Source organism: Chenopodium quinoa, unplaced genomic scaffold, assembly GCF_001683475.1.
Source record: "Chenopodium quinoa cultivar QQ74 unplaced genomic scaffold, ASM168347v1, whole genome shotgun sequence".
In the NCBI taxonomy this organism is placed as follows: domain Eukaryota; kingdom Viridiplantae; phylum Streptophyta; class Magnoliopsida; order Caryophyllales; family Amaranthaceae; genus Chenopodium; species Chenopodium quinoa.
Genome location: NW_018744113.1, coordinates 3,458,515 through 3,530,603, shown reverse-complemented (window position 1 = coordinate 3,530,603; position 72,089 = coordinate 3,458,515). Strand labels below are relative to the sequence as shown.

At 34.7% G+C, this 72,089-nt stretch overlaps 6 protein-coding genes across 7 annotated transcripts in view; 3 read left to right on the top strand and 3 right to left on the bottom strand.

The window, feature by feature from the left end:
* LOC110692525 (serine carboxypeptidase-like 17) overlaps positions 1-5,130 on the top strand; it is a 7,204-nt gene extending 2,074 nt beyond the window's left edge. Inside the window, exons 7-14 of the mRNA XM_021869561.1 lie at positions 1,429-1,530; positions 1,685-1,771; positions 1,882-2,037; positions 2,758-2,829; positions 2,912-3,030; positions 3,118-3,231; positions 4,700-4,745; positions 4,845-5,130. Coding sequence (XP_021725253.1) covers positions 1,429-1,530; positions 1,685-1,771; positions 1,882-2,037; positions 2,758-2,829; positions 2,912-3,030; positions 3,118-3,231; positions 4,700-4,745; positions 4,845-4,928 — 780 coding nt within the window. The 3' untranslated portion in view covers positions 4,929-5,130. The remainder of the gene's footprint in view (positions 1-1,428; positions 1,531-1,684; positions 1,772-1,881; positions 2,038-2,757; positions 2,830-2,911; positions 3,031-3,117; positions 3,232-4,699; positions 4,746-4,844) is intronic.
* A 2,264-nt stretch (positions 5,131-7,394) lies between these two features.
* LOC110692450 lies at positions 7,395-7,952 on the top strand. Its single transcript, XM_021869444.1, has 2 exons — positions 7,395-7,562; positions 7,651-7,952. Exons 1-2 carry the CDS (start codon positions 7,550-7,552, stop codon positions 7,950-7,952), a joined length of 315 nt encoding a protein of 104 aa, XP_021725136.1. The 5' UTR covers positions 7,395-7,549.
* A 283-nt stretch (positions 7,953-8,235) lies between these two features.
* LOC110692595 lies at positions 8,236-9,211 on the bottom strand. Its single transcript, XM_021869627.1, has 3 exons — positions 8,986-9,211; positions 8,490-8,906; positions 8,236-8,405 (listed from the first exon to the last, which is right to left on the bottom strand). Exons 1-3 carry the CDS (start codon positions 8,998-9,000, stop codon positions 8,265-8,267), a joined length of 573 nt encoding a protein of 190 aa, XP_021725319.1. The 5' UTR covers positions 9,001-9,211; the 3' UTR covers positions 8,236-8,264.
* Positions 9,212-14,620: 5,409 nt separating this feature from the next.
* Positions 14,621-20,169, bottom strand: LOC110692524. 2 transcript variants are annotated; one of them, XM_021869558.1, is made up of 4 exons: positions 19,997-20,169; positions 17,486-17,743; positions 15,570-15,633; positions 14,621-15,060 (listed from the first exon to the last, which is right to left on the bottom strand). In XM_021869558.1, the coding sequence occupies exons 2-3, from the start codon at positions 17,717-17,719 to the stop codon at positions 15,577-15,579; spliced, it is 291 nt and encodes a 96-aa protein (XP_021725250.1). In that variant the 5' UTR covers positions 17,720-17,743; positions 19,997-20,169; the 3' UTR covers positions 14,621-15,060; positions 15,570-15,576. The 2 variants fall into 2 exon arrangements, with proteins under 2 accessions (XP_021725250.1, XP_021725251.1); XM_021869559.1 differs by having other exon boundaries at positions 17,486-17,685; positions 19,997-20,155.
* A 2,267-nt stretch (positions 20,170-22,436) lies between these two features.
* LOC110692523 (glutathione reductase, chloroplastic-like) lies at positions 22,437-44,776 on the top strand. Its single transcript, XM_021869557.1, has 16 exons — positions 22,437-22,717; positions 22,986-23,050; positions 24,003-24,072; positions 24,538-24,609; positions 25,661-25,864; positions 29,159-29,232; positions 29,367-29,450; positions 31,869-31,956; positions 32,126-32,207; positions 37,377-37,450; positions 38,181-38,288; positions 38,409-38,473; positions 40,150-40,263; positions 41,556-41,655; positions 42,775-42,828; positions 44,374-44,776. The coding sequence occupies exons 1-16, from the start codon at positions 22,571-22,573 to the stop codon at positions 44,467-44,469; spliced, it is 1,497 nt and encodes a 498-aa protein (XP_021725249.1). The 5' UTR covers positions 22,437-22,570; the 3' UTR covers positions 44,470-44,776.
* Positions 44,777-46,594: 1,818 nt separating this feature from the next.
* On the bottom strand, positions 46,595-49,208 carry LOC110692521 (protein DETOXIFICATION 55-like). The gene is made up of 2 exons (XM_021869556.1): positions 48,592-49,208; positions 46,595-48,495 (listed from the first exon to the last, which is right to left on the bottom strand). Exons 1-2 carry the CDS (start codon positions 48,634-48,636, stop codon positions 47,050-47,052), a joined length of 1,491 nt encoding a protein of 496 aa, XP_021725248.1. The 5' UTR covers positions 48,637-49,208; the 3' UTR covers positions 46,595-47,049.
* Positions 49,209-72,089: the final 22,881 nt, after the last annotated feature.

Sequence of the window (72,089 nt, the reverse complement as noted above, 5' to 3'; positions counted from 1 at the left end):
CTCAATGAATAAAATGATAATTGCGCAACGTGGTGAACCATTGTCCTATTTCCGCTACCCTGGTGCAGTAGTTGCAACTCGCAAATCCTTGGTACTAAGATTAACATGTACATATGTGTTACAATGAATTGAACACATGTTTTTTGAAATGAAAAGTGAGAATTTAACCATTAATCACATAATACATTTGCTTAAAGTTTCAAAATAAAAGATTCTAACATCTTATAAGTTAATAAAAAATGATATGAACAAGCTAGTAGTTAGATTCTTGTTAAATACGGGTTTGGGCCACACCCGTAAATCAAGAGAGAGAGAGTCCATTTCATAAGTTCAAAGGAGGTTTCATCCCAAAACCATATGTCAATAGGAAGATTAGCTCGTTAACCTTATACTCCCTTTCTTTTCTCAATGTGGGACACTTACATGTGTTATTTGGTAGGATATATTTCAACACTCCCCCTCACATGTAAGGTCCCTTTAACTCAAGGATCACTTGATCCAATTCAATTTGGCCCAAAATACTTTATGTCATTAAAGGTCCCAAACTTTGGGCCTGACTATATACTCAAGCCATTAGAGGTCCCATACCGTGGGCCTGACTCTGATACCATGTTAAATATGGGTGTGGGCCGCACCCGCAAACCAAGAGAAAAAGTTCACTTCACAAGTCCAAAGGAGGTTCCATCCAAAATCATATAGCAATAGGAGGAGTAGCTCCTTAGCCTTATTAAGTGTTTAACTCTCCCTTTCTTTTCTCAATATGAGACACTTACATGTGTTATTTGGTAAGATATACTTCAACAATTCTCAAAATGGAAATAACAAAAAAGTATTATAGATATCTTTTTTCTTAACCTAATTTCTTATAAAATTATATCTTTTCTACTTTATTTAGTTGTTTCATTTTGACCATTCAGGTTTGCCAATGTATGATTTCATTTAAGTAATATTATATTACTCCCTCCGTTTCATAATGTTAGTCTCATATACTATTTTCGGCGTTTTAAAAAGATCTACCCATATTAAATATATTCCATTTTTAACTTAATTTTTTTGGAATTAATTGGTTGTGGATTGATGACATGGTTTTAAGTAAGGTAATCTCTACCTTGAATTATGCATTATGACTTATGCTTTTCCATAAATAAAAAAAAAAGAACCTTAAATAAGGTAAACTAATTATGAATAATTTTGTACTTTAATATTCGATTCCAAATATTCATTTTTTATTTATTTTATGTGATGGATTATATATGGGACTAACATTATGAGATGGAGGGAACACATATTATAAAAGCAAAATACATGGAATGGAGGATTTTTTATTTTTTTTATTGTCTGTGTGTGTGTATTGATCAAAGGAGTAAGTACATGCTTTTTCCTTAAAAAATAGAAATTAATAACATATTTGAATATTTACATATCCAGGGCTATATATTAGGAAATCCTGCCACTGATAGATTTATTGATAGCAATTATCAGGTCCCTTTTGCACATGGCATGGGGCTCATTTCTGATGAGCAGTATGAGGTAATATGATATAGCTCCCTATAATTTTAACTACCTTTTTTTTTTTAGTTTTTTTTTTTTTTTTTAATAGTACTAGATTTTAACTAACTTAAATTCAAATTAATTTGTATTTGTAATGTCTTCTTATTTATTATTAATTTTTTTTCTCATCTAGTCATTGCAAAGAACTTATAAAGGACAGTATCAATTGGTAAATGCAAGAAACCAAGAGTGTAGGAACAATATTAAGAACTTTGAATGGGTGAGCACAATATATATGCTTCTATTTATTCACTAATTATTCGTACTATGTTTTGATGTTATTTGTTTAAATGATGATAGTAAATTTTATCTATAATTTGTGAATGCAAGGGCCTGCTTGGAATTCAAATTACAATGACATTAGAGAGTTATTGTGATATTGATTCTCTAAGAATTCATGGAATCTCCGGTAGCAAGAGAAGGAAGATGATTGATAGGGTCAATAGCCTACTTCATCTCAAACAACTTGGTGCTTATACTTGTCGAGTAAGTTTTTAACATTTTTTTTAGAGTTATTATCATGTACATGTGAATAGGTAGTTATCCAAGTATATACTTTCTCTGTTTTCTTTTATTTGTAATATTGTGACTTTCACGTTTGTCAATACATTATATATACTAGTATTTTAACCCTTTTATATCTCTAATAATCATCGGGAGTATGACACAACAATTAATCTAAGAACGCTTATTAGTTGTAGGTAGTCTTGGGATGGTGACCTATTGGGAATTTTCTTTAGTTAGTGTCCTAGCAGGAGAGAATAATGGGGCTTGATAACAAGCTACATGCTAAAATTTAATTACTGTAGTTCACGAGTCCAACGATGATATCCATACAAACAAGATTTGATATACTATTCATACCAACAACTGAATTGAACAAATTACACCTTTCTTTTTAAGGAGCTTATATTATACACCGTAACAAGATATTCCATATTTAAGCATGTTTAGTTGGTGGTCTTCTACTAAAGATGGATGATAGTATGAAAGTTATCTAGGGTGTATGTGAGAAAGGACAAATTGCGTTAGAAGAACTTGTGTTTGTTTGTGGATGGATACAAGTACTAATCCTAAATATGCATTTTGTTACAAACTTACAATCGACTACTCCACCCCAATAAGGGGTTTAGTATTAAACTTATTTTAAATATTGATTTTGTAAATAATAGATAGCTAACACGGTTTTACCTCCTTTTATTTTAGAAAGAAGGATATTTAGTTGCTAAACACTGGATGAATCAGAAGAGTGTTCAAAAGGCTCTTCATGTTCGTAAGGTATATGAGATGAGCATATAATACAATCTTCATGTTACACCAAAAAAAATAAAGTCCTAACTATTTTACTAAATTATTATAGGAAACTATTGGAAATTGGATAAGATGTAATTATAAATTCAACTATTCTTATGAGGTTCCAAGTAGTGTGCCATACCACGTGAAAATAAGTGCCAAAGGCTTTCGATCACTAATATACAGGTTTGCATACTATTTAAATTTGTGGTCTCCTAATATTATGCTTAAATACCTTTATTATGTAATAATTTTCTTAATTTTATTACTTAGTGGAGACCATGACATGATTGTCCCATTCCTGGGAACGCAAGCATGGATAAGATCTTTGAATTACTCAATTATTGACGATTGGAGAAAATGGCTAGTTGATAGCCAAATAGCCGGGTAAGTTGTTGCAAGTTTTCATCATTCTCTCTCTCTCTTTTCCTTTTTTTCACCTTAATCTTTTGTAGTGCAAAAGTTTGAAAATTTTGTAGTAGTCGTTTGAATTATGACTATCATAATATTTTAATGATTATGTACATCATAATTGACATATATTTCTCTAAGTAATAATTTATATTACTAATTATTTTTGGTATAATATTGTATTATCAACATTTTTTTTATTTATCAAAATTTTAGTTGCATTTATGTAATTTTTATTATTATTTTATAGTTTCTTGAAAAAAAAAATATTTTATGTTAGATTAAAATTTTAAAAAATTATATTTGCATATTAGATATTAGAAGACTAATTGTGTCCATATTACAATGTAAAAAATGAACAGGTCATATTACTTATCATTGAAATAATAAGATAGTCATATTTCAAACGACTGTTATAAAAATATCCAAGTTATATATCAAAAACTATTTGTCAATTGGCTTACCATTTGATTCAAATAAGGAGGTAGTACAAGTGCAACTTATATCCATGAGATGCATGTTATAATTTAGAATTGAAGATTTTGTTTATAAAGTATACCTTTTGCTTTTCAGAATAATTAACACATTAGTTTGAGTAAATTACCTAATGATTTACTTACCTCCGTTTTTTTAGTTGACACGTATTTTTTTTAGGAAGTTAATTTTTAGTTGACTAAGATTTGTACCTTGTTTTTTTAGTGTACCCCACTTACTTTATCATTATCTCTCCTCTCCTTAATATATGTGCCAAAATTAAACGTGTCAACTAAATAGAAACGGAGGAAGTATTATTTTATGAAAATAAGAAAACCAAAAGGTATGTATTCCTTCCACCACAAATGATTGGTATAAAATAAAGAGTTTAGCTAATATGTTTCTAGTTATTCGACCATCTTAACATTAAGAATTTTATTTTAATCAAATAAAGAGTTTCATACAAATTCTTTGTTAAATACATTTAGAATCTTACTATAAAGAAATATGCACATTTAATTACAAGTTTAATGTATAAATAATTCCTAAATATCTTGAAAGATTCCATGCTTAAGTAAATATATAGATGAAATAATTCCACATATAATTAAGATGCAAGCTTTTATTTAAATACTTTTGTTAAATAATGTTGTTTAGTACATGCCATTTCTTAATAATTACCAATTCTTCATTCATAGTACGGAGTACATAACAAAGAAAACTTTATGTTTGTCACTTTCAAACTTCATTTTCTATGACCTACTTTCTATTATAAAAGAATTCAAACTTAGAAAAATATGAAGGACTAGATAAATTGAGAATTCCTTTTAGGGATTTATGCCTTTCTTGATACTAATCTCTTTCGTTATTTGATTATTTTTTTCGCTCAAAAATATGTTATTTTGTACATATTTCGTGATAAATATAATTTTTATGCATTGTCATACATTAATTCGCCCTTTTTATGTAGCTTTACAAGGACATATGCTAATAGAATGACATTTGCCACCGTTAAGGTTAGTTGATGTAACTAACTTTCATTGATTACGGAGTATTACATAATTGAATGCAATGAAAATGAATTTATATAGCAAATATTTCTCTCTTTTGTATAGGGAGCTGGACATACTGCTCCCGAGTACAAGCCAAAGCAATGTGCCTTCATGTTTAAGAGATGGATCCGAGGGGAAGCTTTATAATATTCTCACATTATAAAAATTTAAATTTATACAATCTGTATTTTACTTCTCAATAATAAAAGGAAATAAATCTTATTTATAGGTATGGTTTCCTCATCATAATCGATCTTAGGTATTAAGTTGTTTACACCTTTTCCTATTTCACAACTACAATTACAAGCAACTCATTGATTAAATATATTAGAATGAGATTTCCTTTAGAAAACTGTTGAAACTTTTGATGTTTTGGATTAATACTTGTATTACTACAATTACATATTATCTAGTTACGTAGTTTTATTAATATGACTACTTTTCGTATTCCCCTCTATTAAGAGGTTTAGACAATAAGGTGATCCCCTCTCTCCGTAATTTTATTAATATGACTACGTTACGTATTCCCCTCTATTAGGAGGTTTAGACAAGATGATCCCCTCTCTCCTACACTTACTGTGATATGTATAGAAGGTTTATCAAGGAAATTAGTTATTATCTCCTGCACCAATCAAAAGACATGTATTGAATTAAATATAACATCTTCTGCACTTGGTGATTCCTTGAGAGAGACAACAAGGCTAATTTCAAGGGACTTGTTATTCATCGCCCGCAAATCTCTACATAAAGCCCACATTTTATAATTTTTTGACAAATTTGCCCTTTTTATAATTTTAACGGAAGATAAATTTTTCGCACTAAAAAAATGTGGAGCAGCACCGGATCGCCGAGGATCACCGGAGAATCGCCGTCGTCATCGGAAAACGAGGTTCGTAACGCATCGTAAGGACGAAATGGTGGCTGGCGCCTAGCCAAAAGGCCATGCCGTGGTTGTGGCGCCTAGCCAGGACGCCGCCACCGTGGTCACGGCGCCTGGTGGAGAAGCCTCGACCATAGTAGTGGCGCGTGGCCAGGACGCCGCAGCCACGGCCAAGGCGCCTGGCCAGCACGCCGCCACCATGGCGGCGGCGTCCTGACCAGGCGCCCCGGCCGTGGCTCCGGCGTCCTGGCCAGGCGCCAGTAGGGGAATATTTTTTTTTTTTATTTTTTAATTTAATCCCCTTTTTTTTTTTTGTTTGTTTTTGTTAATTTAATCTTAATGTAATTATATTTATACGTTATATGTTATTGTTACAGGATTATGGTGGAGACGGAAATGATTACAGTGGGATTTTTGTACATGATGGCCTGTTCGAAGATGCTCAACAAGCGATTGATTGGGCAAAACAGGTTGCAATTAGATCAGGCTTTTGTTTAGTAGTAGCAACTCATAAATCTCAACGGGATGGTAGAATGGATCGCATTTTGAGATGCGACCGTTATCGCAAAAGAGAAGAACGAGATTTCAGTAAAGCGATTCGGTTTGACTCAAAGCGGAAAGGTTGTGGGTGTCAGTTCCGAGTTAAGGTTCGACAACATCAAAGGCGTGACGGTTGGGAAGTGAAGGGTTACGGCAAATGGGGATATCACAACCATGAGCTGATAGCATACAAAGTGGGGCATCGGCAGTTAAGCGGCCTAAGTCCAGCTGCGAAACTAGTTGTAAAAGAAATGAGTGATGCTCAAGTGAAGCCCGCTAAAATATTAGCGTCTGTGTTAGAGAAATTCCCCGAAGACCAGCCAAACCGAAGACACATCTACAACGTCAAACAGAAATTGAGGTTTGAACGGTCAGAGGGAAGGAACCCTATACAGCAGCTTCTGCACCAGGCACAAGCACGTGGTTACCTTTACTGGTTTGAATCTGACGAAGACACATCGGAGGTAACTCATTTGTTCCTTGTCCATCCTGATTGTGCTGATATGATTTCGTCTTGGCCATCTGTGATTTTGATCGATTCAACGTACAAGACAAACAAGTACAAGTTCCCACTGGTTGAGATGGTTGGGATGGCTCCAACGAACCAGAACTTTCTGATTGGTTATGCAGTCATGAAGGATGAGACGGCTGCGAGTTACCGTTGGGTGTTGGAAAAGTTGAGAAACTACATCGGCCCAAATGTACAGCCATCGGCCATCGTAAGTGATTGTGAGGGAGGTCTTTTTGCCCCTATAGCGGAGCTGTTTCCGGAGTCGAGCCATTTACTGTGCACATGGCACATCAACAACTGCGTGAAAGTCAAAGCCTACAATCTTTTCAACAAGAATTTAGTAACAGCAGAGACATTGGTAAATGGTAAGTGGCGGAAGATCATGCAAGCTACCACAGAGGCAGAGTACGATCGAGCCTTGGAAAACTTCAAGGATGCGTACAAGTGGTGCCCGCCAATCGTAGACTATGTGATGCATCAGTGGGTACCTCAGAGGGAAAAGTTTGTCAAATATTGGACGAACCAAGTTCTTCATTTTGGGAACACTACGACATGCAGAGTCGAGAGCGCTCCTAGAGCTTTGAAGGACTGGATTGATTCTTCCACGGCTGCTCTGGATACACTGTTCGAGAGAATAAACAAGGCTATTGATACTCAGAGGAACGACATCAACTGACGTGTTTGGATACCGAGGAACCGGAAGGGGTCGAGCGACCTAGGGGTCGACAACCACGGCGGAACAAGAGTGCGTTTGAGTACATTCGCGGTCGTGGCCGTGGCCGTGGCCGTGGTCGTACATCCTCATCAAGTGGCAGCCAATCATCGTCGTCGGTGAATATGCCCGGCACCGGTAAGACATTCGACTTCAATTTCTTTTGTTGACTGTTTGATTAGTTTACTGTTGACTTGTTTATTGTGTTTATTGATGTGTGTAACAGGGAGAATGGACATTGAACATTTTCCATATAAGGACAGGATCCCTAATATCATGATGCCATTCTTGGACGGGTGGAATGATGTCATTGCAGATGGTAACTGCGGATTTCGGGTTGTGGCGGATGTGTTTCAAATGGGTGAAGACAACTACGGTTTAGTGCGGCAGTTGATGTACAGTGAAATCGCATCAAACCGAGATGTGTATGGCCATGTGTACGGCGAGGACTTGGATAGGTCTCTGACTAGGAGACTTCAAACATTGTCACCCGATTTTCCGGTCCCAAATATCATACCGAAGTGGTAATGAAATTCGTAGAGCAAGCATGGAGGGTATGGAGAGGTTGGGATGCTTTGTACCATGCTCGCGTGGAACAGTGGAACAATTTAATTGCCATGTAGTTTTTGTTGATGTACACCTACCTTTTACTATGAGGCCTTGTATTGTCAATACTATGTCATTTCTATGTGTTCATTTTTAAAAGATAATGTTTCATTTTAAAAACTAACAACAATAATTTCAAATATTACAAACTAAAAAGATAATATTGAATTTTAAAAACTAAGAACAATAATTTCAAATATTACAAACTAAAAATATAATGTCTAATTTCAAATATCAGTAATCCCTCTGTGACGCCCACTGCCACTGCTCAAGGGTCCGTTCCAGATCGTCAATAACAGCTCTGCCTGATGCACTCGTCATGCAGTCCCTTTCCTCAAAAAGTCGGTGTCCCAACTGCATAATCTTGCCCATCCACTACACAAAACAAAAAACATGAAACGACGTATTATACATATATATATTAAAATAAGAGAACAACAAATAAAAGATGAGACGTACCGCATAAGAGGCAGTGGCAAGTGGCACATCGTCATCATCTGCGTCGTCGATGTCTTTGATCAACCTCGGGTGCGAGTGCCGGATGTACCATTCCATGTAGTGCTGGTCACACATGGCAGTCACCCCACTTGGCGGCCGCTGCAGCTCCGCCGTCCATAGGCGGGCAACCATCGGAAACTGCTCCCACATGGATATCATGTTTGACGGCCATTGGACGACGTACTCCTTCGACGACGCAGATCGTACCGCCTTACTGGGCCATGCCGGTGGAGGTGGGACAACTTGGACAAATCCAAGCTGGCGAAGACAGCGCTGCGGCATGTACGCCTCTACGATCTCGCGATACTGAATCAGTCCAGTGTAGAGGGTCCTAGGTACCCTATTACTAGGGTTCTGGCCGAAAGGCATCCAGTTCACCTGCACATTATTTAAAATCAGTAACAGTCATAAAATAAAGCATCAGATTGTAAAAGTAGAAATAATTTAATCACTGTACCTCTAAGGGGGACATCCTGTCAAGCGATAACCGTATGGAGCGCAGGCGGTCAACGGACTTCTTCTCGACACGCGGACTCCACGCACAGGCACGTGGCTGGCCATCACCAATGGGAACCGGGTCGCGGTGTGGTCGAAACGCAGGAAAATACTCGTATATCCAGGTCTGTAACAACGTCAGACATCCAGTGATACCTGCTGCATCAGCCCGGCTCGAGAATCCTAACTGGCGATACAGATACGCCAGCGTAGCCGACCCCCAAGAAAACTGGCCTACTCTGTCGGGCTCACACGCGTCAACTATGTCGCGTGGCCTGAGCTTGTTCCGCTCTTATCCGGAAACAAGGTACACCGAGAAGAAGAAAAACATATGCAGCCAGCTGTGTGTCCTGCGTCCTACGTGCCGTAGGGTGCAAACATCGCTGCAAGACGGCTGCGATCTTAACGCCGCCGTGATCCCACACACCAAGTGCCGATGTGTACAGCGCAGCCCTATCCACCGCCAACAGCTCCGCTAGTAAATCTGCCTGATCCGCATCAGTGACGACAGATGCTCGGTTTCCCTCCACGGGAATCCCAAGGATGGCCTCGACGTCATGCAACATGATCGTCATCTCACCGAACGGAAGGTGGAACGAGTTCGTATCCGGCTGCCATCGCTCAACGAAAGCCGTGATCAGCGTCCAGTCAATCCTGTCGTGCATGGTGGCAGGAAGGTGACTCACTCTAGTGGCCCTCAATCGCCCGACCATCTCGCTCTCCTCCGGCCAAGCATCAGCCCAGCTACACAAAAACCTACAAGTCTTTTCCCGGGTTTGGCATTTCAAAATGCCTGTATCCAAAGCCCTCTCCTGGTCCTCCCAAATACGGGTAGCGATGTGTCCTAAAAAGCTAGGAATCACACTCCCGTCTATAGGTCCCCCGGCCACCTCACCCCTCACCATCCAAGAATCATTAACGGCCCTCGACCGTTTTCTGCTACCCGCAGACACAGTGGACGCAGATGATGTGCCAGATCTACTAACAAACCTACCATCTCGACCCTTACGCACATCTACCCTATGCGTCTCATACGTATCATCAAGTCTCTGACTGAATGGACCGTAATCATCATATGGTCCACTCTGATCGTCGACATCCTCATCTGCATCATCCTCGTCCTCGACCTCCTCCTCCTCGACCTCCTCCTCCTCCTCCTCTCATCATCATCATCATCTTGATCGTCCGCAGAACAGTGCACCCGTTCTCTGCGGGCCGAGGCCGAAATACCACGGGATCTAACGTGTCTGGGCCCCGAGCTCTCCATTGAGTATATCGTACTCCTCACGACGTCAATACTCTTCCCCGCACCAGGTCTAAATTGCGATGCCTAACTCCAAGTAAATAACGAAACATAATAACGAAAACAAATTAAAAAAAGTCGAAAATAAACACAAAAGCAAATAAACATGTCACGGAAATAAAATTATAAACATAAAAAATATAAAATTAAAACAAATAAAAAAAACAAAATTTAAAAAAAAAAGATAAAAAAAAAAAGGGAACATACAATTTAAAATAAAGAAAAACAAATTTTTTTTAAAAAAAAAAAAAAAAACGAAAATAAAATTTAAAATTAAAAAAAAACAAAAAAAAAATTTAAAAAAATAAAAAAGAACGAGGCGCCTAGGCAAGGCGCCCTTGCGGTGGTGTCGGCGCCTAGCCCAGACGCCACTACCACGGCCGTGGCGCCTAGCCTCTGCGCCGCCGCCGTGGTATTGGCGTCTGGGCTAGGCGCCGCCACCACCGTACGGGCGCCTTGCCTAGGCGCCTCCTCCGTGGTGGTGGCGTCTCGCCTTGGCGCCACACCGTCGCCGGAGGTTTTTTTTTTAAAAAAAAATTACAAAAATTAGAAAAATTACCTTCTGGCCGGCAAACCGCCTTCCGCCCACCGCCGGTGCCGCCACTTCCTTGCCGGGCCGCCTAGACATAGCTCTGGAAATAATTTAGAGAGAGAAAGTGGAAGTAGAGAGTAGAGAGAGAAATTGTGTGTTTTTTTAGTATGAGGGCAAAAGTGTCATTTCACTCTTATTTTGTGGGCTTTATGTAGGAATTTGCGGGCGATGTTTAACAGTTCACAACGTGAGAGTATGGTTTAGCGAAAGTGAAGCGGGAAAAAGGGATCTATTAACTAAGAGAAGAGTATGGGTTAAGAGATTAATTTGTTGAAATTATTTGCATTATTGCTTATTACAAAGGGGGATTAATTATTTTTTTTTACTAATTTGTTGGATCTTGTTTTGTTGATGGCTTGATGCTAATGTAACTTTTTTTTTTTTTTTTGGTTTTTTTTTTTTGAATAATTATATGGTACTATGGTATAACGCGTAATCTGTACGGCTTGCCAAATCGTATGACAGCTTGTAAAATAATAGAGTAATCCCGTATAACACTAACGGAGTAATTCCTGTAATATTGACAAGGTAACCCTAATAAAACTAAAAAAAAAGTAAACACTATAACACTGACAAGTAACCCCTATAACTCTAACCCCGATCACATGGTGTGGTCAGCCACATACAAGAGATATGGTAAAGTCGTAGTTAAAAAAAGGTATGGTATGGTATGGTAAAAATCGGGTCAAATTTTAGTACAAAATACTCCGAAGTAAAGGTAGGTTCGTTGTCGGATCTATGAAACTTTCGGTTTAGGATCGAATAACATTTGAGTATATCATTTAAGTAATCAAGTTATCATGATTGAGTAATGAAGCTAATCATTTTGTGATGTATCTAGGATTTTAGGTTCATGTGATTTCAAGTACAATTCTTTATTTTTTTTCTTTTTTGTTTTTTTGAGAAGCAACTACGGAGTGCAATTCAATTGTAGGTCGTGTTACTCTTGTACTGGTCAATTTGGTGTGTTTTGTAACTTACAAAATAAATTTAAAGTATAATCATGGGCGAGTATGGCTTATTAGGTCTAATAAAGTATAATCAGTTCGTGTAAAGATAACGTATTAAAGTCTACTTATAAAAGTTATTTAATCACTATAAACTATATATTATGTATTTCCGAGTATGTTATTGTTAAAAAGAATTTTTTTTTTTAGGTATATTCATATACTACGTACAAATGTACAAAAAAAATAACACTGTGCTCTTAATATTCTATAATTAAATTACTATGATATAAACCTATTGAATTATTATACTGATTGAAGTACAACATTTCGTTATTTTGTTACTATTGGTGTATTGGTGTTAAGAAGCACGAGTGATAACAAAAATGTTATCTTGAAATAATATTTTCCATTGATGATTCCTTAATTATTGTGCACACCAAGGTAGGAATTTACAGAAAATGTTTGTTAGAATCTTCAATGTTCTTTCCTCATCTATAATTTTTTATTAGCCTCTTGAATCAATGGATGCATTAACATGATAACGCACAACTTACGGAGTAAAATATTACGAATCATAATTATACTGTCTTCTTCACATGATGCAATGCTCAAAGTGCAAAGTGGTGATTGTAGAGTGGATACAATATTCAACCCATTTCCTTCCACATTAGTTATTTTAAATTATTGTCAAATTTCTATTAATTAACAATAAACTAATCTTATGATCTCTAATGTTATTATAAACTATTTCAAAAGGAGTAGTTGTTTTGAGGGATTTAATGTCCTTGTCTTTATATGTTTTCCCTCGTTATTAGTGCACAAAGGCTTGTGATCAAGTCCATTATTATTAATTCATTTTTAATGGTGCTGCAAACTAAAAAGTCCTTACTACCTTCCCCTTTGTAAAAGGGCTAAATAGTCAAATGGGTATTTAAAAATATGATAAACCCTTTTTGCCAAATGGTTATGAAAAATTAATTGATAGGTTTTGCTTTTTAAAAATGTAAACGATTTATGCATATTTTTTATTAAAATCTTAGTGAAGGAAAGGAAATTCTATCTGAATTTGTATAACATTTATTTTATCTGAACGCATCTAAATTAATTTTAAATTATTGTTTCGTAGAATATTCCATTTTCACAAAAATCACTTAAGTTAAATGCTGGTTTACTAATGAAGGCCTTGATACAATAAAATAAGTTATTAACAGTAATCTAATATCTTTTTTTTTAACACTGACAGTAATCTAATGTCATAGTACATAGAAAGTGTTAAAAGTACCAAAAATCAACATAACAGGTAATTGATGAAAGTATTTAAAAACAGGTGAGTAAAACCTATACAGATTGGTGCACAAATTTCAAACCAATCAAATAATCACCAAGTTACCCTTTTTTTTTTTTTAATGCTTTGAATGTGTTATCATGCTATTGTCAAAAAAAAAGAAAAAAAAAATGTGTTATCATGTTGCAATCTTGAATTAAATGAAAATGCAGAGCATGCATGTAATAGAAGCCAAGTACTCTGCCTTACGCGCAGAAGCAGTGGCTCCAATGTCTTCATCATAAGCTTGTTTTGCATTGCCATGGCGAGGCCATAAGCGCGCTGCTAGTTGTTGTGCAACCAAGTTTCTTTTTCGAGCTCGAATATGCCTGATAATACACCATTCTCCTTCAGCAATTGTGCAACCAAGTTTCTTTTTCGAGCTCGAATATGCCTGATAATAAAATTACCATTCTTCTTCAGCAATTGTGCAACAGCCAAAGCCAATATCAAAGTAGAAAGTTCATGATGCTGAAAAATGGTCCACTGATTTTGTACATGATCCTAAGAGATAATTATTGATCATATTTTCAAATAGGCTACAAGGACAAGAATATAAAAAATGAAAGACCATGAACTATAAAGATTAACAACACCCATCGACTCGTGATTTTGTCATAATTTCCAAATGGTTATTTCCAAGTAGGATAATTGCTACTACATCACTACCACTACAAATCTCCTAAATGTGTAGCAAAGGATTACAATTTGGATCTGCAAAATCCAGCCAAACTTGAGTTTGGCTCCTAGTTCAAAATTACACTTACCTTGTTGCAAGCATAATTTTATGTGTACTTTCGTTCTAATGTTTTTTGTAAGTGTATGTTGTATGTATAGTGATTTTGTGAACCTCTTCAAGGGTACTAATTACCCATAATTAATATGAAATTACAAAGTACACGTGCTTCGTTTTTGTGTTAAAAAAGTAATTTTAACAGATGACTCTCGGATAGAAATTTTATGCAAGATGTATTTCCCAGTGTATGGTATTTTATTCTTTTAATAAGAGCCAAGAAAACATCTTTTAGCAAACATACAGCATTAAATATGTACGTGATTTTTGTTCCCAAAAAAAAAAAAAGCATGTACGTGATTTGAGTTCTTTTTATTCGTTATAGCACTTACTATTGAAGATCAGCAACAAGGACGCTAGCTAGAGATTGTGAGCATGTAGCAGCACAAGCAAGAAATGGGTTGTTGGCACTCTTGCCTACTCCTATTGGCACCGAGAGTGGAGACGTGGAGTCGATAGTCAATCAGGGTTTGTGACAGCCAAGTAAGTCAAGGCAAGCATAAGCGGTTTGAATTTATTAGCTCAATGTGTTTTAAACATATGGCGCCACAATATCTATAAAGGCATGCAAAAATATGTGGCAACAATGGGTAGAGAGCTTGAATTTCATTAACCCAAGTTTTCCCTACAAAGCATTTTTTGCTAAACTTGCGGTTTAACATTTTTATTATTCTTGAACACTCTTGGGTACACTACAATTTATGTAATAAAAACCCAAGAATACAGAAAGGCATAGATAAAATCAATTGCAAAGAAAGAACAATGACCATCATAGAACCTACAACAAACACATACTAATATACTATTATTACTATGATTTATGAAACTTAGAGCTTAACTATCAGCACATGAAAAGCACTACTTTTTATACACATTAACTACTGTCGGTGATATTTGCAGTTGTGATTAGGAAATCAAAACTGGTGTGCGTTAGAACTCCCTTACATTTTATCATAACAAGTTGCAGCTTCCAAAGGACAGTGTCAAGAACATAGAGGTTCCATTCTGTAGCATTCATGTCTCTGCAGGCATGCTGTGACAGTAAAATTGCAGATGCACCCTGTAGTGATTCAGCCTGACAAGGAGGAATATTAGTATTTAGTATATGGGTTCATAAAAAAGAATGTTCTTGGCTGTGAATTCGATTTATCTATACTGAAATCAAGATGAAAACTAGCAACGGAAACAAGAAATTGAAATTCTGAAAGACCCAATAGATTTCTGTCATTTCAGCATCAGTCCTATCAACATGATTGTTTCTTTGAACGATGCAAGATGATTGCAATGATTAACAACTAAAATTGAAGTGGTTTCATAACATTCATCGTGACAGGAAGGTCCAACAGATTCCAACCATTCAAGCGAGAAACCAATCAAATCAGAATAGCATTAGCAACAATGTTATTATTCTAAGTGCAACTAGGTGGGTCTAGTCCTGCCTAGAGAGCAAACACAGCTAGAAGTACCCGCTCTGCCCTGACGGCCTGACAAAATTGGTTACTTCAGAATCAAATCAACCAATATTGGGAAAAAAATAATGCATCGACATTTAAACAAGTAACAAGAACTTCACACAGCCATTACCTTCTGCTTAAATGGACAGCCCAGCAAAAAGCAACTCCAACTCCTCATCCTCAGATGCAGATCTCTAAGAAAAACCAATCAACAATTAATCAGTTAGAAATCAGAATCTTCCAACTTCTTTCACAAGCCCAAGTCACTGGGACTAAAAGTCTAAAGAAGGTTTAAAATAATGTACATATATATATACAGCAATCACACACCAAGCTATGACCACTTCATAATCCCAAATGATCTTAGATTAAAGATAAGATTATATTGTAATGCTATCTTCATGGTTCATAATAAATGATAACTACATGTGCCTCCAACAAGAAAGAAATCCTCATTCACAGATTAAGCAACAATAGCTAAGCATTAGAAATACAGTGAATACGACTGCTATTGACTCTGCATGACAACTCAACCCCCCTCCAGCACCCTTTTTCAAGTATTTCACCCTTTATTTCACGATCATCAAGTGCTTCTGTAAATTTTTGCACTAGTAGCTTGCTTGTCCAAAAAATAACCATTTTTTTTTTTTGAGGGGAAAATAAGCATTTTTCTTAAAGCTTCCTAATTGTGATAAAATAAAATGCTGAGGAACAACCATCCCCATACATTTTATACAACATAATGACATAATCAGCTAATTCTAGAGTTTAAGTTTGTATCAAAAGCTAGGAGTAGGTTTCCAACCACCATATTAGACTAAGCCAAAGCAAAACTCTCACATCTGCCAACAACTTTGCAATTAAATAACATTTTTCAAATTTCAAATTTCGCAGAGTTCCAGTACATAGCTCCAAACTTCAAGAACCCATCACAATAAGTTTCATTTTAGCACATGACAATCATAAAAGGTAGACAGAAGCAAAGCTAAGAGAAAATAATCATTGTATTCATCTCAACCTAATTACATACATCCTCCGTTTCACTAAAATTGCAATACTTGCCCATTTTGAATGCTTTAGAATAATTGCAACCTTTTCTTTTTTCATAACTTTTACGACTTTATATATATGCCTACTTTATAATTGCTTGGCCCACTATTTCTCTCTTCCCTTCTCTCTATCTTCTTTCATATACATTTCTCACTTTTTACTTTTTGCATTCCGTCTCCACTTACTTAAATATATGTGCCACAATCAAAAGTTGCAATTCTAGTGAAACAGAGAAAGTAGTAGATTGGAACCACAAGCTAGTTATTTACCTTAACTCTGTTTGTGACAAGGGATTATAGCTTATGTGATAACAACATAAGATAAATGACCAAGCCCACCATAAAAACTAATTGAGAAAAGGCAGTCCAAGGGCCAAACAACATCATTGCTCTTCAAAAAAGGTGGGTTACAGTTACATAAAAACAAACCTCTACAGTCATGGGTTGCAGTGGAGGGTTCCAACTAAAAAAACTTCCCTGAAACCTTGCAAGGTTAAAGGTTAATCCTCATAACCTTAATATATATATAATTTTTTTTTTTGTTTTTTTTTTTAAGAAAAAAAAATTTACATATAGTCACACCTTCGGCCTCTAATCTCCATCAGATGACACCTCTTTTTGGGATTTCTTTGAATTTCAGCCCTTTACGGACACTAGGTCCATAGCTAATAAAAAACTCAAGAACATGATGATTTGCACAGGAAATCATGTCTGCTCAGCATAATGATTAAGCATGGAAGTAACATCTTGCAAGCAAAGTACAACAACAACAACAAAGCCTTAGTTCCAAAAAGATTTGGGGTCGGCAACTTGCTAAAAAAAAGATACAGATTTGCCAATGAATATAGCTCAAAAGATAAGCAAAAGCCAATTAAAACATGATACACACATTTAACAGGGTTATTAGAATGGGACATAGATGTAATAATGTATTTCGTATGAGGTAAAAGTAAACATCAATACCAAAGACAAAAAAAAATTAATAAACTACACCTACCTGAATAGTCATGAGCTGGAATATTTTACTGAGAACACGGCGACGGTGAATGGCATAGCTACTATTAGCAGGCAATTGATGCACCCTCTTCATCTCTTCCTGAACTGCCATCTTTCTCTCCTCTTCCCCCAATTGCTTCCATTGGTTTCTGGAGTCAGCAGTCACACCTCTACTATTGAGCATAGCAGAGGATTCTGGATCTTTAAAGTGATTTTGATAATCCGGTTCCATCATTCAAAGATGGCAGAAAATATTTAACTACAAATTTGACATATCAAATAGAATGAACAAAATGTAGCTTGATGAAACAGCATAAGATGCCACAACTAAAATCTTACTCATTTCATAGAATGAGCTTAGAAAAAATATTACACATTGATTACTTAAAAAAAATCTTATAATTTTTCCGTATCATAAGCTATTTTAGTAAAACAATGAAGTATTTGATGTAAAAATTTCAACTTTTACCTTCCGCTTTTCTCTGTTATCACCTCAATTACCTTCACATAATGCAATGTTTAAGAAGGGCCTTTCAGCCAATTGACCTACTCTGTTTAGATATTCCAGTACTTTTTAAAATGTGCTGTACCCCAAATGCTCTATACTATGAAAATGTCATCACCTAATTCTACCTTGACAACACAGCTTCCATAAGATGCAACTTTAAAAGTTACCTAACCATCTATTCACAACTTTTTTCAATCATCAAATGACTGGCCTAGAGTGATCAGCGAAAATATACTATGCATTATATAATACGAATGAATATACTTCGACATATAGATGGCTAAGTACGTCATAGTAATATGCCAGAAATTTTGTCAAGAACTACCAATTAAAGCACATGTTTTGGAAACAACTACCTATTAAAAAATAAAATTCAAACAACTACCACAAAGTTGTAAAAAGCTTAACTAGCACTACCACTTTAGCAATTCCGGCTAGAATCTCCGGCATGTGGGACCCACTTTTTACCTTTCCCACATGCCTATAAAGTTGTAAAAAGTTTAACTAACACTACCACTCTAATAAAGTGGAACCCACATGCCAAAGATTCTAGCCGGAATTGTTAGAGTGGTAGTGGTAGTGCTAGTTAAACTTTTCACAACTTTGTGGTAGTTGTTTGAAAAAAAAAAAAATTAATAGGTAGTTGTTTCCAAAACACGTGCTTTAATTGGTAGTTTTTGACAAAATTACCTAATATACCATGTTTCTTAGACTTCACTGATCTTGTCATACATGGATACTTGTTCCAGTGGTAAGTTCAGGTCATTCAGCTATCTTATGAAAAGCGTTGCATGGTTTAAGTCCAACATTAAAGTGCCAAGTGGACTACTTGAGGTTTTAGGGTAACTAAAAAAAATTTGACAGCAAAATCACTACTATTATAACATAAATTTCTAACTTAGTTTCCCACACTTGAAGACATCAGACTAGCAATTTACGCTACTACCTGACAGGTCTGATATCATCTACTCCATCTAAGGAAGGAGACAACATTTTGGAATAAACACTGCAGACTTCCACCTAGTAAACAAAAGAACCCACCAGACATCATCACCTGCTCACCTTTCCTTAACACATAAGCTTAGCATAAAAGTTAATAAAGCACAAAGCTACCATTACCAAGCATTGAGAAAACCTCAACTGCGAACCAGTTATCACACATTCACACCTCGTGCGTTTAACTTCAAATTCATGTGAAGATCTATACCTATATTCAGACTCTCAAAGCTATATAAAATTATGAAACTTTATTTCCTACTAAATTCGCAAAATCACGCATACTTTTGCATAACCAAGCTCTTTTTCACCAAGGCAAACCATTTAGTTCCTACATCAGTAATTATTTGTCACACGATCCCAACCCCACAATTGAAACTTTGACGAAATTTCAATACTAAGCCCTTTATATTAGCCAATTCATTCTTATGCTCTCCTCATCACTTGACCCATGTAGCAGCACATTAAGAAATCCAATCATAAACTAACACCAACCTCGAACAATCGAATACGTACAATTCAAAATAGCATACTTCGTAGTTCGCATGTAAAAGGTTATTTCCAGACATATACAATATTAATTTAAAATCAATCACAATGGCAAATCTTAAAACTCTCTTGATCACATTGCAGAATATAAACTCCTCAGCAATCTCACGATTACATGATTTATAAAAGATAATTATAAACTCTAACCTGATCATTAATAAAATACACCCAATTCAAATTTCTTATACCTAAAATTCAATCCAATTATAACCGCAAATATCTCAAATTTCTTCCATCTTTCACTTTATGATCGAACTGGGTTCATAGAATTGAATTCAAATCAGTAATTGAACACTAGATAACAATCTGATTAGCCCATGAACAACATATATAAAAAAAAAAAAAACAAAAGTTCCCTTTTTTTTTTTACAAAAATATAAGTAATAATTTGCCATCGGAAAAACTTATACTTGTAGTTGCTTGAAATTAAGCATATAAATAAAGATATACAAAGCTCACCAATGCCAAATGCAGAAGATTATCTTCAGAAAATTCGCAGCCTTTTCAAATGATACTTTTTCTTTCTCCTGGTTCGTTCTCTTGCCCAGATGGCTGTTGAATTAAGGAGACTGGCCCTAGTTGTAGTTTTAATAACCTTTCAAAACCATTTCACTCACAAACCACGGGTGAATTTGACTAGAAAAGTAGTAATTAAAGATGGTCGTGGGTCGTATTGGATTATATTAGACCTGGCAAATGGGTCATTCGGGTCGGGTATGGGTCGGGTCATTTCGAGTCGGGTCGGGTCATTTTGGGTCAACTGATAGCTGGGTCGGGTACGGGTCAACACTTCGGTCGGGTCGGGTCAGGTCAATTTTCGAGTCAACTTCGAGTCGGATCATATTCGGATCAATGCATTGGGTTAAATTCAACTCTCTCTATATATATATTTTTTTTTTTTTGACGAGAAACTCAATATATTTATTAAGGCTACTCTTTTCATGGAATATAGTAATTGTTAGACTTTTATTGACCTTGTTTTTTTTTTGTGTTTAGATTGAGAATCACTTTTAGGATCTCCTGAAACTAAGAGGGATGCTCTAACTAATTGAGTTATACCTCACTCTCTTATTGACCTTAGTTTTAATACTCTTTTTATCATTGTCACTGTTCACTGTTGTAGTAATTTCTTTGTATTATTCTTATAATAATCTATGTTTTTTAAGCACTCCATTAATTTTAACTGGACATACATTGATACATGTATGCAGGCATGCCAGTGCAGGAAATTGATCAATAATAGACTTCCTATTATAATTATTAGTAATTTACATTATAGGATTTTATTAATGGAATATTCTTAAAATATTTATTGTGGTGGCGATTTCAACAAGTACACACAATGACACAAGAGTGACAAGACTATATTTTTCTAATAAAGACTTAAAGAGTAGTAGCGTGGATGGATGCCAAGTACACTTACTCGCGCTGTGAACTTTTCTTAACCGATTCGATCAGATATATGTTATGACATGCTTCATTTGAAATTAAATTTACTGCAAATTGCTAATTAGGAGTCCAATCTCTCTCTTTAGTCTTTGCTCTTCTCTAATCTCTACACACTTCATCTCATTTTCCATTGAAGCGTTTTTTTACTCAAGTGGCCTAGAAGATTTTGTATTCCAAGAATTTGAAAATATGTAAAATACTTACACTGTTACACATTACAAATTAATAGAAAAAAAATTAAGTCAGTTTGATTGCGGTTATTTTCTATTTCGGTTTGCTCAGGTCAAATTGTTAGCTTAAATAGATTCTGGTCATTTCAGGTATAAGGTAATTTTAGTTCGGGTCACTTTGGGTTGTTAGGTTTTACAGTGATTTCTAACAAGAAAAACACTTAAAAATGTGTTGGAATAAAACCTAAAAATAAATGCTTACAATGTAATTGTAAATATCAAATACAAATCAATGTATTTCAATCAAGTATTAACAAAGTCTAAGAAATTACAGAAAATTATATAGACTGCACTAGTGTGAAGTTGATCAAGCTTGCCTTTCCTCCAAGCCGAGAACAACCAACATGAACATGAGAATCCCGATGTCCTGTAAGACTAGATCCTTGATACACTGTCAAAGGCGTGTGAACACTTTCCTAAAGAGGTTTATTTCCCCCACACGGTACTTGGGTTAAACCGGAAATCCGCTTTGAGATACAATTGACAACATTCGTTCTTAGTACTAGAATCGAATCAAGATGACAAATTCACCAATATTGGAATAATTGAAAGAGTTTCCTCACAAAAGTTTGCAAAAAATTTGAGAGAAAAGTGTGGAGAATTCTGCTTGGGGAGAAGAAGAATGTTGTTCTATCCTTTTCTTTCACGAATTGATGTCTTTTAATAAAGACTCAACCGTCAGAAAAAAACGCAAAAACAGGGAGGCGCGGGCGCTCCTCACAAAATCTGCATAATTTTGCAAAAAGGCAGTGAGGGGCGCAGTTTATGCGCGACCAGCAGCGCGGGCGCGCCAACCAGGACGCGCGGGCGCGCCATCCTCACCCCTCCAAATTGCCAAATTCTAGAGAGGTACGCGGTTTAGGCGCGCTCTTTGCGCGGCCGCGCCAACCTTGCGCGGGTGCTCCTTTATGGTCGCGATCGCGCAAACCATCAACACTCTAAATATTCAACAATCCTCCCCCATTTAGAGTGTTCCTTTAAAACATTCTCCACTTCTAACAATTAAACCACATCTCATGCATCAATGCCAATGTCTCTACGGATTGAATTGACACCTAGTACAACACACTTAACGATGATCATATCCCATGATTTCCATACGGATTGAATCACACGAATATATCCAACCATTCGAAGGTGAAATACACACAAGACAAATCGAATTTATCATCACTTAACACTTTTATACAGCCATGTGTCCATATCTTTCATAAGTTCATCAAAGTCTATATATCCATGACTTTTTGAAGCGACTAAACTTCGAACTCATATAGGGTAGGTCTTTGATCTCCTCCTAAAAAATCTTCAATTTCATTTCCCTTTTTCATTTTCCATACTCGTCAAGAAATCAACAATGGCGGGCAGAAAAATGCTTATTGGCGGAGAACAAAACCAGACTAATGTCGAAGACGAAGCTCACTACGATTTCGATTTGTTCGTTATCGGTGCCGGAAGCGGAGGTGTTCGTGCTGCTCGATTTTCTGCAAATTTCGGTGCTAAGGTTACATATTAATTTCATTTCAGATTGATTTTCATTTCAGATTGAATTATTATTGGATTTTCATTTTTTTTGTGATTGATTTTCTGGTAATTTTGGTGTGAAGGTTATAAATTACTGCTCATGTTAATTTTATGTCAGATGGATTTTCGTAAAGGATTGAATTAATTAGATTTTGATTTTTTTATTTTATTTATTATTGTTATTATGATTGAGTATTTGTTGATTTATTGATTGTTTTATTGAGTTATTGAATGATTGATGTTTTAAGGTTGGAATTTGCGAGCTTCCATTTCATCCAATTAGTTCGGAGGTTATTGGAGGAGTTGGTGGAACGTAAGTTTTTATGTAACCTTTTTAATGTAATTTCATTTACAAATATGTGATATCTGATATGATTTAGATTATTGTTGCTTTTGTTTAGCTTTTGATTTGGTGCAACTGTGATCTTGTTTGTTGAAATTGTAATACTTTTGGTGTTTCGATTTGGAAGTGCTCGTTTGATTACTATCATTTTTGTTCGTATCATGATATTTGTAAGTACTAGTGAAAGGATGGATTTGATAGAAGCTGGTTACTTGAGTATTGCAATTATTTGCAAATATGTTTACACATTACGAATTGAAATAATTTTAATTGTTTTTTGTAATGGAAGGACTGATGGATTGTTGCTTGGATAATCTCTGTTCGCTTTGGTGTATAATTTGGCGTAGTTTGAGATTTTGAGTGCAAGGCTATGAATGTTAGGATGGTAACTTTAGTGAGTTGCCCCTAGGCCCGTAAGGCTCTTTCCAATGAAAGCCTTTTCAACTTTCTCTTGTTCTAGCTTGTTATCGACAAGAATGATATGTCACGAACTTGGGTATAATTTTGTCCAAAATTCCATAGTTGCATTTTTATTGCAAATTTGTGTCTCAATTTGCCTTGCCGAGTATCTTTGTCTCTTACCTTATGCATATTCATTAGGAGACATATTATCTTAGTAAGCCTTATTTCTATTATGATTTAGAGTTTTCAAATGCTTGACCCCTTAAATATTATTACTACTACTACTACTACTACTACTACTATTATTACCCTTGCCTGTTTGGGGCTACATTGTACAGAGTATTTATTCTGATAGACCTTATACTTATGTTAGAGTAACTAGATTACTGAGATGGATACTAGATCATTTGATTTTTGCTGAATTTGGCTTGTTGCCATTGTTAATATTGCTGTTATTGCAATTATTTTCTTTCTGAATCTAATTAGGGGTTTTATTTCTTGTATCTTTTGTTGTCTTCAGATGTGTAATTCGTGGTTGTGTTCCCAAAAAAATATTGGTGTATGGAGGTGCTTTTGGAGGTGAACTTGAGGTGAGTTTGTCTCAACCAGTATCGCTGATTAGTTTGTAATTTTGGAAATTGCTGATACATGTACAGTACATGGTGGTTTTTTAAGGGGTTTTAAAAATATATCTAGATGTTTATTTAGGTTTTTTGTGCATTTAAAATATTTATGTATCAGATTCACCATCAATTATTTTGTGGTTGCAACTTGCAAGAGATAGTACATATAAGGCTACATATGACCCCCTGAATATTGTGATATTCTGTAGTGCATAGATTTAGTGGCATATTCTTCACCTCAAGGTTTTTTCACCCCTTAATTTTTTTCTGGATTTAAATGATTTAACATCTTGCAGATTCTTTTTGTTAGTGTTCATAGTATCTTGTGGCCAATGACGCCTTACTTTGGAAATTGGAATTGTATAGCCTTGCAAGCTTTTGTATACATATATTGATATACGTAGTATTCATTGTTGTAATTTTGGTTTGTAGGATGCAAAAAGCTTTGGTTGGGAGTTGAATGAGAAGATCGACTTCAACTGGAAAAAATTGTTGCAGAAGAAGGTGAGTAGGTTTTGAAGTCTTTGTTGACTGAACTTTGTTGGCAACACTATATACCACATTCATTTCTTGCTATCGATGATGAGATGTTTTTATCAAATAAAATAAAAATTCCACCATCATGAATATTGAATTTTGCAAAACCAGAGACTACAATCTAGAATCTCCTTAAAAATATTAATTGTTTAATAGAATCTTAGCAAATTATGCTGTATAAGGTCACAAAATTGTGTTAGATACATAGGGTCGTCATGGAAAATAAAAAAAAAGAAATAAATTCCACCATCAGGAGGTCACCATCTAGAATATCTCTCTTATCTTTTTCCTCTTTGCCAATGTAATGCTCATATCTTTTAGCTTTAAATTGTCTGTCCATGTTAGTTGTTGCTGTTTCGAGAAAGTCTGTTTCCATAGAAGGGTTTTTCATTAGACTTTTTTTTAATAATCTACCTTTCTTTTAACCTTGAAGTAGTTATTGAATGGCTATTGTAATAAAATTTTGAAATTAGAATATATTAAGAGAATATGGAAGATATGGTAAGGTTGTAACTTGTAAGGATGGAATTTTCGTTTTGAAATAATAGCCGTTCGCTTTATTCTCATTCTATCCTAGTTCTAAATGACCCTTATATATTGAGATCTGGCGGCGAGACTATAAACAGGCATTCTTTTTTTTTTTTTTTTTTTTTTTTTTTGGTATGCCCATTTAAAAAGCATTCTTCATGGAATATTAATGGATTTTACATGGACTTCACAATATATGGCTGCAGTTTACATAGAATAGGTTGTGTTCAATATGAAAACACAATCCTTTTTTCTTTTTTGGTAAATTAAAAATACGACTCTTTTATTAAGGGCTGAGGTATAATTGGTTTGATTTTCTTCGACTTTTTTTATTTTGAAAAATTTGGCCATGATTTGTCTACGCCTTAGGTTTCTGTTTGGTTGTTAATCCTTTCCGATGCCTTAGAATCTTACATGCATATGATGCATTTGCATACATATAATATATTCTTTGCTTCTTATTTATGTTGCACTCTTTTGTATAATGTAGACAGATGAGATTATCAGGCTCAATAACATCTACAAACGACTGCTGTCTAATGCTGGGGTGAAACTATACGAAGGTGAGGGCAGGATAGTTGGTCCTAATGAAGTCCAAGTGACACAAATAGATGGCACTAAGTTGTCATACTCTGCAAAACATATATTGATTGCAACTGGTAGCCGGGCGCAACGTCCTAATATTCCTGGGCAGGTTTTCCACTTTCTTTTGTTTTAAATTTTGTATCTTTGTTAGGATCTACCATTGATTTGCTTATGATATATTTTATCTTATCTTTTTAACCAAAATTTTCTCTATCTTTTCTATTGTTGAATGTTCAGTAGTTGGGGATGAACTAACTATATTAGTTGCATGAACACAAAATATACTGATTATTCATTGTTGATTAACTTGTTACTTTGTTAGTGCTAACTAATGTTAGCTAAATTCGGCCTAAGTGGCAAGTTCTGTTCTTTTCATTGTATGGCCTGTTTGCATTCATGCTGTACTGCTATTTACGGAGGAGGAAGATCAAGGATGGTGGTAAAATGGGGATAAGAGGAGTAACAAAATCTTTTCATTTTGGTTAATTTGTGCTGAAGATACTTTCTTATCTATCATAATTTGGAGTTAAGAAACATATAACTGATATGATTCTTAGTGTGGAAGTACGATATTCAAGTGCTCTTTGGTCCTCTCTCATGTTAAATAAAAGCTATGTAAGATTTAGCAAGTTTTTTTGTGTCACAAAGCAAATCCTAGTTATATATTGTGGGTTTTTTTGCTCTCAAAGACTCAAACCAAGTATGAGCAACACAACTTCATTTCATCAACAGTTGGTAATTTTATGACTTTCACTAGGGTGCTAAAATTATGTAGCTATGGTAACTATTAACTTCCACTGGGAGCCCATGCACCTTGATGGAAGGGCTGCTAGCTTCACTTTAAGCTAGCTTATTATTTCCATGGCCCATAAAACTTGATTTTAGAACTTCAAGAGTTCAGCCTCTCAAATTGGTAAAAGGCTGGTTCTTTGCTCTATTTGATCCTTGTCATAAATTTTTTAGGGAAATTCTCATTGGTACACCCGTGGTTTTGACTTTTCCCATTGATACACTCTAAAATTTTTGCCTTCCCATCGGTACACCCATGGTTTGGTCTTTTTCCCAACCGTGACTAACACCGTTAAAAAGTATTTCATTAAGTTAATATAATTAAGGCAAAGACTATAACACCCCATTTAAACATCTAATGTCTCGATTTACGTGTCGAAAATTGTTCGGTTAAAGTTTTGAAAGTCATGTTAGTCTTTAAGGATCCAAACCTCGAAATTAGCAAAAAAAAAAAAAAAAAAACGCAAATGTCTCATGTGCGTGTCAAAAAATGTCTCGGTTTGCGTGCCATTACTTTTTTGTGATAGTAATTGTTCGGTTAATGTTTTAGGCATGGTATAAAAATTCGGCCGTGTCATCGCGTTTCGCCCGATATGTAACGGAATTTGAAGTTACCGAACCGAGATTTAGCGTTTTGTAACGGGGTATTAAAAAACACCGCATTTTTGGCCGAGACGGCCGATACACCTCCGAATCGCCTGAGATATAGCTTGATTTCGCAAGTTTAATCACTTAATTGAACATGTATTGCAGCTTCCATGGATGCGAACTGCTAGACTCCATTGTTAGGTTGTTGCAAACTCCAAAGAGAGAGAAAAAGGGACAAAATTAAAGGCTAAAATTGTGGGGTAGGTGAAGGGGGAGTTAGGTAGGACATCTGTCCACATATTGTGGTTCCTTTTATTTACATCTTATTTATTTCTTGATTTTTTAATCCCACTAGGAAGAAGTCACGTGATGATTTAGATTATTTCAATTTTCTTTTTATATTTTTTTAATTCCACTACTTTACTGACGTTATTTTTAGTTTTCCATTTCAATTGTTACGTTATTATACGAATAATCGAATTTAAGAAATAGATAACAATTAATTTAGTATTTAAACTATTTTTTTAAAAATAAAACTTAAAAAACTCTAAAACAAAAATTCTACCGCGATGACCGATACCCGGTCCGCGATCAACGCATCATTTCCGATACCGCAACACCGCGACCGTTCCCGCGATCGCGACCGAAACCGCATTTTTACACCATGGTTTTAGGGGCCATTTTGACCCTTTAGGGCTCTAAATCGAACTGAAATTGTCAAAAAATTAACGAAAATGTCTCGTTTTTGCGTGTCATGACAAAACAAAAAAGAAATATCATTACGTGCAAAATGAGATATTTTTGTTATTTTTTTGACAATTTTGAGTTCGATTCAGATATGATTCCTAAAACCTTAACCGAACAATTATTATCACAAAAAAGTAATGGCACGCAAATCGAGACATTTTTTGACACGCATATGAGACACTTGCATTATTTTTTTTGCTAATTTCGAGGTTAATTTGGATCCTTAACGACTAGGATTCCCAAAACTTTAATCGAACAATTTTCAACATGCAAATCGAGACATTAGATGTTTAAAAGGGGTATTATAGTCTTTGCCTTAATTATTTTAACTTAATGAAATACTTTCTACGGTGTTAGTCACGGTTGGGAAAAAGACCAAACCATGGGTGTACCGATGGGAAGACAAAAATTTTGGAGTGTATCAATGGGAAAAGTCAAAACCACGGGTGTACTAATGGGAATTTTCCAATTTTTTATCTTGAGGTGTGGTTGATTATTATGAGGTGAAGGAATAATAGAGGTCACATCTTTCAAAACTACATGTGTAAATTAAAAGAAAATGAAAAGGAAATTGATCGACTAATAGAAAGTAAAAATGTAAAATTACGCAGAAGGACTGAAAATTTGAAGAGTAAAAGGAAATGAATTGATTGAAAGGGAATGATTTATTACTAACATTTTTGGTAAATTCCATTCAATTTTTTTGGCCAAGACATTTTTTAAGTATGTGATTAACTTTTCATATGCTTATCAATTTTACCACATGAAAGCTACTTGTAAAATTTTACTTATGATAATGTACAGTAAAAGTATTATCCAACTCATTTATTTTTTGGGTTTATCTGCCTTTGGATTGGTGCTCAAAATATTAAATTATATAGAACTAGTTTTGGAATTCTACATTGGTGACATTTTCCTTTTTAAACTGTCTTGAAATATAGTTTCCAAAAGGTAACTTTGTTAACTTTTTGATAGTACGGAATTAATGATATTGATGATTGAAGAAGTGCATTGAATATGTGAAATTGCAAATGGGTACATCAAAAGACAACAGAGGGAGTAGTTTAAGCAAGGATAACAGGTTATTTATCATGAATCATGATAGTCCAAACTTGAATGAAAATTATCATGGTAGTCTTAACTTGAATAATTTTTTTATTTATTTTTTATTTATTTATTTTTTTATTTATTTATTTAGTTATTTATTTATTTTGGTTAATCTGCTAATTTTGAAAAGCTATATAATCTGCTGTTTACATGATTTATTTTGATCTCCTAGGAATTGGCAATAACTTCTGACGAGGCTTTAAGTTTGGAGGAATTCCCCAAGCGCGTTGTTATACTCGGAGGAGGGTAAGTAAATTTACTCAATAATCTAGTGTTTGATAGAAGGTGCTGTGATCTCCTCTTGTTTCTTGATGGTTTATTTTCTTGTATGTGTATTACATTGTTGTAATATAGTTTTATGTTCTGAATATTTGCTCTAGGTACATATCTGTTGAATTTGCATCTATATGGCGTGGGATGGGTGCCAATGTAGATCTTTGCTTCAGAAAGGAACTTCCCTTGAGGTACTTGATATTTAAATGGATGGGTGCCAATGTAACGCTAAACAATTCCCTCTTTGAATATATATTACTAAGTCTTACCAATGTAAAAAAGAGACGATTTTGTATGAAAGCTCTATGTTACATGGACTCGGATAGACAGATCGGATACTTAGTCCATTTTTAAGTAAAAGTAATAAGAGGGTTAAAGAAATTTGCAGACCTGCTGACCCACGTGATAATATTCAGAAGTAGACAATGTTTTTTGATCTTCTCAATTTTTTACTTTTACTTACTACCACATGCTACGAATTGGCTTTTGGTAGATTGGGGTGGCACTTGGTAGAGAGGATTGTGTGTTCGTTCCCCCGCAACAACAATTGGGAGGGGACTGAAACCTAACCACTCGAGCCTCGAATCTAAATTAGCCAAGAGGGTGAACCATTTGGAAACACCAAAAAAAATTACTACCACATGCTTTACCTCTCTCTTCGCCCACCCACTCAAAATAGATTTTTTTTTTCCCAGCCATTGGCATTCTCTTCAATCACTTTTTGACCATCGACTGTGAATCAAACACCTTCCTGCAGTCGCTTCACAAGGGCTTACAAAATCCTCAACATATTACATTTGTTTTTCATTAATTAACTAGTATTTAGCCCGCAAGATGCATGGATTAATTATTTATTTATTTTTTATTTTTTATTTTTTATTTATTTTTTACTTTTTGTTAAGAATTGTACTAATGTGTATTTGGATTGTTCTTAGATTTTTGTAAAATTAATACATGCTAAATATAAATTGCATTTTATTAGTAAAATAAAATACTACGTAAATGTAATGAAATACTTCCTCTGTTCTGTTAATATTGCAACAAGGAGAAAATTACGCATCCCAAAACACATTTTATATGCTAAATATCAATAATTGTGTAAGAGTAAAAATTATAAAAAGTTGATATTGTGAAAGTATTATATGAGACGAATCCAACAAGATCTCACTTGACTATATTTTGCTTAACGTATAACTCATATTATATGGTCAAATGAGAGTGATGAATAGTGGAAAAAGTCCATTGTTGCAATATTAATAGAACGGAGGAAGTATATCCTTATGTAAAAACGAAAAAAGTCAAAAATGAATTTTGGAAATAAATTTGAAAAAAGAAATGAACTGTAAACAAGATTGAGAAAATTTACCTGGATTGCTCCCTTAAATTCAATGTCACTATTGTTCTTAAAGTTTATATAGATAAATTATAGATTTAGGGTGAAAGAGAGGAATAGCAGAGGGAGGGAAGATAGAGAAAGAGTATAAAATGAGGGAAGGGAAGATAAACTGTTGAATTTTTGTGTAATTGAAAAAAAATACAAAGTATAATGAAATTTAGAGGAACCAAGTGACCCAAATGAAAATTGATCATTGTATTTTTGATGTGATTGGAAACGTTTAGAGTAAAGAAGAGATTTTTTTTTACTTTATTTTTAATTTTTAATATTTACACTTTAGTTGAAACAAAAAAATAAATTAATAAATAATTAGAAAAGCCAGAAGAGGACAGGTGTCCTTTAAACTTCCGGTTTTAAAATAGTAGTATAGATATGCCAATTTGTAGATCTAGGGTTTCAATAATTAAAGATTTGAAGTAGCTGTGTCCAAGGGTAATTGGTCAGGTCTGACCTGGATTCCATACCCGTGACAAGGTCGTGTCCTGTCGACACAGGTATGCTCAGCAGTTTTCCGAGTCCATGTTAGCGCACAATGGAGGGTTGCTTGTCAGAAACTGAATGCTTAGAAATGATGGGAAGGACAAACAAGATTTGCTAGAAACACCCTTTACCAAAATAAAGTATATATTTACATTCCAGTCTTGTGATATATATATTTTTTTCTTTTTAATAAAACAAATGATGTGATGATGTCACTAGAGCAAAGATTTTCCCAGGGAATGTCACACTGTTGCTAGCAATCTCTCTCCTTTTGCCCTTAGCGCTGTGGTGTCTGTGGACTGTTGTTGATGCTTGCTTTTAAAAAAAAAAAGGGGAAAGGAGATCAACTTTTGGTACAAAAAGAGAGATGTTAGGGCTTCTCGTCTGAAATTGATTTTGTAGGGAGGGGACAAAGGTAACTGTAACAGTGACAGATCCAAAATACATGTATGGCGGGGTCACTTTTTAATAGCAAGAATGTTCATAATAAATTAACTATAATACTGAACAGTCTTATTTTACTCTAATATTTTGTAACCACTCATAAAAAGCGGTGTCTTCAAAAAAAAAAAAAAAAAAAAAAAAAACTCATAAAAGGTGGTCCTTTCAAGGCATCTGAGGATTGGAGTTTTGTCAAAAGATTAAAAACTCTTATTTTGCTGTTTCTTTTAGACTTATTTTACAATATAAACTTTCTTGAATATGGTAGTCTTCTGTTTTAATGGAATTGCAGAGGCTTTGATGATGAAATGAGGGCTGCTGTTGCTAGAAATCTGGAAGGTAGGGGAGTTCAAGTGCATCCAAGGACAACTCTGACAGAGGTGGTTATGCTTTTAAGTAGTTTATAGTTCTATGTTCATTTTTCTTTCAGAATGTAACTTATCACAACACATCTTCTCAACTAATTATGTGATGTATGATAAATATGTCTAGCCTCTGACAAAGAAGCTCCAATATTTTCTTATTAATTTAATTTTTTGGGCTGTGCAGCTGGTGAAAACTGATAGAGGTGTAATGGCTCGTACTGATCATGGTGAAGAAATTGAAGCTGATGTTGTGCTCTTTGCTACTGGTAAGTTTTTTGTACCCTTTTACAGATCTGGTTGAAACATATATAAATCCAAAGCTTAAGATGAATTGCCTGAATATCTATGAAATTCTTGATGTGATTGTAGTAAATGTCTAGGCCAACTGCCGTAATTAGACCTTAGTAATTATGTTACTGTTTCATATTTCCTCTGCCTTTTTTTTTATAATTTTTTTGTAATAATTTTTTATAATTTTTTTTATAATTTTTTTAAATTTTTATTTTTTATTTTTTATTTTTTTTTATTTTTATTTTTAAATTAGTTGCCTTATTTCTTTAGCCTCGCTTGCAATTTATATCTCTAACCATTAATATATTTGATTATTAATAAGCAAAAAACTACAAAAAAATCGATATTGATAAAATACCATTGAGATAAATCTAAACAAGATTCCACATGACTTTGTTATTCCTTTATTATATTAATTACATAAGATATTCAAAGTCGATTATGTAAATACTATCAAAAACTGTATGTAGAAACTAAAAGTAAAAAGAGGTAGTATCTGAAATAGGAATGTTTTGACTTTTGAATGATGTTAAGTTGGTGAAAAATAATTTGTTTATACTCCAATTTTCACATGCATAGTTTCTAATGTTGTATAGTGTTAGTAGGCAGTTCTTTCTATGATAATATTTCTTTTGCTATTCAAATATTGCAACATTTACTGTTTTTGTCAGTTTCCACACATTTTTCTTTAGCCTTATTATGACTATACATTATGAAAAATATAGTCAAGTGGGTCTTGTAAGATTCATCTTGATATGTATTATCACAAAGAATTTACTGTTATATAGATAAAGATATTAAAAGTTTAGATTGAGCTTTGGGGTGTATAGTTTCCCTTCATGTTGCATTATTTAAGTAACGGAGGAAGTATATTGCTAGGAGCTAAATTTGACACGGTATCTGTAACACCCCAATAATTCTCTCTTTAAACTTGTGAGTACCCTGAACAAAATCCAAGAGAATTACTGACATGCTACCGCCACGTGTTTAAACGTTAAGGCTATGTCAGAAATTAGCAGCGGAAAAACTAAATCAATTATAAATAAGTTTCAAAACTAATAACCAAAACTAAATTAAATCATACAACTTGGAACCATTAAGGCCCTTATTCAAAACCCAAATTAGTTAAAATTGTAAAAAAATGAAATTGAGTTTAATGAATTCAAAAGTAAGTAGCAAAATAAGTAGTGAAAAGTAACCAACACTCCACTCAAAATCCCATGCATGTGTAAGAACCTGTGGTTAATCTGCTCCCCAATATTACAAGTGTAAAAATTGGATCGTCATAGGGTCATTGAAAGGCGAAGGCCATGACCAAAGAAAGACACACACAAAAGCACGCAATCAGCAAAGCTGAGTACATACAAGCTGCAAAACATAAAAGAAATCCCTAACATGCTACTAATAATCAACCATTACGCATGATTAGTTTATAGACTCGACTATTTATATTACTAAGACTTCATTAATTAATAGGTAAATCATTATTTTTATTCATTGGATTACGTAATAGATAAGGTTGTCCAACCCATGCTCCATTTGGAACACCAATAAAAGAAAAACCCCATGCCTCCTTTCGGAAACATCAATAAACATCCAACAACCACAGGCGCGACTCCGTGACCGTAGTTAGTATGAGATCTCACTTAACTCTTAGTTTTAAAAAAAAATATTTGAAATAGGAGACTCGTAGATCAGACGGCCTCGATAAAAGTACACGGCTAATACCCCGTGTGCCCCAACCCTTGATTGTCATTACTCCAGAAGTGCACCAATCCAGAGTTTTATTGCTCATCAATCTTGCACTTTACGTGATTTACAGGTTTAGACTTGGTGATGACTCATATGCAAACAATACAATCAATCCAATATCAATTCAATCAAGTAAAACAACTTTCCAATTTCAATTCTTGATTTATTAGTGACAAGCAACATTTATTATTTATTCCTTTAACTACCTAGGTGTATAAACACCTTAAGTGCATAAGGCACCCCAAAACCTTAACCTCGTCTTATAAGACTTGAATTCTTCCTTTACTCATCCTGTTTGCATAATCATGAATGAGTAATAAATTAATCTTTACACCAATCACATACCTTTGCCTCTAAGCGTACCTTGCATAATTAGAGCACAAATAATGCTTGCAATATAAAATAGTGCACATCATTTGAAATTCACAATGTATAACCAAACAATTTAACTCAGTCAACCCTATACATGATACTAAGTTCTCGATACTAACTCAGTCAACCCTATACATGATCCGTCCTTAAACATGCACCTACAAGCAAGGTTTCATAACTTGTACGTACCTTGAGAAATGAATTGGTATGCCACTTTACTATCTCGAAATCACCTTCAATAAACTCCTCTCCTAAACCAAATAATAACATCTCAATCAATACCCAATCAATCAAATTTACAGCAATACTAACTTACTTTAAAACCTTCAAAATCCAAATCAAACAACACTTTAAAACTTTCCCTTTAGTTAAAATTAAAGGCTTATATATAGTTCTTTAAAGTTTCTTCATAAAAACCTTAAAATACACTCTTATACATGAAATTACAGCAAGTTTAAAGTTTAATAAAAATCTGAAAATTATTTAAAAACTCCTAATAATTCCCCTTTTAATGGGTGATTAAACCCTCTTTATAAAATATCAAAAGTAGTATCTAGAAACTATTTCCAGCACTTAAAACTTCAATAAAAACATATATTTATGCTTAATTAACTTTAAACATAATTAATTTTATTAATCAAACTCAAGGATAATATTTTAAGTATAAAAAAAACTTCGTTAAAATCAAAAACTGCCTGAAAATCATATTTAGAGGCTGAATTTGGCCACGAGAGGGTGGTGCTCACTACCAAAGGTGGTGAATCTTTCTTAAAACGTTGTTTCTACATGGAAAACTGTACTTTTTTATCAAAATCGGATGAGTTCAGAACCTGACCGGGATTAAAACAGGATTAATATTAACGAACAGAAATCTAAAAATTAAAACACGAATTTACATGTTCAAAATTAATCTAGAATTAAGTTAACTAATCATTAGTTATAATCACTAAAATTTCAAAACATCATTACTATAAAAGCCCTAAATCAATTGTTCATTAAAAACCCTAAAATCAGGATTTTCAATAATTAAAAACCCTAGGTTATAAAATTTACAAAATCTGAAAATTATGACTTTTATAAAATCTGAAATTATAAAGTTTAATCATCAAAAACAACTTGATACTAATTAAATTACTTTCAAACAATAAAATCAAAATCCATAAATCAATAATTATAATTATACAAATTAATAAAACAAAGGAGAAAATAAGACTAACCTTTTTGTGTGGGAAAATTTTGGGGATTAATGGGGTATTTATAGGAGAGAATTGTAGGGTAAATAGGAAGATTGAGCCTCATAAAAATAATGGGTCAATTAAGTAAACAAATGAGTTAGACTTGTTTGATTGGACACAAATTGTAGAATAAAGGTGCATAAAATAATTTGTTCAAATAATTTTCAACCCAGATTAATAATTTGAAACTTTTGAAATTAAATTCTGGAAAATAATAAATAAATATTATAAATAAAATAAAATTTCATTTATAAAATATTTAAAAAATTCGGGGGATTACAGTATCATTATTTCATGTTCTCTTGCTATATAGTGCTTTATTTACTGCCCATGTCTAGATTACTTGAAACTTCATCTAATTTTTTGTGAGCCAATAGTTTTAATATTGAACCAAACCCTAAATAACTTTTGTTGAATTACTGTATGTGTCTCATAGATTAATGCTTAAAGGATTCGAGCATCTTCATGTTATTGGTGCTAGAGACTTTCCCTTTGCTATCACTTTTTGGTGATGATCATGATGAGTGGTGTGTTGGTTGTAAGTGTGGCAGAAGGAATGAAGGGTTGGTGGTGGTTCATCCATGGTTATGTTGAAGTGGTTGTAGGTTTTAGGGGTAAAATTTTGAGTCCAAGTTAGTGGTAGGTTGAGGTTAGTGAGGGGGTCTGGTTGGTGAGGGGTGGCTGTTATGGAACTAGAAAAAAGTGAAGCGATATGGAGTGAAGTCCAAGTAGTAGGTGACAATGCCTAATGCTCTTGGAATTAATACCCATTATAACATGCATGGTATCTGGATTGGGATTTTTCTCTTTGGCTATGTTCTCTCAACTTTCAAAAAAAAGGGATCAAATTAAGAAACAATAAGTCGAGTTTAGCATAAACGAGTTACAACTAGTGAAATCAAAATTGTCAAAATTCAGCTTATTCTCTTTAAAATCAAGGATTATTTTAGAAAAATTAATTTGCTACCATAGTGAGATGTGCTCACATGTCTTCCTTCATTGTGAGATGGCTTGGTTGTTGCTGTGCATAGGTTTTATTGGGCTATCCAACGTACTGTTTTGAATTTGTACAAGTCTGTTTTGTGGGCTTTTGAAGGGCAAAGGAGATGTTGTGGTCAAATGCTCTTACGGCAATTTTGATGCTTTTGAGGCCTTAGCCGTGAGACATGCCGTTTACAAAGCAAGGGAAGTTGGGTTGTAGGTTGTGACAATATAGTAATATTGTTAAAGATTGTCAGAGAGTTTGAGCTAGAAAATGTGAGAGTTTAGTTTTTGGTACTGCCAGTGTGGTCATCCTAAATCTAGCCTTAACCTGTTTCATGTAGTTTCTCGTTTGCAAGGAGGGTCGGAAATAGAGTAGCTCATGCATCAGCAATGGGTAGCATCAATAATGGGGTTGAAAGGTGTGGATTGAGGAGGTTCTGCAGGAATTTAAATGTCTATTTGTATCTGTTTTTTTTTTTCACTTTGAACAAAGTTTAAATGGCATTTCCTCATCAGTAATATTTAAGTTAGTTGAACAGAATAAAATGAAAGGAAACTGGTCTTTTTGTTGGTTGTTATTAGATACCGGTCATGAATTCATGGTAGGTTTTAGGTTTTTTTTTATTTTTTATTTTTATATATATATATATAAAGGATGAGGACTTTATTTTGTTTTCACACAATTGCATGATACTTCTGTAAACACCTATATCTTTTGATCATATCAATGCTGCTAGATAGGTTACCATTCTGACCAATTAATGTTTACATACATTAATTGTATCGTGTTTTGTTGCACAGGCCGTTCTCCAAACACAAAAAGGCTGAATCTGGAAGCTGTAGGTGTAGAGCTTGACCAAACAGGAGCTGTTAAGGTATTTCTTTGCTTATACTTGCCTCTGACCTTAACAAGCTCTTTATATGCTAACTTATTGTTTACTGATCGTGATATGAAATAACAAGGGTGGTTTGAACTTGTGGCCTTAACAAAAAATGTCTTGCTATTCCACTTTTGTACAATTCAGCTAGAATCACAGTGTGGATCTTGTCTTCTAATAATATCAACAAGAATTACAGTGTGGGTCTTGTCTTCTGATAGTATATATACTGCTGGTGCTCCTGCTGCTAAAAACTTGTAGTGCTACTTCTATTAAGACCTTTGTCACATCAAGGAGAGTATGCCTCATACGGGGAATAATTTGTACCTAAATTATTTTTAGTATTATATTAGAAAGACTCCAAATGGGTGTCGCCCGTGTATGAAACGTCCAATGGCAATATATCATGCCCTCAAGCTGTCATGAAGCAATTTATATGCAAATTAAGAAACATCAAGTATCACTTAGATGCTAACATTTAATTTAGGCTATACACAAGTTTCATAAAAAAATATGAACGTGAAACTTTACTAGGGGAAGATAATACCCTAAGCTGTTTATGTGGCCTCAACCATGATGATAGCAGGCAAAACCAATCATGCTATTAACATTTTTTCAGATGTTCCGATTGATTTATTTAAATGATTGTGTTGCTGGCAAGGGTGACATATTTGTCCATGAATTTTCTATGACATTCATATTATTGATAATGTTTCTCATTTTTTAGGTTGACGAGTATTCTAGAACAAGTGTACCGACCATATGGGCAATTGGCGATGTTACCAATCGGATGAACCTTACTCCTGTGGCTTTGATGGAAGGAACTTGTTTCGCTGTATGGTTCTTCATTTTATTTATCAGTAGTATATGCTTTCAATTGGCTGTAATTCTCCCTGAGTAATTGAAAATTGCATTCTCCAAATTTAAGTATTGATTAGCTGTTTCCTGGTTTCAGAAAACGGTTTTTGGGGGCCAAAATATCAAACCAGACTACAATTATATAGCATGTGCTGTGTTCAGGTATCATATTTTTCAATTCTGTGTGCTTTAGAATTTTGTGTACTTCAGTGGGGCAACTTGTGTCTTCAATAGTACTTTCATGCTAACTATGTTGTCAAATTTTTCATATTACTCCAAGGTATATGTTCCTTTTATTTCTGCAGCAACCTTTCCATGCCTATTCATTATGCAACTTTGATAATTTGACTATTTGTATAGAACATATGGAATTCTTCTATTGCATATTTTACTTCATTGTATAGCTCATAGAAGAGCAACTAATGTTTCAAAACAAAACTTCCATAGCGAGCTTTTTTCATTCCTTTGAACAAATGACAAATTTACCATTGTTTCCAATATCACACCTAATATCTTTTTATTACAATGCCTCCCCAAAAACAATTATATCAATATTGATGTTACTCATAAGGTGACATGATTAGAGTTTCGTATTGTGACATGATTAGAGTTTCGTATTGTGACATGATAGTAGCTGGGCAAAATAATTTTTTTTTTATTTTTTTATTCAACTTATGAATTCACTACATTGTCTTTGGCTATCTGTTAACATTTACATTTGACCTAACCAATGGGGCTATGTTGGTACAAAAATGACTTGTTTTTATATAACTGGGCAGGAAAAGGCATAAATTTGTAAGAGCAAATAGCAGTGAATGTTGTATGGTTAGTAATTTGTGGATGCTCTTATTAGTCTAGTATAACTTTCAAACTTGTAATGGTGTTAGAATCACATTTAGTGAGGAGCTTTTGATGAAGGCATATTTTTTTGAATCTCTTCACCTAGAGGCATCGAATCATTCAAGATATGCACACATGAAAAATCGCTCACAGTAATATTTTTTTCCACTTTACATGACCCTCTAGTTAGGTGTTCACAGTTAAATTTAGAACGCATGAATTTTTCGCTTACAGAAATTTTTAAATAGTGATTCTCTTTACGTATTAGAATATGGGTGCATATATATGGTATTTATCTCTTGTACAACTAATCTATATCATTTGCAAACGGGCTCTCATAGAATATTTTCTTAGTAGCCTTATCTATTTAAAGCTTAGGTCCTTAGGTCTTTGAGAAGGTTAAAGTTTTCGTGAGTATTAGCTTTGGCTAGAGTTTAGATTTATGCTAAAGATAATCTTCAATTAAAAGAAGTGATTTTGCCCCATGTTTGTATACCTTTTTCTATGGAATTCTGAGACAAGCTACCCCATTTTCTTGCTCTAAGTTGGTTGCACATGCTTGGAATCCTTTGTTTTGGAATGTGGGTATAAGGACAGGTTTTATCAGCCTCTGCTATGGCATGTGGATCATATATCATACATGTGAGAACTGGTAGAATTAGTGAAAGAATCTCCTTTAAGGTCATCATGCTTAGGCATTCTATGTGTTTAGTGGCTAAATAAACTGATAAAGTATTTTAGGTAGATGTACTGGCTTTGGTTACTTTTGAGATAGTCTTTTTAAAACAATTATGGAGCTACTCAATTAGAAAATCTGCTTTTGCTTACAGAAGGGAAGGAAGAGACTCATGAATGAGATGATTGTAGTTGGGAAGAAAATACTTCCATGATTTTCTACATGCTCATTCTTATATTGTTCATGATTGTGGTTGAGTATGCCTCCTTTATTTTCCTTTGATAAGTGCATAGTCTGATTACTCATTTGGATTGTTATGCAGCATACCTCTTCTAGCTGTGGTGGGTCTTAGTGAAGAACAAGCTATAGAGCAAGCCAATGGTGATATTTTGGTCTTCACATCATCATTCAACCCAATGAAAAACACTATTTCTCAGTACGTCTCTTTTTATTCTCTCACTGGCCTAAGGCTCTTAAATTAATGTCTGACCATTATATTTAAAGTTGTTTGACCCCTGCTCTTCTCATGCTTTTGTCAGTGGTATACAATTGTTTGAAATTATAATTTAGGTGGCATCCATGTCTTGTTATACAGTGAGTGTTTTTCTTTCTTACACCGGTTGAAAATGGAAAAAGATGAAATGTTGTTTTGCATCTGTTTGTTTAGCCTGATAATTTTCTAACTTGTACTATTACCTCTTCAGCCTGGTATGTAAGAATCTGATAAACACGTGCTAAAATATAAGAACAAATATCAAAGTATGTGTAGAAGGAAAGAAGTCCTAAGATCGTGAATATAATCAAGCATTGAAAGGATAAGGGATCCGTTTAAACACTTTCCATTTTACGCATTTCCTCTACTACTAGTTTAAGCATAGACACTGATTAATGAGGGTATTTTTTTTCTTTTTTAACTGCACAACCTTTTGTTGCCATGATATTCATGTCAATGTATATAACCCATCAAAAGGTGAATTTGCAAGTTGGCAATAGCTTTTGAAATAAGTTTTACAAAATCGTCGACAGGTTGATTAGTTTAGTTATTCTATTTTTTTGCATGCACTCTGTTTCATGGATGGCATTATAATATTATATATAAGCTGATGTTCTTTCATTTATGTTGCAATAAATGTACTCGCTCCATTTCTGTTTGTTCTTGAATGAATTGTTCTGAAGCACTTGACCATAGCTTGGCCATAAATGGCATAAATTTTAACCAATGCTGGCAATGTATGATGAATAATATAATGTTTTTTGTGAATTTATTAAATCAGTTCAATACTTCAATGTATTATTTATTTTAAGATACTAATTTTTCATAAGCTTGTGAATGCATAGTTAATATTAAAAATTTAAAATTTGTAAAATAGCTACCAGGAAGAGCTAAAAGAAAAGGAAGGAGTACCTATGTGACCGTTACAGCTTTGTGATATACTCCGTTCTTTTTTTTATTGCACCAATTAATTGCATCATTTCTTTATTTGGTATGCTTTATTCACTTTTTACTTTTGTTCACACACCAAATTCCCTAACTACCCTTACAAATATGTGTTAACATCCATTTTTAGCCCCACCTTTTCACTCTCTCATTAGTTTGTATCACATGGGCAATTTTGGCATTCCCCTACTGTTTACACTTTTTCTTAAAATCTTGTGCAGATTTTTTAAAAATGGAGGAAGTATGTGTTAATATAAATTGTCTAATCTTTCTATATTCCATGATTACAGGCGACAAGAAAAGACTATTATGAAACTTGTTGTTGATGCTGAGACAGATAAAGTGCTTGGAGCATCAATGTGTGGCCCAGATGCACCTGAAATAATGCAGGTACATATATTCTGTATGCTGTGTACTCAAACTTGTGTGCAGTTTTGTTCACCAAGTCCCCTTTTGCATAAGTTCTCCATTTCATTTGGTGTAATATATGTAGTACAATAATTAGCCCATCATAAAAGCCCCCACTAAATTCTCCTTATTTGGTGTGTTTATGCTGTTTTTTTCTGCAATTTATGCATTTTATCCATCCCATATACGGGTCTTCTCCACTATTTTTACTTGGAACTTTGGGAGGGACTATCCTGCCAAAAAAAAAAAAAAAAAAACCGTAACAAAAGAAACATTATCTTTCAACTAGTAAGGATTACATGAAGTATGATTATTTTTTTGTTTTATGTATTTGAAGTAAGAGAGGAGAATATTTATATCTCAGTGTTTGTAACAATGCTTTGGAGCAGAAACTCTGAAACCTGTTACCTTTAGATCATTCTGTGACAGACCCTGAGTTAAATTTCTTGATGAGGGTTACTTTGACTGTTTTAATGTCTCTCTCTCTCTCCCTCTCTCTCTCTCTACTACTGAACAAGAAATGATAATAATACCATCATGTCTCTCTACTACTGAACAAGAAATGATAATAATACCATCATGTAGAATGCTATCTTACTTATGAGGTGGAATTTTACGGACAAAATCATTCCATTATAACTTTAGCTATCATAATAATACCATCATGTAGAATGCTATCTTACTTATGAGGTGGAATTTTACAGACAAAATCATTCCATTATAACTTAAGCTATGGAATGTGTGGATGCATGCCATACGAGGAGAAGCTTTGAATCATGCCTGTGACATTGTGACTATATATTGATGGTTAAGTGGTCACAAATTGTACTAGAAAGTTGGAATGATTCAATTTTTAAGTCATGGGTTTTTACTTCTATGTTGTCATGCGTGATGGTGTGTGTTTGCTAATGTGTGTAATATTTGAAAAAAATGGAAAAGAATGAATCTCTGTCCGTGTATCATCTCTGTTTTTCTGAACGTATATGCAGTGTTTTCCTGTAATTATTTGGTATGATTGTCACTTCAGTACTCATCAAGTCATAAAAGTAATATTATTCTCATGAATATGCATTGCTGATCTGTTCACATATTTTTGTACAGGGAATTGCTATAGCACTGAAATGTGGAGCAACAAAGGCACAATTTGATAGTACGGTAAGACTTCATTCTCTTCTATCTAGTGTCAGAGTTGACTGCTGAAAGTAATCTGTATTTCGTGCACAGTTGCATGTTGATGTCCTGCTAACTTCTGAATGCTGTAGCCAACTTCTGGAATATAGAAAATGCCCTTTGTCCTAGTCACTCAAGTGCTGTGTGCTATTTATTCTTCTCCTTTCCTTAGCTAATTGTTCGGTCTTCAACAGTCCATCTTAAACTTTGGCTCTGTTTTCTAGGATACTTCAATTTTTAACTTCAGTGGAGGCAGGAATCATGGATCCAAACGTTTAATTGGAAAAAAACCATCTCCAATGAAAAGCAGAAAACTGATACTGCACATATTCCTTTTTGGGGAATTTTTTTTAACTGTCGCATTCCTATTTTGGGTAAATTTTATGTGGTAAATGACAACTTTACCCTCGGTTTTTCTTCCCTATCCACCTAATAGTAGATCCTTTTCTTCTCTCTAACCCTCCCTCCCTCTCCTATATTCCTCCATAAGGCTACCACCATGCAACATCCAACTTTCTTTCTTAGTCTCTCCTCTCACATCCAGCACCATCCCTCATCAACGACATTCTCTTGCCATTTCTCGATCCATCTCACTCCTCTTCTCATACCTCCCTTGCTGCCGACCACTCCCACAATCGCTGATGACTTCTGGGTTTTTTTCTTCCATTTTTATGCCTTGTAGATCTTCTGATATTATGGATTTAAACCCCATTGCATTGTTGTTGGATTAAATTGATGAATTGATTTAAAGAAGGTGGTGGCGGTGGTGTAGATGAAAGGTGGGGGGGGGGGGGGAGGGAGGGAGGTTGGTATGACTTAGTAGATGAAGGGCCAAAGAGAGGGGTAGCCCAGCTAGGTGGGTGAAGGATGTGGAGGATTTAAGATTGCGGATAGGAAATTCTTCGGGGTTTTTTTCATATATTCTTGGAGTCTCTCCCCTATATATCCTGTTTTTTTGTTGGTGAAGCTCATTTGGAAGTTAAAAAGCTTTTTGAGAAGGCTTAATACAACTGGTATGCTCCAGAAGTGGGGGCTTTACATTTGCTTGCTTGCTTTGCCTGGCTAATAATGAGTCTTGCTCATATCTTTCTTCACAGTGATATGGTTTGCTATCTTTGGAAAAGACTCTGCAGTTGGGTCTTTGGTCAAACCTTTGAGTATACAGGAGTGGTTGCAGATTCGCTATGATGGCTATATTTTTTTTTTAGGTTGGAGTGGATTGGCTGTAGTTTTAGTGGTTTTTCTGTCCCACTTAATGTATTGTGGATGAAAAAAATTAATAGCTGGGGCTTTCAAATTACTCTACCGGAGACGTACAAAGTAATTGGGCTGACAGTTTTACTCAATCTGAGGACACCTTGTCCTATTATTGTAGTTTTACTATTGTTTTGTTCAGTTTTGATTTTATATTTTATTATTATTTTTTTTTAAAAGATGTGCTTCAGTTCCAGGTGTGAATCCTCTGGGCTATTTATCTTTCTGTCCTATCCCGAATTGTCCTATTAAATGATGTCAATGTTTTGTTTTCAGGTGGGAATACATCCTTCTGCAGCAGAAGAATTTGTGACAATGAGGGAAGCTTCAAGGCGTGTCCCTGGTGCTGGCAAGCCCAAGACTAATCTTTGAAGGTGATTTTATTATACACAAGCTGTATATTATATACAGAGACGCCCTGTAGGTCAAGCTTTGCAAACCCTTTTTGGCTCGTTAATTTTTATCCAATCTAGGGATTTACCGATGGTGTTTGGACAATTTGGCATCTTGGGAAATTTGCAATTGCACTGGATTGCTACCTGAGTTTATAGTAGTCATAGATCATTGATCTTCTATGGATAAAACTGCCCAATAAAACAAGGGGGCTTGTATATACTATTTTGTATTTTTTGTTGAAATAACATTTTATTGTATGAAGTTTCCGTACTTACTGTTTATATCGTCTTTATGCCTCTTAAATTAGTAAACTACCATGTTTGCATGCTTGTAGAGAACTAGCACAAATATAAAAATATGCATCTATTGTGAAATATGAAGACTTTTCTCTTTTTTTTATTTTTTTTTTTATTTTTTTATTGTTCCTTCCGTTGTGTATTAAGGTATAAAATAAACAGAAGTCATTTCGACTTTGTGTTATGGCTTTATGGGGAGTAGTAGTCTAGTCACATGAGTGTTTTATTCGTTAGAATTTCGCTGGTATTTGTATCTATTACTTGGAATTAAGATGTATGTTCTACCTTTGTTCTAAAATGTTATCTTGTTGGCAATAGTGATGAGAATGCAAGGTCTAACCTCATCCAAATCATTATGTTTGGGTTTTGGAGATGATGTATGTCAACTGCTAAGATTCTGGTATTCTTTGCTATTAATTTGGTATGTTGCTCTTTAGGATGAGGGGAGAAAGTATGTGTGGAAGGAGGGTTTTCCGTTGGTTGGTGGTCGGTATTTGAGGTTAATTTCAATAAGATCGTTGCTTGATGTAAAATCACTTTTAATGACTAGTTTGTGAGCAAGGTAATTTGTTTACATTATCTTGCTTCTTTTATGCCCTATTACCCTTGGCGGTCTCCTTCAATCTCCTAGTATGTACTATAAGTCTATAACCTCTTTATTTCTGTTCTTCTGGTTTTTGGTGCTAGGGAAATAATTCATGGAGTTTGTGATTAAAACAAAGGAAAAATTGCATATGAAACAAAATTTGCCCCAGTTTTCCAACTTGAGAAACATTTTCTCAACATGGTGAAATGGTAATTAATGACAAACTTACAGATATATATTTATTGCATTTTTGTGGCTGACTCACACTCACCCGACTCACCACCCTCTTTGTAAATGTCCACACACTGTCACACTATTTTCATCTATTCACAATTTCACACTCCACTGTCCATTCTCTTCCCTTTTACTGATTGATTCATCAGCTTGCTTTTTCCTCTGCGTACTTTCTCTCTCCTCATTTCAGTGGTGCGCCACCTGCTACGGCGGCCGCTACTGCTGGTCTTCCTCGTCGTTTGTTCGTGGCTCCCATGCTCCGTCTCTCTGCTACCGTTGGTTTCGTTTTAAACCACCAATGATGTTTCACCTCCGCCTCCTCTTCTGGCCACACCTCTGTTTGTCTTGCTTCTGTTAATATCAACTATCAAGGTATGAGGGTTGATGATGTTGATCATAGGCCCAACCTCAAGTTATAGTTGTTGTAATTGTTAATTTGTTATTGATGGTTAAGGTAATTATGCAGCTCTTTTGAATTACTTCCATTTTGTTCTCATAGGCATGCTTAATTGCTTATTCTTATTTTAAAGGTGGTTTTATTTGACTATTTTATTTATAGTCTCCAAAATATGAGGGAGCCCCATTGATTTTTTGATAAACTATTTATGTTTATCTAGTGGGTAAAATCGTAATATCATAGGCAAGTAGCGGTTTTGGTGCAAAACCTCTATATCAAGTAGTGGTTATATTGCAAAACCTTACTCATGAACAGTATAAAAACATGTTCACTTATTAATTTTGCACTAAAATCGCTATATCAAGTAGTGTTTTAATTGCAAAACCTTATCCAGGAACAGTAAAAAAAACTTGTTCACTCACTTACTATATTGTCACTAGATAAACCATTGTTGTTTATCATGAAGCTCAACCTGTATTGAGATTAAAAAATACTTCAAAATGAATTCAAACACTACTATTTTATTTCTGAGAATTAATGATTACAATTTTCTATGTTTTACTCAAAGGAAAACTTATGAGTGGAAATTTATGATCAATATTTTTCAAGTTTGACCCATAAAATAAAATAAAATAAAGCAATATTTAAGGGGAAAATGGAGTTTTAACTTTTTTTTTGAGGTAAAATCGATGTGGGGAGAAATATAATGGCAGGTTAAACTCTATATTGATAATAATATCATATTATTTGTACGGGTAAAGCAAAGCTTTGGCCTAGTGGTAAGGATTGAATCTTCCAAAGGTTGGGGGTCTAATCCTTATTAAGGGCATCTTGAGGGTAGAGATTTCCCTTACTCTCCCCTCTTATTCTCAAAGTGTCTAACCGTAAAATCGGCCAGGTTGACTTGTGAGAGCTTTTGGTCTAATAAAGCTATTCATCTTACCTACCTAAAAAAAATTGACTAATACACTTGTGATGGAACATAATAGGACAAATTAATTTGTTTATAATGAATTTGATATTTGTATGTCTATCACATTTTCTTATTTGAGGCAAGCCACCTCCCATAAATATCCAGCTTCCTCATTAGGATTGCATGCTTCAATGTTGCTAGCTTGTGTACACCCCACTAGATCCATTGCCTTCAGGGACTCTGTTTCCCAGTTTGTCCTGTATATCACTGTTAATATAGAGACTGCACATGCTACTTGAGCTGCTAAAAGTCCATAACAAAGGCCGACGAATCCAAGTTTTAGAACAAAGCCTAAAACTATGGCGACTGGTGTACCGACCATGTAAAATGCATAGAAGTTGATTCCTGCTCCAATACTAGGTCTTGCACTCCCACGAAGAACGCCGCATGCAGTAGTTTGTGGGCAATTAGCCAGCTCACAGAGTCCTATTATAGGGAGTACAGCTGCTGTAAGTTCTAAAACCTCGTTATCTTTTGTAAAAACACTTCCCCATACTCTTCTGCCAAGGGTTGTCCATAAGAGACCAAACAATGAGCTGAATAGAGCCAAACCTACTGCTAACTTTGATGTTAAACAAGCCTTTTTAGGATGACCAGCTCCAAGCTCATGCCCAACTCGAGTTGATACTGATGCACTAAGTGCGGCAGGTAAGGTGTACATGAGTGAAGTTGTTTGTATCACTATAGCTGAGGTTGCCAGTGTGACTTGTGGTTTCTCAAGGTATCCGGCAAGAAGGGTCATTAGCTCGTACCACCACCATTCTAGGCAGACACCTAAACAACTTGGGATGGAAAGTTTAAGGAGAGTTCCCCATTCCTTTCCTAATGAAGGTTTTAAGTCTGTTAAATATTGTGATAGCAACGGCACACGTATTGGCTCTTTGCTTTTATTGGTGTAGGAAATGTATCCTAGGAGGAGGAATACAACATTAAAGTCGGTGATGAAGGTAGCAACAGCTAAACCCTTAACACCTAGATGAAGTTTGAAAGATAACAGAATGGCTATGGGGATATTTAGCATAACAGGGAGCAGAGTGCACCATAGTAATGGCCAGGTTGTCCCTTTACTACGTAGATAGATACGAAGAGGGTGAAGAAAGCTAATGGCAATAAGATCAGGGATTGCAAACCGGCAGTATAAGCTTGCAACTCGAGTTATGTCTATGTCTTGGTGAAGCATAATCATGAGGGACTCAAGGTTGTACCATAAAATCCCAATGGGTAGCGAGGCAGTCAACAGCAATGTTATTGTTCTACTTAATGTAATGTTTAAGACTGATATATTACGAGAACCAAAAGCATGGCTGCAAATTGGCTCCATTCCCATGGCTAGGCCCGACAGCACTGAGTAGCCGCTGATATTAATGATGCCAATAGCTAGTGCTCCGCCTGCAAGTTCAAGACTTCCAAGCCTTCCCATACATACAACCAAAATCATATTTCTGAGGTAGCCCACCAAACTCATGGCCGCTATTGGGAGTCCTATATCTGACATTTTCTTCAACTCTTCTACCACCTAGAAAAACAATTCAGTGCAAATACTATAAGAACTTGCTATAAAAAAAAAATATATATATGTTTGACAGCATTAACAAAGACATAAATCTCATACCTCTGTAGATTTTGATTGATTTGTAGATATACATGACTCAACCATATTCTAATCTCTTATAACTTTTGAAAATAGGATGAGCAAAGCAATGGGAGTCAGAATGTTTTCTTTTATGATAGGTTTGAAATAGAGTGTCTGTTTTGTGTTTCAGAACAATGTGCAGCAATTTATAAGGCTTGAAGCCGCTGTCAGTACTGTTACTTTTCTGTCTTTTTTTTTTCAACAAAATAAGATATTTCCTTTTATTAAACTTTAATTTAGATAATACGGATTAATATTGTGATAGACATGCATTGAACTATCCTATAGGTGTTCAATTTGAAGTCTTATTGTATAGGTGGTCCTTAGTTTTCAGCTTCTATTTATGGCAAAATTTGCTATTATGGTTGCTAATTGACTGTTAACAAGACATAGATTTTGCAATATATAACTAGTATTTAGGACCCTCATTGCCTAATCTTGCTCATGGTTACTGCGAAAAGTGCGAATCATGTGCATAAAACCTTGTTTTAGTTGAACTTGTTTAAAATTGTAGTACTACATTCCTGTACTGTGTTGCACATAATTTTTAGAAAAGTTCAGTGTCTTTGAATCTACGATCTTCAACCTGATTTTATTTACTTTTAGAAGTTCCAAAAAAAAAACGTGTGTTCTAAATTTTAAAACGTGTGTTATAAGATTTTTAATTATATGTTCCAGATTTTCTAAGATTTTTTAATTATATGTTCCAGATTTTAAAGCGTATGTTCTATTTTTTTTACTCGTATGTTCTAAATTCTTTACTCACACTTTCTATATTCAATATCAGTTTGTTCTAAATTTTTATTCACATGTTCATAATCTTAAATCAAGTGTTCTAAATGTTACTCATATGTTTAAAATTTCATAAAGCAAATTTTATAAATTTTTAATCACTTGTTCTAATTCTTAAATTAGATGTTCTAACATATTACTCACACAAATGTTCTAAATTATTACTCATATGTTCAAAATTTTAATTTGAGTCACATGTTCTAAATTTTAACTCGTATGTTCTAAATTTTTACCCACATGTTCTAAATTTTAAATCAGTTCTCATATAAGTATAAATTCTCACATATGGACCTATTCTCACTGAATTCCTCCCCTATATATATATATATATATATATATAGGGTCTGAAGTGTTATATCATACTGACTGGGTTATCCACGTTTTCTAATTGGTTAATATGCCATGTGCCGCTTATTACTATACCATGTGCACTCATTTTCAAAACAAATTGGAAGGGGTAGCATCTTGCTGATCGTTTCGATTGCCAAAAATGGTGGTTTACAATCTGTGGTTGTACCATCAAAGGACTACAAATGGGAAGTTGGCAAAAAATGGTATCTATTGTCTGCATCACAAGTACACTCTAGAACATATGTAAATTGCACGTATCGTTTTATGATATTTGTTATAGATATTTCTAATTCTTATTGCCCAGGAAAAGCTAATTAACATGATTAATATCAGATTAACAAAACTTTCTATAATTTTACTATTATCTTTGCAACTTAATACCTTGTCGACCACGGAAACAATAGGCGAATTTGCATTTCTGATCAATGTTCATGGGAAGTTACTCTTGGTGGTGTATCAGAAAAGTTTCTTGAAATACACATGTGACTATAAATGAGTGAACTTGGAGAGTTTATCTTGAAGAATGTTGACTAAAACTTTGATATATGTAATTACTGGCAAATGTTTTGTGCTTTGATGACTTGTCTGCTAAATTCAGGCAAGCAATCCTATGTCTACTGTATTTGGACTCCTGCAGATGCAATAGAGGCCTCTTCTTTCACTGAAAAGTGTATTTACTACAACTTTGCCATTGCAAGTCTTTTAAGGTTTATTTCACTTTTGCTTTATCTTTACTACTTTAAGTAAGGAGTTACAGGCTTTCCATTATCTAGTAATTTTATTTTTATCTTTCTTTACTTTTCTTTTGTTTGGAGAGGGGGGGGCTTGGGGGGCTTGTGGTCATGGTATATTTGGAGTTACATTTTATACGATCATTTGTGACAAATACACGGCTCTATACATGGGAGTTGTACACTACAGTTTCCAGTCTGGCAGATCTGCCTGGTTCATGGTATAGCCTCGGCTTGCAGAAGTTACTCTTAAGCATCCATGTACATTTTTGTAGGATAGTTGTTTGACAAATATGAAATACACGGCTCTTCAAAAGAGAGTTTTAAGCAACAATTTCGGGTGACTTAGAGACCCATGCCTGTCACATCTGCTCATAACAACGCATGTGCAATTGTGCATCATGTAATTATCATTGCTTAGTTGGTTGAATCCCTTTTCTAGTTATTTGTTAACTCAGCTCAAAATTATAATTCTCATTTGCTATTTGATCATTCTAATGATGTAGATTCTCGTCTGACGTCGTTGATAAGATCTTTGTGTTAGTTATTCTTCCTATAAATAGGTTGATTAAAAGTTAAGCTGCCTATAACAGGGGGTCGGATAACAGCTGGCAATTGTTTCTATAGCAAAAGTACTGCAGATTGATTCATTTTCCAGATTTCTTGGCTTGGTTTATGAAGAAAAGATGGTTCTAACCACCAATAAAGTTTACATATCTATCTAAATAGTCTTGGTCTCAAAGCTGGTTCAAGTATTAAGCCCCAACATCCGACAGAGCTGACAATGGTTGGTTTCTTCTCTTGTCATGCCCTGCACTTGTATTAGTTCCATTCTTAATCAAAGCATTATAGATGAGAACATTATTGCAGGCGAAATCGCAACATATATGCTGATGAAAAACAGTACAATATATAGCTTCCAGTTTGCTTGCTTGTGGTAGCATATCATTTAATTACAATTTGAGTATATTTAATTAAAGTTTTTCTTTCTTTGAGCAAATCTTTGTATGTAGCCCATTTTATCTTCAATTGTTATAGTACTTAATACATTAGCTTTATAAGTGATTTAAGATAAATAAAGTCATATACAACCCACTTGATCTACAAATTCGATTGATTTACACAAGTATTGTTCGTTAAACATTATTTACCAGTGTGCTCTAGTTTAAAAAGTAATTACAAATTTATTGTTAATATAAGGTAAGACTGATTCGAAATTTAGCGGTGATTGATGACAAACCGAGCCTTCCAAGCTCAAAACTCGTTGGGTCGGAGAAATTGAGCTCAGATTGAGCTTGAAATTCTTAGAAATGAGCTAGGTTGACTTGAGCTTGGCTCTAGGCTAGATCATCAAATGTTTATCTTGTCTCAAATTATTTTAATTGAAGATACAACCCAATAATGACAATAACCTCCAAAGGCCTTGATGTTAATAGATAAGTTTAGATATCTTATGAAAACAAATTAATGTTAAAAATTCAAGCGTGTTAATAGCTTTCGAGTTGAGCTAAGCCAAGAATAGTTCAGGCTTGGCTTGTAAGATCTTGAGCTAAGCTTGACCCGAGCCTTGACCAAGGCAAATATCAAATTGTTCATGAGCAAGGTTGACTCGCTAACACCCGTAATTTAGCCAATAAGATATTTTTACTTACATTTAGAAAAAGAAAAATAAAACAGAGACTTGTAGCGATATAGTACCCACTTTTTGTCCCCTGTCATTTGTTTTTGCTTCATCCGCAACCAATCCATAATACTACCTCCGGTCCAAATTACTTGCAACTTTGGAATATTTTATATCTCACAAATAATATCATAAAGTTGCGAGTAATTTTGGACCGGAGGTAGTATATGTTGAGGTGAGACGAAGTTTGAATTTTTTTTCCCCCTACTTTTCTCTCCCTTACAACCTCCTAAAATAATTTAATAACTAAAGGTACATTTGACATTGCTATGATTTTCTGTTTTTTGTTTTTCAAACTCATATGATATGTTATATAATGAAACAAAAATTACACAAACATATTAAAATCATGATAATTTTGAAAACTGACAACAAGAAAAGAGAAAACACATTTTTCTTGTTTCCTGTTTTTGGTTTTTTGTTGTCAAAAAAAGAGAAAATTGAGAACAAAAATAATGCCAACAAACCCTAAATTGGTCCCGTGCGTTACATGATTTGAATACAGTAGCTATTACTACCTCTAAAAATATTATTTTCAATTTTGGTGTATTTTTTTTGTAATTTATGAGATATAAATAATTCTAAAGTTGCAAATAATTTGAAACGAAAATAGTATTTGTTTTAAATAGTAGTCATTATCCAATAAGTTTGTAGTCATAATCTCTTTTTATTATTTTTTTGAAAGAAGTATTTATTTAGTCTTGAAATTTAGGAGGAAAAAAATGGGGAAAAAAGGGATGATGTCAAAATTAGTTTAAAATAGTTTATGCGGAAATTTTTTATAAGAAGTTAACATGTGTCCATCAATGATATTAGCATGGTTTGTTTTAGTAGTACTTAATTTATAGATTACAAAATTGTGTTACCAATAAAAGTGGGCTCACTTTGTAAGGTTATTATCCCAAATTCTAGAAATTTGGAGTTTTCTCGGATCCTATCAAGTGAGGGTGCTTAACAGTTTGAAGATAGAAATTTCCTTACCCTCCCTTTAAATCCCAATGCCTAGCCCGCAACTTTTAAAAAAAATTGTTATTTAATGATTACATTTACTAATATGAAAGTAAATAAAATAACATCTAATATTTTAATACTATATTTTCATAAATAGCAGGAGAATGTGTTCATTTTTATGGAAAAAAAAAAACATTTATCAAACTGATATATATTAGTTAGTTTCAAATCATATTTATTCAAAACAAAAAATGAAATTATTAAATGGGTATATATACTTGAAAAAAAATAGAATGAATTGCGACTAATCATTAAATGGGTGATAAATAAGGGTACACCCTCTGTCACAGATATTTGACACTGTACATATGTCGATACACTAGTTTAACCTTAATTGTACTTTTATATAGTTTCATATTTGTAAGAAAATTATAAAAAAATAATTAGTATCGTTTAACTTTATATTAATATTTTTTTTGAAACCAACCATATATTAATATCATCTAAAAACATATTTCAGGTAAAATTTTGTTCTTAATAAGTTACCAAAAATTTATGGTCAAATTTAATATATAAATAGTGATAAAAGTCAAATGTATTAATTATTCAAGGATGGGGGAGTAAAATTTATTCATATATGACTCAATTTTTTTTAAAAAATAATTATTTATTTTGGATCATTCAAACCCCACTCAATCATGAAAGATAAATGTAATTTTAACCATTAGAAAATGTTTTGATCTATGCAATAAATGATTCTCGAAAATAATTTATTATGGAGAAGTCCCTTTACTAGAATTCAAAATGATTGTTGTAGTATAGAAAACTTTAAATCTTGACTAAATCCATAGGTTTTGGTATAACTAGCTTGTGACCTAATTAAGCAACCAGAACCTTTTAATGGGGGATTTTTTGTTCATGTTATATTTTTTCATTGCTCACTTAAAATAAATTTGTGCATTGCACCATGCATCCGAGTTTTATATAAAATTTTGATCTATGCAATTCATGGATGCTACTAAGGACCTGTTCTCATTGATTGAACTTAGCTGAACTGAACTAAACTGAGCTGAGCTGAACTGAGTTGAGTTGAGCTGAAATGAATATTTTATAAGAGAAGGAAATTAGAAGCTAAACTGAATTGAACTGAATGAACTAAACTGAGCTCAACTGAACTGAACTGAGCTGATTTGAACTAACTGAACTGAACTGAATTTTAACGTAAGAGAACAAGCCCTAAGTTGAAGGCAATATAAAAGCATGGTTGGTCATCGAGCTTCATTCTCGTGAAAAATATGTTGCAATTGCAATGGCTTTTTTTTTCATAGTATTTTTATTATTATGACCTAATTAAGGAGATTTCAAGTACAGTTAGGTTGATGTCAATATAATGGTCACATGCTACTTGTAGTACTATTATTATGCTTAATACCGAATACAAAAATAGTTCATCCTCACATGTGGTCGGACTAAAAAAAATCACACTTCCATAAATTCTCTTGGATGTTTAGTCGAATAGGGTTTAGAACAACTCACTCACTAAAGTCAATTAATTTACGAGTACTAGTTTCAAATCTGTGGGATACACAGTTTTGTGTTATTGTTAGGTATATTGGTATACATACTACCTCTATTTTATAATTATAACTATTTTTAAGCCCGGGCGATGTCTCAGATCGAATTATTACATGATTCTGATAATTAATATATATTCTAATTTATTATTCAATTTTCTTGTAATTAAATTTGTTGTTCATATTGGTTTAAAAAAAAATATTGTTCATATTATTATTTGCTAGATATTAATATTTTGTATGTAAAAGATTACCATGAAAAATCACATAGTTTGGTGGTAATAATTTTAGTTGTAGAAATAGAGGTTGTGTGTGCAAATCTTGTGATGAACTTTTTTTTTTGTTTATTATAAGTGGGCTGCAGAGGCCAGTGTAGCTCCGATCCTGCCTGGGCTGCAGGGGCCTGGGCAGCTGCTGCGTGGGCCGTTGTAGCCTCAGCAACAGTTGCGTGGGCCTCTGCAGCCTCGGCAGCTGCTGCGTGGGCCGTTGCTGCCTGGATTGTTGCAGGCTTGGCATCTGCTGCCTGGCCTGCAGGGGCCTGGGCAGCTGCTACCTAGGCAACTACTGCATGGGCCACTGCGGCCTGGCAGCTTCCTGCGTCCTTAGTAGCTTCACCCGACGTACTATCTTTGATGCTCACTAATCTTTGTTTGATCAGATTTTGAATGAAGGCCAAACTTCAAAGAGAAGGAGGGTGGAGAAGCCTACAAGAATTGATCAACCTACAAATAAGATAAGTGAACAATGGTCAAAGAGTGAACAAGCGTCGAAGAAGAACTCTTTGAAAGGTTCAGCCATGCAACCTACTCCACTTGTTGAAGACAATGTCCTTCAATCTCTATGTAAGGATTTAACTTTTCTGCACAATCGGTTTAGTCATCTGTCTAGTGACGATCCCAAGGAAGTTGCACTTCCTAAGGCAATGTTCCACTATGATGAGGATGTAAGTGCATGGTTATACAAACAAGATTTGAGGAAATTTCTAAGTGGTTCAATGCTTAACATTTCCCTCATTCAAATATTCACAAGGTAATTCAATGCCACTTAAATTATGTTATTCAGATTAGTGGTGATTATCCTTCATATTTCAATTAATTTTTCAATGTTCATGTACGCAGAGCACTACAGGAGCACTTAAGTGACACTAATTTCTCTTGTAAAGTTGGGTGGTTATGCCCCAAGCAGATATTCGCTACTAAAATCTTAGGCAACCAGCTTGGACATCATGTATTATGTTGAACAGAGTATCAAGGAATCAGTACGTGCGGGAGACATGTTCATATTCGCCCCATGTTATGATGAGTACGTTTAACCATGTCTAATTCAATTCTTTCCACATTGGAATTATATGTTGACTCCTAATTATTGATTTCTTTGTGTACTATATTGTGAACTTATGTAGGTTGCATTGGTCCCTCATGGTGATTTGTTTATCCAAAAACACAATTCATCACCTTGATTCAGCTCGATCAACAAAGAAGTTGCTCGTGAGAGCTATACTGCAAAAGTAAATATAGCTACCTAGTGTTGATTATCATTACCTAACTCATTTAGTTGTCAGACTAATCAAATTTGAATTTACTTTCCTATAGTGTTATGAAGAAGCTACATTGTCGTGCTCCTCAGGGTCCTACATGGAAATCACAGATGGTAATGTCACACGATATTGTGATTATTGTAATAAACATTGTGTAAATTATTGCTAATATGCCATGCATGTTTGATTCATGTGATTTGTTCCTATGCTAGTGCGCACAAAAAGATAATGGAGTTGATTGTGGCCTATACGTGATGAGATCCATGCTTGACATAGTGACTAATTGTACGAACACTCTACAGGTTGATGAGGTACGTCCTAAAACTTAGTTAATGCTCTTTTGATGTGATTTTAAGCCTTAGACACCTAAAACTATGAAACATTAACACGTTATGAGAAAGAACTAGTTCATTTGTTAAGCTAAGAAATGTAGAAAATAGGCAAAGTAGAAGAAATATAGGCCTTACTTGGGCCATTTTTTATGAAAAAACGTCCTAAAACTTAGTAAAATGCTCTTTTGATGTGATTTCAAGGATTAGCCGCCTAAAACTAAGTATTATTGACATGTTATGAGAAAGAACTAGTTCATTTGTCAAGAAATGTAGAAAATGGGCAAAGTAGAAGTCATATAAGCCTTATTTAGGCCATTTAGGATGAAAATGCGTCCTAAAACTTAGTAAAATGCTCTTTTGATGTGATTTCAAGGCTTAGACACCTAAAAATAAGTATAATTGACATGTTATGAGAAAGAACTAGTGCATTTATTATGAAATGTAGAAAATGGGCAAAGTAGAAGTCATATAGGCCTTATTTAGGCAATTTAGGATGAAAATGCGTCTTAAAACTTAGTAAAATGCTCTTTTGATGTGATTTCAAGGCTTAGTTATAGGGTAAAGTCATATCCCCTAATCAAAAGTAATTACCTAAGTCCTGTAACTAAAGTAGATAGGGAAGTAGGGTCGAACTCCACAGGGAAACAAGTCTTTCTATTCCTAATTAACTAATATAATCTAGATTATTAGGTAACCAATATGTGAATTTGAATGTAAAACTAAACTACAAAGATTAAGAATAAGGAGAGAATAATATATAAAAGGATCTAGTGAAGGAGTTGTGTCTTCGATAAGTGCAATTACTAGATATATCAAGGATCACTATTATGGAGATAATAAGTTCATTCTATAGGGTCGTCAATGTTTGGTGCTAGATATGACAATTGATCTTTGGGCTAGCTTAATAGCCCAAAGCCTTATAGAATGGATCATACAAGGTCACACATAAGAGTATTGGGTTAAACAAGTTAGAGGCCAATTATTGGGCCTCATGAGTTCATGACATACCATGTTGATGATTGGGCTTGGATAGTTAGAAGAGTCTAATGGGTTTTGGACTTGACATTGTTTTATTTTTAAATATGATCTATAAATATAAACCATGCCTAGAGTTGCATGACATAACAATTGACATACAATAAATTGTCACACAAGTAACCAAGCATCCCAAAAACCCTAACTTTCTCTCTCTCTCTACTCGGCCCTCTCTCTCTCCTCCCTATCCGTACGACTCTCCTTTGTGGGCGGCGCGTGTGGTGGCGCGTGGGTGGTGTTGTGGTGTGTTCATGGCTTGAATCTCCGTTGAAGGTTGATTGAAGCGTTCAGTCACAACTAACTAGCATTAGTGGAGAATTAATCCGTGCTCGTGGACTAAGTAGAGGAATCACACGTGGGGTTCTTGTTCTCCTTCTTGTTCTTGCTCGATCACTTGTGGAATCACGCTTCAAAGGTATTATTCTTACTCTTTATGTGTTATGCATTAGATCTTGGGATTAGGTACTGTATGAATATGATTCATGTTTTTCCGCTGCGTAGTACCTATAATTCCCTACAGTGGTATCAGTTAGCCTCTTGCAATTACATATATTGAGTATTAAACCTTTGATAATCCACAATTTTAATTCAATTAGGAGGGAGAATAATTTAATTATGGGTCAATTATTATATTAAATGTGATTTAACAATATAGAATCATTAAAGTTGTTTAATTTGCTCCATATTAGCCCTAAATTGATCCGAAAATAGCCCTATAATATTCGAAAAAAATCGAACCCCCCCCTTAATATTTCGAAAATTTCAAAATCATTAACCCCAATTTATGAAATTTGTGTTTTTGGTTTTGATTTAATTCTAAAGTTTTATGTTCAAAGAATTTAATCTATTTGATTTCATGTTAAATTATGAATTTTTCATGATCAACCTATTTAATTTAAAAGTTAAATTGAATTGGGATTAAATTCATGAAGAACCCTAATTTTAAAATTGAATATGATTTAATTTTAAAATTAGATGAACCACATTAATTTTAATAAAAATGTTTTGTTTTAAATTAAAAAAAAAATCAAAAAAAAGGGAAAAGATTTGTTGTTGGGAGGGGGCAGCCATGGCTGGGTGGTCGAACCACCGTCAGGTGGGCCACGGCGGCTGTCTAGGTGGTCAATCAAAGGGGAAGTGAGGGCGGCGGATGGCGGACAGGCGGCAACATCGAAGTGCAACGGTTGCACAGCTGCCTGCCGCAGCCCGTGCTCTGCTCGTGGCTGGGTTCTGATCTGGTTACGACGACAACCCTCAGACGTAAGGTTAATTTCGGGAGGTCTGTCGATTTTCCGGCGGTCTTTCTGGCCGTCTTCTGACTGGACGTTTTCTGATACGGGTTGTTTGTTGTGGGTGGGCTGAAATTCCTACCCGCGGTTCTGCTAGCTTCTGCGTTGGCTGGGCTTCCCCTAGATGACGTGGCAGCAGATTTTAATTATAAAAAAAAGTTTTTATTAAATTATTTTGTTTTGAAAATATTTTCAAGATAAAATCTGATTTTATTTTGGAGATAAAATCAAATTTCAAAAGTTGTTTGTGATAATTATCCTTAATTAAAGTTGTTTATTTTGGATAGAGTTTGTTAGAATATTTTGAGCATATTCCAAAAAGATAAAGATTGATTTGAATAATGTGATTATCCCATAATTATTTTTGGATATAATTGATTTAAAATTTTGTGATTGGCTAGTAATTAGGATAGAATTTCCTAACATTGTTAGGATAATCTTTGAGGATAAATATGATTTATCTTTTAAGAATAAAATATGATTTGATTCTATCTCATGACTAATTTAGAATATATGATATTTTATTGATGGTCATGAATAATATATGATATTATCTAATTACATAAATTAAAAATATGAGATATTTTGGTGCCAAGTTTCCTTAATTGTGAGCATTCGATGTTATAGTTTAGGAAAGCATGATGAGTGATTTATTATGTAGCAATTTTATAATATATGATGTTATTTATTGCTATATAATGACTAGTATGACCCATTAGACTAAATACGATCTGCACATCGTGATGTATTTTTGTAATCTTAGTACGGTCTACGTACCGATAAAGCATTTTTGTAATTTTATTTCATTTTATTTAAGTAGTAGATAGAATAGAGTAAAATTACAGGTTGCAGTTAATCCAAGAAGCCCATGAAGTGAAGGCCCAAAGGAGCAAGGTGGATGAGATCCATGAAGGTTCAAGTGGGAGTTTTTTGCTTTATTAGTTTCTTAGGATTAGGGGCCATGCTATGTCTTGTTTATGCATTCAGTTTATTATGCATGTTAGATTTTATTAATGTTTTGTGATGATACGCTAGAGTTCACTATTTAATCACAACATAATAAATCTAGGTCCCAGTAATATTGAGGTTGCTTTTCCAATTAAAAACCCGATGAAACCTTCGATATTTATGATAGGTCATGCCTCAGCTGGGTGTCATATTATATCTTAGGGGAGTGGGGGTAAATCACGTTTTACAATTTTAATTGGTGATACTCAACAAGGTTACCTAAAGCGTTTAGAACCTTGAAGCTAAGGGTAATAATTAAACATGTGATGATTAATTATTCAACCAAGAGTTACAAAGGGTTGTAATCAGTAAAGAGATACTCACCTTGAAAATGCAATACTTGATAATAGGGCCTCAGTCCGGTCAATTATTGCACAAATAAAGGATCTTGGAATTATTTTATTCAATAGGGATCAAATAAAATTGAATAAATGCTTTAAAGTTGCCAATATAATTCGCTTATGGCACTTTAAATTTTTATTAAACATAATTGAATTTTGCGTTTACTTACAAGTAACATGTCGTTCTAATTTTATTATTATATATAATCTCCTCGATTGAAAATAAAGTTGAGAAACGTTCTCAAAAGTTTAAAAGATAATCCCTAAACCTATATTCCAATTTTGCTAAGATGGTTCTAAAAAGCAAGTTTTAGAAATCCATGTCACATGTCTAAGGTTGGTTTGATTCAAAAAGTTTGAGTAAAATGCCAACACATCTTCATTTTGAAAAGTGTTTCAAGGGATATAATGAGATGGGAGGTACAAACCCTCTAAAAGACAAGTATAGAAGTCCAATAAAATCTCTTATCTTCAATATGATTGAATATAAGAAAGTGATTGGAAATCTCTATGATCAAAAGTTGATCAAATGACGCTATTCTTCATCCACTTTATATAAGAGTTAAATAGTTGATTAAACTCTAATATGAATGATGATTGAATAAACTTAGCAAAATCATGAAATGTGCTTAAAGTAGTTAAGCAAAGCATCATTTTGAACCTAAGAGAAGTGTTCTAAGTGGCTCAAATGGGAAAGGTTTAAGAATATATGATGATTGCATTAAGTAGTTTTGGACCAAGAAATGCAAACAAGTTGCTACTTCTCAAACCTAGAACTACTTATATGATAAAAGTTGTTATGAACAACAAATGTTTCAAATTAAATGGACCAATTCCAATTGATTAGAAATTACCTCATATAGTTGGAAGGTAAAAGAATGGAAATGTTCCAATTTAAGAAGTATATTATAGAAATTGATTTAGCACATTGCTACTTCTTGGACATATGATGTCTTGTTTAGTTCTCTCTCAATGAGAATAAGGTTGAACTAAATGAGAAGTATGGTTAAGGGAGAAATAAATCTACAAGTTTAGAAGCAAATGTTGCTACTTCACTAGTAGAATCTACAAGTCTGGAAGCAAAAGTTGCAACAACAACAAGTAGAACCTATATTTCACATTACCTTGTTATTGGCTAGAATTAAATAAATGTTATTCATTCTTGCCATTATCAAAACACCATTCAATGTTAGTAATGACTACGCATCGAAGATTCAAAAACGTGGAATAAATGTTATTCTATGCTTCATTGAGTCATAATGTGTTTTGAGTTGCTAAATAGGTTTAAAGTTCTATATGATAGAAAAAAATTAAACCATTTCTATATATATATTGTCTCTAAAATGTCAATTAATTCGAATGAAAATGAACATTGCATGCGGAAGATCCAAAGGGATGGACTTTCAATATCATTGGATTATGAATCCATTGATACATGTAAATATCATTCTAATTTAAAATTATTGACAAAGTCACCATTTAGAGAAATGATGATGCAAACTCGAGGTCGAATACATATCGATGTAAGAAAACCAAAGGTTCAAAGGCTAGAGACGGACAATGAAACTTCATTTGTGATACGATCACTACTTGTGCTTAGTTGAAGCATAAGAGTGAAAATTTTGAAAAGTTCAAAATGTTCAGTATGAAGTTCAGTATCAACTTGACAAGATAATAATTGAATTACAATATGATTGTAATTGTGAAAATTTGATTCAAGACATTTACTTGGCAACACATTCAAAATATTGCGATATGATCGTAATAATGAAAATTTAAGCCAAGGCCTTGATGAACATCTAAGAGTTGTGAAATCGTTTTACGACAAACTCCGAAAGAAAACCTTGTGAAGTGTTTATGAAGGGAGCTATCAATCTATATAAGATATATTTTGATAATGCATAAAATTACCTATCTTCCAACCATTATTCAGGGGATATACTTTTAAGATAAGCTACAAAACTAAACAAACTACATAGGTCAAATCAAATTGTAGCAAAGGCTTCATATGTGATATGGATAAGAAAAGTTCTTATTAAGTCTTTCTACAAAGCAAGGAATAAATATTGTATTAAATCGTTTAATGCACGATCAATTAGGTACTACTACACAAATCATACTTAGCACAAAATGTTTGTTGCTCAAGTAGGTGCCCTTCTGGAAATTATTCTAAAAGGTCAAGTGGGAGTAGTATAAATCTCAAAAGAGTTCGAGAAAAGCAACAAACAAACATGGTTCAAACCATGGTTGGTTCACCCTATGCTAAAAGTGCCTCCTCAAAAGGCAAGTGGGAGTATAAAAATCTCGAAAAGTTAGAGAGCCCATGAAAGAGTTCAAGAAAAGTGATTTGAAAATCTTGAAGAAATTTGAGAAGTAATCGAATCAAAGCAACAATATGAGCATGATTCACCTCATGTTACAAGTGACAATGCGTGGTCTCATTAAGTGTAATGGGAATAATAACCATGTGTCGAAGGTAGTAAATTCCAAGTGCAAATCCTCTATTGTCATTTCTCATTGAAAACTAAACAAAGTTGTTGTATGAGTCTCCATTGTTGCATAAAAACCCACAATGATGACTAACATATGTAAAACTTAGCCAAAGAAATATGATTTCATATTGACTAAGAGTTCTAAAATATTTATTTTGGAACATGATGATTATGCAAGTAATGAAGATGATTTGACAAGTTATAACTCCAAATGGTTTAAAAACCAGGAAATCTGAAATAGATTCTAAGTCTGTAAGCAAGTGTATAACACTTGAATAATTTGCCTAATTGGGTGAGACCCATTATAAGCAAAACAGACAAGAAAGAAAAATGTTTTCTAACTAAAGCAAAGACTTATTAAAGGATTCAACTAATTCATAGTATGACTATGACTACGATGAAAACTTTATGTTGCAAAGATCTATTAAAGATATTTTAGTGATTAATACCTTATGAGATTTGGTAGATGGATTTCAAAACAATTTCTTGAAATTGTTCATGAAAGAAGACTTGTGTGTGATACAATCAGAGAATCCAATAATCCTAAGGATGCATAAAAGATTCATTAATGGATGGAAGTAAGCATCATGGAGTTGTTGCTCTTAATTTGGTGAGTTAATCAAATCGTTTGATGTTCTCATAAAATGAAGAAAAGGTCTTGTGTGTATAAGATGCTTAGTGGGAGCTATGAAGTCTTCTTGGTCTAGTACAGAGAGCAATTGTTCATTCTTGAAGGGTCAAGTGATGGCTAATGCATTTTGTATGAAAATCTTGAAGAAGAAGATGAGTACATTTGGGATTCAAGATCTATAGAGATAAGTCTCGAATGATGTTTGAGCTTGTTTAAGAAACTTATATAAATAAGATTCTTATAAGGTTCAACATTATATTGAAAGGAGTTTCAATCCCATGTAATATGGCACGTTGCTTAATGATTCAATGCTTTGAGAAAGGTTGATGAAATTAAGGTTTTGAGTGATGATCCTCATGCAATATGCAAAGGATGCATCATTCATGTCATGGACTATAATCGTTTATTTGATTCACGTGTTTTTAGAACAAGAGATGCTAGTTTTCAATCAAAATCCAATGGAACGTTGGAATACAAATTAGAAATTTCTAAGTTCCTTGTGAAAGGACGAAGGAAAATTCTTAGTGTGTGGAGATGAAAATGATTAAAATTTAGAAATTGCAAAAATTCATGTTTATGAGAATGTCTCATGAACTCTACTTACTAAACCCCTTCCATTTCCAAAGCATGAGAAACATGCTAATGAAATTGGATTGAGGCAAATGATGTAATTAGAAGTTGTATTTGTTTTTGGGGAAAAACAAGTTACATGTGTAATACATTCATTTGCAGAATTATGTTTATAAATTGAAACAAAGTTTCAATCTTATTTAATCGTGGTTTTAAGATTAAATAAAATGTCCAAAATAATTATGAATTGATGGGCTCTTCAGGTTGATGACCTGGTGAATGAAACCCCATAGGTGAACTAAATTCATATATTATTTAAGTTCCTAGTTCGGAATCATTAAACTGGACATAAATGATTTCTAATAATGGACTAGCATGTAAGATTGATTGGATAGCGCAGTTTCATGGGCTATAGGAGCATAGTGAGGCTCGGTCAATCACATGGATATGCATGAATGATGCATGATCGAACTACTGACCTACTTTGAAGTTCAAGTATAGAGCTTCCGGATATATTAGTGGATTCCTCTTACATGAGTGGAACACTGATTCCATTCAATGAATGATTTAACTTTGGTACATTCAAACGTCCAGCCGTAACTGGGGATTATAAAGGGTGTTTCCCGGTTACTTCATGAGTTGAGTGGGAGATTTGGTTGCCAAAAGATTGAATTGAGTCTACCTATTTAATTAGGAATGTGTCTTGGCCCCTTGAAGAGGGAGAATTCAGAAAAATGCATGGTCGGGCTCAAATGGATTACATAGTAATCATTTGTTCTGTGAATCTCACTCAGTTTTCAAGAAAAGATTTGTAGACTAATATGATCACGACATGAGATGCAATCATATTATCAAATCGACACACATTGACTTAAGGAATTTGAATATTGCGCACTTGTCTCAGACAAGTGGGAGATTGAAGGAGTTATGTCTTCGATAAGTGCAATTACTAGATATATCAAGGATCACTATTATGGAGATAATAAGTTCATTCTATAGGGTCGTCAATGTTTGGTGCTAGATATGACAATTGATCTTTGGGCTAGCTTTATAGCCCAAAGCCTTATAAAATGGATCCTACAAGGTCATAGATAAGAGTATTGGGTTAAACAAGTTAGAGGCCCATTATTGGGCCTCATGAGTTCATGACATACCATGTTGATGATTGGGCTTGGATAGTAAGAAGAGTCTAATGGGTTTTGGACTTGACATTGTTTTATTTTTAGATATGATCTATAAATATAAACCATGCCTAGGGTTGCATGACATAATAATTGACATACAGTAAATTGTCACACAAGCAACCAAGCATCCCAAAAACCCTAACTCTCTCTCTCTCTCTACTCGGCCCTCTCTCTCTCCTCCCTGTCCGTATGACTCTCTCTTGTGAGCGACGCGTGGGTGGTGTTATGGTGTGTTCGTGGTTCGGATCTCCTTTGAAGGTTGATTGAAGTGTTCAGTCACAACTAACTAGCATTAGTGGAGGTTTAATCCGTGCTCGTGGACTAAGTAGAGGAATTACACGTGGGGATCTTGTTCTCCTTATTGTTCTTGCTCGATCACTTGTGGAATCACGCTTTAAAGGTATTATTCTTACTCTTTGTGTGTTATGTATTAAATCTTGGGATTAGGTACTGTATGAATATGATTCATGTTTTTCCGCTGATATAATTCCCTACATCTAGGGCATAGGTTCACCAATAAATAATATTCCAGAATAGAATATAATAATCATTCATCAATGCATATATTAATCAGATTATAAAGGGCTTTTGCTGTACGTATTATAATCACACAATTAATATACCAATATTAAATCTCACCTTTCGAATCTTGACCTAACCATTTATAAATTAACCTGCCTATTGAAACTAGACCTAAACATCAATTCTCATCTGTCGAATCTTGAATCAATATTGTCAAACTCATGCATAAAAGATCAGGCCTAATCTAGTTACAGAGCATTAAATCAATCAATAGGAAATTAATCTAGCATTGATAATCAACAATAATAAATTACCCCTTCATATTATTCATGGATCCCCATAAACCCTAGAAAGAAAACTACTCACACATAATAGAAACTAAACTAATCAAAGCAATAAAGCAAGACATGATTAAAGGAATAAAATAAACAACTAAGATTAAGAGAAGAGAAATCGATACCAAAATAAATTTGGAATTAAGAGTAGATTAAGAACAAAGGTTTAAGGGAAAGAAATCTAAGAACACAATTAAGAGAGTAAAGAAAGAGTAAAAAGAGAGAGAGAGAGAGAGAGAGAGAGAGAGAGAGAGAGATTACTCCCTTAAATCGTATTACGGAGGAGTATTTATACTCCGTACAAATCCTAAACTAAAACAAACTAAAACGGCAAAATTAACTCCTAATATTTACACGCGCCCGATCGGGCGAGGCACCGCCCGATCACGCGCGCCTTTTTGCTCGTTAGGTTGAATCTCGCACCCGGCCGGGCGCGTCACTGGGCGCCGACCTTAGCTTCTCCCGCCCGGCCGAGCGCCAACCTCTTTGGCCGTGCGGCTCTCTTAGGCCACTAATTGGACTACGATTGGGCTCCAATTATTCGGGCCAATCTGGGTTTCCTCTTTGGGTCTTGAATACTTGGTCTAAATGCCCCGGTATCACCTATACTGAGCCCTTAATCACCGGTTTGATGTCTCTAACCGGCCATGGGCTATAAAAACTGGTCGTGCTTCTCCAGTGCTCGTGATTGCTCCAAAATATCTCGGGAAAATACTCCAAAAGTGTAAATCCCTGCAAAAGTCAACTAAATCTACGAAAACACTAGAAAACACCAAATAGTAATAAAAGTGGCTCTAAAGAGCCAAAAACACTACTAATTATGACCAAGGGACGGGGGTAAAATACTATATAAAATAGACACATCAAACTCCCCCAAGCCAAACCTTTGCTTGTCCCTAAGCAAAGATCTCATCAATGAATCAATAAATATGCTTCACCCTAAAAAAGTAAAAATCAAGCACAAACGATTCAGGGTAAATCAAATAAACATGCTTCAAAATCAACCAATCAAATCCTTCTAACTACCAAATCTTCCCTAACAATTGTCAAATAGAACAAACCATAAGAGCATATAGAATTCAAGACTAGTGCTCACACACTCAACTCTCATTTATGTGGCGAGTAAAAGATGTACTCGATCGCTCTCCAACCAACCCTTTATGTGAACAATGCCCTCCCAACTCACACTTTCGTGTGTATAAAACAATGAACGCTCAACCTACTAGTCGACTCGAAATATGTCAAATCATAACTTGCATTGATAAACAACACTTTCACATTCATACAATTCTATGCACAAAGGTCGGAAGATCTTTAAAGCTTGAAATGTAAGGCTAGGGTAAAGGGTAGGATTTTTTTGGGAATAAGTGAGAGAAAAGCTATGCTTAAGGGAGCAAATACTAATAAAGCCCATGATCAAAATAAATAATTATCAACATCTCCTACATAAACAACTCTAATATCAACCAAACATACTCCAATCATAATAAACAATCCCAACACTTACAATTTCACTCATAAGAATATGATAATGAAGAAGTGGGGTGAATAAACAAACTTTATTTCCAAACTTGAATTTTTCATTGAAGCTCTTTATTTTTCCTTTGATCAACCTCCAACTAGAACATTTGAACACTTTTTTTTTTCTATTGAAGTTCACTTATTTTTTTACATTTTTTTTCTTTGAACTTCTCTTTTTTTTTTTCCATAACATCATGCTGTATTTTTTTTTTTCAAGAAAATATAACTCTCAAACGCATCAAAAATAAACATGACCAAAAACAAAACTACTTCTCGAAAACCCACCCAAATTGTGCAAATAATAAGCACACTACAAACTCCCTCACCTCACTCACTAATAGCTCCCCCAAGCCAAGCTTGGGACTAGTAACCAATGGGGCAGAATAAGCTTGTAATGTGGCTAATAAAACAACAAAAAGTCAAGGCAACAACATGGGTAGCAAGAAGGGAACAAATGCATCTACAATCATCTGGAGGCTACCTAAAAGAACAAATGCCTTCGTCCTCCTCAATGTGCATAATAATGAATCATACAAACATTACTTATAGTTGCAAACCAATAATCAAATTCATTGACATACCAGGAACTAACACACATTCCTAATCAAATCAACTAGTCAAGCACTATATTCACAAGTAGTTGGGCAAAATTGACGCATGTTAAGGTTTCAAGGCAATCAAACATCAAATCATGATCAACTAATCCACAATGCTTATCATCATATACCAAGAATCAAAATAATTTTCTCAAGTAAGGGGCATAGGGAAGCATGATTTACAATTCATTGGAACGTATTTTTTGGATTTTTTTATTTTTCAATTTTTTTTTGTATTTTTCATATATAAGAAAGCAATAAAACTAACCTAGAAAGCAATAAATCTAACCTAAGAAAACACACCAAAAATAAAAGAAAATAGAAAAAGAAATATACCAAATCCAAAATCTCCCCCAAGCCAGAATCAGACAATGTCCTCATTGGCTCGGGAACTAGCCCAGCATAGCTAGTCTTGATCATCCTCATCCATGGAGCCTAAAACCTGCACCTCCACTGCCATCTGCACCACCTGCACCAGAAGAGCTACCACCAAAATAATCAGCATGAAAACTCCCCCCCGTCGGTCCCCCGAAAGGAATGTCCTGGTCGTACCCATGGAAGGAAGAATATTCAGTGTAAATACCATGGGCAGTGGGATCCCTATCGTATCCCTGGGGTGGAGGCTGAAACCAGTCAGGGTGAATAGCGTCGTCGGGAATGTTGCCCCGACGAGCATAATCATCGTACATAGGGTAGAGAGCTCTACCCTGGTTCCTCTCTAGGTACCCTAACCTATGGTCTATGGAGCCTACCATCCTCCTAAGGTCAGTATGAGAATGCTCGACATGTCCTAAGGCCTGACCTATACTCTGAAGGTCCCAAACTAGGTTAGAGTCAACATGAGGGATGGAGTGAGACATGCGAGGTGGAGAAAACGCCACCTCGGGCTGAGGCTGAGGCTGGGGTGGTGGAACTGGTGGTGGTGGTGCTTGCCCCTTAGTGTTGGCAACTAGAAGATCATATGTATAGGATGGTTGCCCTGGGGGAAAGGCGGTCAAGTCAGGACTGGGTAGGGGAAAGATGGACAAAGGTTGCTTGCTCCCAGTCCTAATACACCAGAAGGGTGTCTGCTCGCTATCTGGTCGTACCCACCCCAACTCCTCAATATACCTAGCAATCATATAGGTATCTGGTCCACAGTTTGTTAGTTGGTGGGGTCCATCCACTACAAAACCGACCTTTTTCACTACTATTCGAGTGATAAAGCCTCCTAAACGGATGGGGGTTTTTGATGTGGTGCTGGCCGTGGCATGCCTACTCAGATGATGAATAATAAACCTACCTATGTTCAATATCCCGAACCCATACACATAGTGTCCTATGACAGCTAGTTCGTTTGTTTGGGCATTATGGGGCTCGTTCCTACCTAAAAAACACAAACCCGCAAATCTTTGCCAGATTTTTGGGACAGGGTGATGAATAGGTTCGGTACTAGCATGTTGGGGGTCAGGAGTAGGCAAACCAGTCAAAGAATGATATATGTCACCCATTTTATAGTCCGCATGCTATTGGTGAGGTAATTCAGAATTTAATTCAAATAATTTACAAATTTAATTCAAATAATTTACAAAATTCTACATAAGTTAAACTAATATTTCTATTGTTCAACCTAAAAATTAAATTCGGCCCATTTCTACTACTAACAACTTGTAAAGAAGACAAGAATTCACAAGTTAGTTCTCGGAATGTAGGATAGTGCATATCAACAAACTTTCTCATGCCAATGTCATTCAAAAATCGTTTTACAAAATCATACAAACCAAATGATTCTAAAGTAGGGCGGTGTAACCACCGAGAAGGAATTACCTCACGCCCGATTAAGTGATCTAGCCGCTCCTTTTGCTCTCGGCTAGCAATACGGATCGTCGGCCTGTACGGGAGTTGCAAATTCGGGTCGTATTCCTCCCTCGAACTGGATCTCCTACCGAAAATAGACCGAGCCCTCTTTGAAGCCATGGTAGAAATGGGTATGAAAATTTATTTGAATAAAATCAGAAATTTTTTATATGGGAATGTAGAGGATGAAGAGGGGATTACAAATATGTAAAAAGTTTTGAATTTGGGTAAGAATTGGAGAAGGAATCGTAGAGAGAAAGTAGAGAGAATTTGAGTTTTAGAGAGAGAAAGTTACGGAGGAGGTGAGTGAAAGAAGAAAGAGACGAAGAAAAAAGAAGAAAAAGGGAGTCGGGTGCGTCGTGCCCGGTCAGGCGGTAGCTCGCTCGGTCGAGCGATCTGAGTTTTAAAATCAGTTCTGCTCTCGCGCCCGGTCGGGCGGCATTCGCCCGATCGAGCGATCTAAATGCCCGATTTGCGTTGATTCTCGCGCCCGGTCGGGCGATCTAATGCTCGAACTTTCACCTCTTCTCGCGCCCGGTCGGGCGGACAATTTATTCCGTATACGACGAGTTTCGTGCCCGGTCGGGCGAAATTACTTGATTTTGAAGCCTTGCTCTCGCGCCCGATCGGGCGAGCTTCGCCCGGTCGGGCTCGAGGCTAAATTGTCGAATTTTTTATTTTCTTCTTTTCTCCAAAATTTGGCTAACTATTTTCTTTCAAACCTGTATAAACACTCATAAAACTCATTAAATTCTCTCATCTTTCCTCTCATACGAAAAAGGAAAGAAAAACTAGTTTAAAAATCATTAAAAATACGGGTTGCCTCCCGCAAAGCGCTGGTTTATCTAGGTCCCGCACGACCTTCTTACCAGGTATAACAACTAGGACCCTTGGCCTAACGCTTGATCGGGCGGTTTCTCACTCGGTCTAGCGGTGTTTAGGCTGCGACGCGGCTTCCTGACATGCCCTGTGGGGCGCCAATTCACCTTATCTAGTGGATCCTCCTTGACTTGGACTGGGAGGTCTTCAATGCTACGCACTAAAGATCCTTCTTTGATCGAGGGTTGCTTCAAATTGTCATTGCATTCAACACTTGCAACTCGATCTGGCGGAATACTTACCGTAGTCTCAAATCGCACAACTTGCTTGATTGATTCCACCTTTTCGTCCTCAAAACCAAGACCAATAGTGTAGAGGGCTCTTTCTATTACATCGACTTGCTTCTGCCATTTGTCTATCTAATCTGAAAAGGATGCAACACAAGATACCGCCTCCAAGGGATCTTTTTCAAGAGCTTGGGGCTTGTTAGAGTAATTCTCAACCACATTAACACTAAAACATTTCTACTCAGTCATGGGGATTTTAGGGGTATTATTAAGATTGAAAACAATTTTATCATCCCCTATTGATAGTGTTAACTTACCACTTCTCAGATCTATGATTGCTCCTGCAGTGTTAAGGAATGGTCTACCCAAAATAATTGGGGTTTGCATATCCTCAGCCATATCAAGAACGATAAAATCAACAGGTATATAAAATTTACCTACCCTAACGGGGACATCCTCTAAAACACCTAAGGGTTATTTGAAAGAGCGGTCGACCATTTGTAGAGTTATATTGGTAGCTTTTAATTTATCCATATTCAACTTGGAACACACAGATAATGGCATGACACTAACGCTAGAACCCAAATCACACAATGCATTATCAATCATTAGATTGCATATATGACAAGGGATAGAAAAACTACCCGGATCTTTTAATTTAGGTGGAGACTTATTTTGAAGAACGACACTACACTCTGCAGTGAAAGCTACTGTCTCTACCTCACTAATAGACCTTTTCCTTGTCAATATTTCTTTCATAAATTTTGCATATGAAGTAATTTGTGTGATTAATTCAGTGAAGGGAACTGTTACCTTCAAATCTTTTACCATCTCCAGGAACTTACCAAATTGCTTATTCAAATTTGTCTTCAAGTGACGATTGGGGAATGGAAGTTTGATAATTGGCTTTTGAGCATTGTTGCTCTTGTCTGGAGTAGCCACCTTCTCTGGAGTCATACCCTGCAATGTAGAATTAGATATGTTAGTATTATCCTTTAGCCCTGCAAGGCTATTAACTACATTGTTTGGTTTAACGGAATCAAGATTAGAATTATTTAATAA

Excerpts from the sequence above, each read along its gene's own strand:
- LOC110692521 (XM_021869556.1), bottom strand. The coding sequence starts at position 48,636 with ATGGTTGAGTCATGTATATCTACAAATCAATCAAAATCTACAGAG. Across the intron at positions 48,496-48,591 it reads ATCAATCAAAATCTACAGAG|GTGGTAGAAGAGTTGAAGAA; the intron begins GTATGAGATTTA and ends TTGTTTTTCTAG.
- LOC110692523 (XM_021869557.1), top strand. The coding sequence starts at position 22,571 with ATGGCGGGCAGAAAAATGCTTATTGGCGGAGAACAAAACCAGACTAAT. Across the intron at positions 23,051-24,002 it reads ATTGGAGGAGTTGGTGGAAC|ATGTGTAATTCGTGGTTGTG; the intron begins GTAAGTTTTTAT and ends TGTTGTCTTCAG. Across the intron at positions 40,264-41,555 it reads ATGAAAAACACTATTTCTCA|GCGACAAGAAAAGACTATTA; the intron begins GTACGTCTCTTT and ends CCATGATTACAG.
- LOC110692524 (XM_021869558.1), bottom strand. The coding sequence starts at position 17,719 with ATGATGGAACCGGATTATCAAAATCACTTTAAAGATCCAGAATCCTCT. Across the intron at positions 15,634-17,485 it reads TCCAGCTCATGACTATTCAG|AGATCTGCATCTGAGGATGA; the intron begins GTAGGTGTAGTT and ends GGTTTTTCTTAG.
- LOC110692595 (XM_021869627.1), bottom strand. Across the intron at positions 8,406-8,489 it reads TTGCCACTGCCTCTTATGCG|TGGATGGGCAAGATTATGCA; the intron begins GTACGTCTCATC and ends TGTTTTGTGTAG.